This window comes from Gordionus sp. m RMFG-2023, chromosome 5, assembly GCF_954871325.1.
Source record: "Gordionus sp. m RMFG-2023 chromosome 5, tfGorSpeb1-WG-v2, whole genome shotgun sequence".
NCBI classification, from domain to species: Eukaryota; Metazoa; Nematomorpha; class Gordioida; order Chordodea; family Parachordodidae; genus Gordionus; species Gordionus sp. m RMFG-2023.
The window spans coordinates 22,480,812-22,544,570 of NC_088779.1; the positions used below are offsets into that span (position 1 = coordinate 22,480,812).

A 63,759-nucleotide genomic window follows, 5' to 3' on the forward strand; every position below is an offset into this window, starting at 1 on the left:
GTATATTATAAAACCAAATATTTGAAATAGCCATTATTAGCTATAAAAATCAAAAATAAATATAATTTATTTTTAAAAAATTCGGGCCAGGCCTAAAATTTTATTTTCAAAAAAGCTGGGCCGGGCCTGCTTTTTTGATTTAAAAACAACCCGGGCCGGAAAAAATTTTTAAAAAAAATTTGGGCCGTGTCCTGCAGATGGTACCTCTGCAAGGCTCTGTTATTCTTCTTAAAAAAGAGAATGTTCTATCATTAGTTTACTAAAGAGCTGCTAATATATATATAACCATTTTAAGACACTGGGAGTATAATCTAAAATGTGTTTAAAATATGCAAAGCATCCATAGCATTTTTTGGGACTGTATCAACCATAGTTAATCTTATAATCATAGTTATTCAGCTAATAAGGCATCATAAGATATTTTAACATCTTCATGATAAAAATCTAACAAATATTTATATTTTTTTTCTATCACCATATGAAAAAGGTTGGTAGAGGGGACATTTGTTTTATAATACTCTTCTTAGAGATGTGCAAAGTTAGGCCCTTCGGGCCGGGTCGAGTCGGACCTTGGAAATTTTATTAAATATATCAAAATTTATCAATTTTATATTGAATTTTTTATGTAAAATAAAATTTTTTTAATTTAATTTATTGAAACTAATAGCTATATAACATTATTTTAAGTAATTATAAAAATTAATTTCTATATTTAAATAAATTCGGGCCTCGGGCCGGTAAATTTTTTTTAAAAAATTTTCGGGCCGGGACAGGCTTGAAAAATTAGGCCCGATGCAGATCTTCTACTGATCCTATATTAATGTTTTGACGATTAGCTTTCTTGCTGCAAGTCGAGGGGGACAAATATTAAACAGGTATAGCTCTGCTTTTGACTCAACAATAACATATAAAATTTCATCAACATTAGCTCTCCATTCTCATCTTCTAAATCAAGTCAATGTCATGTTTGAAAAATATTACATAAAATAAATAATTTTCTTGCTTCTGAGGAAATATTTCTTTCAACATTATGATATTTCAGTAATAGCATTAATAATCGGCTCTTCTAACTCCATAAAAGCTGTAACTGCTTGATGGCGGAGACTCGATCCCGTTGGACAAGCTTGCAATTTCTTTCTCCCTGTTGGACAAGGAGTTACAGAGATAATTATTATTTGACTAGAAATTTAGATAAATATTACGCCACTAAAATTTGAAAATAATAGGTAAATTACGCCAAGGAAAACTTGAAATCGAAATGAATTGATAAAATAACTTATAGATGAATGTGATAAATAAATGTAATTAAATATATATATATATATGAGATAGGAATAAATATTAACAAATATAAATTAATATTAACAATAATATTTTTGAAAAATATAATCCGGCATCTGCATTTTTTGGCTTTGGGGGGGAGGGGGGATTTGTCCCCCTGCCCCCCACCCGCTGCGTACGCCAATGGTTGGTTGTATTTCTAATTGCAAGATTTAAATAAAAGATATTATAAAAGTGAATACCATTACCATCGTCATTTGAGGATTTTGTTATTTCTAAATCAAATTACATAAATTTTCTAAATCAATTTAAATATACCTTTATTTAGTAAAAATTTTCTTATATCCATGTGGGAATTAAATAAAAATTTTAAAAACTATCTAAATTTAGTTTAACAATTTAAATTTTATTATTAAATTTAAAATATCTAATTAAACAATAAAAATATATTTACAATATATATTTAATTGTTATTTAATATTTTATTAGTTCATAAAAATATATTTCATTTTAATATCGTATATATTATTTATTTTATTTCTAAATTGAAACAGTTTTTTAAAACTTTAACTATTGTTCTAGAAAATAATAAACGTTTATAATTTTTTTAAGGGTTGTTTAAAAAGAGTTATTGTATACCCCATCAAATATTTAATTAATATTAAATCCCATATGTCTTCTTCGCATACCTGTCCTTCATGTCAAAAACTGATACATCTTAGAAAGGACGGATGCTTACAAATGTCAATACTCCGGCCTTCCTCCACATTCCATTATCAACAATTCGAATTTTATTTCCGCAAATATCGTTCCACCTCCTCAAAATTCGAATTCAAGCTTTTCAGATTTTTTCCTTGATCATCCAAAACCTAACATTATTTCAAGGATCCCCAAAGGTGCAAGATTGACGGTGGCCAAATCCTTTACAGACTGTCTATCATCCCTATTGCTAAACTTTAGTAATGAAAACGAATGGCTTAAATTTCTTTTCTATGGCTATAATACTTTCAAGGTGCCAGACAAAACTTCACATAAATCCCTAACCCAGCAAATCAAGGATTCTGCTTCAATAGTTGTCCCTCATCTATACGAACACGGGAAGACATCTGTTGTCAAAAATAAAATGAAACCCTCTGCTATCGAGCTGAAGGCCAATTTAATCATTAAAAAAATTGACAATCTTAACATCAAAGGTGCACTTAGATTGGTTTCTACTCAAGACTCCCTCGCCGAACCTTCAAACGACACATACTTGAAGCTCTGCAAAAAACACCCTTCTACAACTATAACCCCTATATCTCTACAGCCTCACTCTACATGCGCATCACAATTTACCACTGATGAAGTGAGGAAAGCTATCCTTTCTTTTCATCGAGATTCAGCTCATGGCCTTGATGGAATCCGTCCTATATTTCTCCAGGATATTACTTCCCCCTCAATATGTTCTCAAACTTCCATTCTTTCCAAAATTACAAACTTTTAAAACAAAATCTTAAAAGGTGATGTGCCAACCTTTGTTTCCCCTATTCTTTTCGGTGCCAGGCTAATAGCCCTTCAAAAACCCAATAATGATTTAAGACCGATTGCAATTGGCTCGACCTTTCGTCGTTTAGTAGCTAAAATGATTTCCTCTCGAATAAAGCATGAAGCTTCAAATATACTAAGTCCTTTCCAACTTGGTGTTGGTATACCTGGCGGCTGTGAAGCTGTTGTTCATCTGACGAGAATACACTTAGAAACCCAGCCAACCAACGAATCTTTAGTCAAAATCGACTTCAACAATGCTTATAACACTCTTTCTCGGAATTCCTTTCTGAGCGCATCGAGTATTCTCTTTCCTGGTTACACTAAATTCTTTTATTCATGCTATCAATAGCCTTCCACTCTCCAATTTGATACCTATAAAATTCCTTCGATTGAGGGCATACAACAGGGAGATCCTCTAGGTTCTTTATTTTTCTGTTTTGGGATCAATGAAATTGTTAAATCTATTAACGAGGCATGTTTATTATCAATGCATGCAAGGTACATCGATGATGGAATCCTTTGTGGTCCAAACGACGAAATCAATAAAGCTGTAATGATAATCAAGGATGCAGGGCTATCCATTGGTCTATCAATCAACCATGAAAAATCAGAATTCATTCCAATTAATTCATCAGAAAACAATTTTCATAATTTCAAACAGATTACTCAGGAGGAATTATCTCACTTAGGTGCTCCCGTTGGTGAACACACAGCCATATCATCCTTCCTACAATCTACACTCGAAACCCTTAATGAGTTGGCTGACCTATTTTCCCTTCTCCCCTCTCATAAAGCCTTTTTTCTCCTGAAAAATTTCTTCAATATCCCAAAAATTCTTTATGCGCTCCGCTCTACCCCTATTTTTAAATTTTCCACTTCCTTAGTCATTTATGAAAATGGGATTAAAGTCCTAATTGAAAGTATCCTTAATCTTAAATTCCATGAATTAGCGTGGACACAAGCCACCCTTCCTACCAAGATGGGAGGACTAGGCATCAGATCCCCTTCCGATCTTGCCTTAACTGCCTTTATATCGAGCTGTCTTTTAACCAAAAATTTAGTCAATCCTAATTCCTTAAATTCTGACCCTTCCTTTGATAGTGCCATCATTGAATGGAAATCTCAATTCATTGCCGACCACCCAATTCCAGAAACGAACAAGCAGAAGGACTGGGATAAGCCCATTATTGCAAGCTGCGTCGAATCTCTCCTTTCCAGTATGCAATCATTGGACCGTCCCTTATTCTCCTCTCTGCTAAATGGTTCTGGACATGAGTTTCTCGAAGCCATTCCATCCGCGAACTTACAATTACAATTGACCCAAAATTAGCTAACTCATTCTATAGGCATCCGTTTAAATTGCGTAGTAATCCAACCCCACATCTGTGCCGGCTGCAGTTCTGCTGTTTTGAGTAATGGAAGGCATAGTTTACATTGTCGTTCATGTAAAGGCCGCATCATTAGACATAACATTTGCAATTCTATAATTCTTAGAGCTCTGAGATCCGCTCAAATTCCTTCTATTCTCGAACCCTCTGGTCTTTTCAGATCTGATGGGAAACGCCCTGATGGGATCTCTCAAATTCCCTGGAAGCGAGGTCAATTCTTGGTCTGGGATTACTCTTGTATTGATCCATTGGCTCCTTCCAATCAATCCCTTAACATTCTGGAGAACAAGGAGCTTCTAAAAATTGCAAAATATTCAGAGATATCCCAAGATCACTTATTCATTCCCATCATTTCCACTACCTTGACTACCTTTGGGAATCGTGCTCTTTCTTTCTTCAAGGAACTTGGATCGCTAATCCGCAAACTAACTGATGAACCTCGTGAAGGCTTCTTCTTAAGACAAAGACTCGCAATAGCAATTCACAGGGCCAATTACATCAGCTTCATTTATATTTTATATAATTTTAATCGCGTAATGAAAAATTTATTTATATAATAACTTTTCAATGTTCATTTTTATATTATTAAACATTAATATAATTTTTTATAAACTTTTATAAATGATTGATTATGAGTAAAAAAAAAATTAAAAAAAATTTTTTTTGAGGGGTGATGTGGGGGTTTCAACCCCCCCCCCCCCCCTTGTCTACGCCACTGCGAACTTCTTTATTATAATCTATCAAATAAAATTATATGAAAATTAATATATCAAATATAAAATAGAATAAAAAACCTTATTCTATAAAAACGGAGGTGGGATTACAGGTTCCCAAAAAACATGAATAATTAAATTTTAAAATAATAATTTGTAGATTTTGTCTTAAAAAATATTTTTGGGTTCTGATGTAAGAGCTACAACGAAAATTTAATATGTCAAAGAAACTTATCATTTTTTTTTAATTTTTAGTTTCTAAATATATCTACACTCAAATATAAAAAAGGCGCTAACCAATCATTCTGGTTTTCTAAAATGATATTTTTATTTTTAAGTATTTAACGCCTTAAAATTGAAAATGTTTTATAATGATGAGATATTTGGTTTAGTTTGGGAATGATGTATTTCACACATCCTTTATTAAATCATGTTTCAAAATATATATCACTTTTTTCATAAATAATATATGACTGTCTTTATATATCTCTTTTTGTCAGCAATTATTATTGTAATCTCTTTGTCAGCAATTTATTAATGTTTTAATAAAGCAATAAGTAAATAATTATCAATCATTTTAAGTTACTCAAGACGAAAATAAAATGTAATTTAAACGATTGAATTTTAGTTAAGAAAAACTAAATGTAAATCGTGTCAATGATATTTTTGTTATTACCATAATAAGACATTAATTTAAAAAAAATATATGACATTGAAATAAATCTAAAACTTAAAATAAATATATATAACATTACCTCTTTTGGGAGGCTTGCTAAGTTAATTGCTATCCTGTTTGTTCATCTTGTTGTTTATCATCATCAACAACTTATCACCATCATCTTTTTTAAATTATACCATTGCATTGTTAAATGAAACCCAAATATTTGCCGCTTTTAATTGCCGAAAGTAAGCATTACAAACTATCCTGTTTTTCCTTGTTGGTTAATTTTATAATTTTATCATTTTTTCAAGTATTACTATATCATTAGCAAATATCGTGCTCCATGGAGTTGATTCCGAGTAAGTTGGTGATATAGCATAACTATTAATAAATAGGAGTGGGCTGAAAGCCGGCCTTTGATCAACCTCCTCTATTATCGGAAAGCCTAAGGATGGACAATTTGTGCAATGGATTATTGTATGGTCTTATATATGTCCTATATGATTCTAGTATATTTTTAAGGTATCTTTTTACTGTGTAAAGCCCACCAGATTGGCTTAAAGAAAGTATATAATGAAAGACAATATGGAACTTTTTGTTTCTTTATCTGGGTTAAATGAAAGATTAACGAGTTGGATAGATCAGAGGTAAAAAAGGCTAGGCTCAGTTCGTTATAATTTTTGCTCGGTTCGACCCGACCAGCCCTTTTTATTTTAAAAAATTTTGTAGGTTTCTAGGATAAAATACTAAAAAATTATGAGATAATAGTCAACAAAGAAAAACAGAATATTAATTGGTGGCAGTACATATGCGGGAGTTGGGAAGAGGTACATTTTGCTTCCAAATTTTTTGAAGGGGGATGAGCACCTAAGGTAAACTAGGGAGGGATTATCAATTAATTTTTAGATGAAATAGGACAAAATATATTGATGAAAAAATTTATTTAATACTTTCATTATAGACTTATTATAATATATTTGCTCAAACATCTACCAATTCTAATATATTGCACATGCATTCATATAGTCATTATTTTTTCAAAAAAATTTTTTTTGAATAATTTTCTGCTATATTTTTAAAAATAAATTTAAAACGGTTAGACATTCTATCAGCAAACTCATATTAATGTTAAACAATAACTGCAATAAAATAATGCATTCATCGTAAATGAGGGGAATAAATTTGAATCATACTCTAAAAAATAATTCTTTCACAATTCTTGATAGTTTGTAGTAAAGTATTGATAATTTAATTTATTCACTCTAAAATATATAAGGGATTACCTTTATAATAAAATTTTTAGGAAGGTATATGTTTTTAAGGTTTGTTTTCCTAATGAATATTCTGTCATATGGACGCTGATAGGTGGAGCTAAAACAGATTCCGTTGTAACGAATAAATGGCAACTGCCAGGAATTACAAGCTGAAAATATTTAGGTTCCACTTTGTAAACCAATTCTATGATTAAAAAATAAATATTTAATAAAATGAATCATAAATAGTTCGAATGAATAAATTTATTAGGAGTATTATTTGATAAAATATTTACACAAAAATTAAAGGGAAGATAATTGCATAGTACAGCTAAGTCAGGCGCATAACATGGTAGTAAATTTGCCTGTTCTCAAATATCATTTTAAGCTAATAAAAATTTCCTCCCTATACCTCCCCCCTCTTCTTAAAAAATGTATAAAATATATCATTAAAAAGAAGAATGTGAAAGAAAAATTAGTAAAAGTTAATAACTTTTTAAAATAACGACTATAATTCAAATATTTAGAAAAATAAGGAGTTAGAAGTTATGGGTAAACGGAAGAGACAGACCAACACATTAATGAGCCCATAAAGTAAAAGCTAATATCACAAAATATAAATTGAATAAGATGGTTTGTATGAACAATATAAAATGGGGAAACATCTGAAAAAGCTAAGCAGAATAGTTGAAATCTAAAATAGAAGAAGTTATACAGCATAATAAAAAATGAAAAGAAAAAGATAAAAGATATAAATATTTTTTACAAAGTTACCCGACCCGAAAATCTTATTTCTTTCTATCCAAGCCGTGGTTTACAATCAACAGGCCGTTAAAAACATTCAACATAATGAATCAGTTAAACTTGATTTGTTTCTTATATTTTAAGTTTCCTTTATTTACAGAATATAGTCATAATTGTTTAGAATTTATCAAATTTCAAATAAGGGCCGTAAAATTATCAAAATTTAAAAGGGCCTGGCAGATAAGGAAGATAAAAATTTTAAAAAATAAATCAGTCCCTGTGGGACCTAAATATTAAGATATTTTTAATTTTTTTATCTCTCTAATAACTTTAAAGATGTCATTATAATAATATATCGATTTATCTAAAAGTTCTAAAAATAATATAATTGTTTATGATATTTTTATTTTCAGATATTTTCTAAATTTATACTAGTTAATAATTAGAGGTTCTGATTTCATAGTGAACTAGAAGTGATTGTCGTGGTCAAGGGTATGGACAAAATATTGCTAGGATAAAAAGAAAAAAACAATCTAGTTTCAAAAATTAATAAAGGATACAAATTTCCCAAGCCTTTTTTAAAATATATAAACATTCTCTCTCAATATCAAATTTTTGATGCTATCAGTTATTTCGGAATAGTTCCAATTTAAGATAGTATATACTTTTTAAAACCATTTATAACATTACATATATGACAACTATATTAAAAGATAACATTAAAAAGCCTAAATTTAAAAGAATGGCTCAATATCAATCAATGTTAACAAAAAATATCACAAGCTTGACCCTTAAACCCTTATAAGAAATACTCCAGTTTTCTCAATTAAGTAATAAAATAATAATGCACTTACAAAATTAATAAGCGACAAATCCTTGAATTATTCCTGCTGAATTAAAATAAGAGATGGCTTAAAAATCTATTACATTTTTCTGCTTATTACTGCCCACTAAGGTATTTAATTATATTAGCTTTGGAAAATTTCAAGCCATCTAGTAACCTCAATTGTTTTAGAGTACAATTAATTCAAACAAAATTAATAAGCGACAAATCCTTGAATTATTCCTGCTGAATTAAAATAAGAGATGGCTTAAAAATCTATTACATTTTTCTGCTTATTACTGCCCACTAAGGTATTTAATTATATTAGCTTTGGAAAATTTCAAGCCATCTAGTAACCTCAATTGTTTTAGAGTACAATTAATTCAAAATGTATGAATGATTTGATTCCAAACTTGTAAAGTAAACACTAAGGAATTGGCGGATAGTAAAAAATGTCACATGAAATATCTTTTTGATTATGAAGCTAAATATGCCAATGCCATAAAAAAAAGGGAGCTTGGTCTAGTTCAGACATTAAAAAAATGTCAACAAACTGAGAAAAAACCAAAAACATCTATACACAAATTAAATAAAATTTATATTATATTATATTCATTTAAGTTAAAATTTTGTTCAATCCGGAAATCAAGGGAACATGATAAGACTGGTCTAAAATACAAAAGCATCATTTAAAAAAATACATATTACCTTTCTAACAAAATTTTGTCTGGCGAATAGATTATTTTCTTCATTATCCAAGAAACAATTTATACAATAAAAATCTGATAAAGTAGTTTGTTGGAATTGTAAATTTTTTTAACAATATACCTTTTAAGATGACAAAAATGAGATTTTATGTTTTCGTATTTTTTTGATTCAAGATTGTATATCGATCTGAAAGCTAATAAGGGATCCCATAATCCTTTTTCCAAGAACTATATATATTTTAAATGAGGCTCTCGAAAAAGCTTCTATTATTGCTGGGAAACACTTTAATCGTATAAATTAAACTTGTAAAACTTAAAACCCTGATGATTTCTGTTTTGCCATATATCAAAATTAAATATTCCTTCTTCTTTAGAATTAATTATTTAATAACCTTTTTTTAAAATTATGTGTTATATTTTTCTAGCTTTGGTAGCTTTCGATTTAATTCTTCTTTCGTTAGACAGACATCCAAAGTTTTCTACTTTATTTTTTTATCCTATTTGGCGATATTTAATATTGGGTTGCCAACAAAACTTCAATGGGAAAAAACGAATAGATAAATATAATAATTATCATAAGAATTTATGTTGATCATTTACATCAGAGCTAAATCTAAATGTTAAGAAAACTGTCGTCATTTTCATCATTATAAAAGAAATGATGAAGATGTTTGTCAAGCTGTAAACATGGAATGGAAGATAGCAAATTAAAATGAATTTATCAAATGTTAAGGAATACAATAATGTGATGATATAATTATTTGTGCAAATTTTTTTATTAGCAATCAAAAGTAAATATTTATAATGAACCGATTTTTTTATCAAATTTTCAGGTTCAAAAGGAAATAATAATTAAAAAAACCAACTTGCATATTTCCATACAGGGAATAGATTTATTGTAGTTTGTGTGTGTGTGGTTTGTATTAAAAGAATATTTATCCATTTTTCTTCAATTTCTCGCATTGATTAAAAGTGTTAAAATTATTTTGATATTATTGTTAAGTTACAATATGTTCATGTTACCGAAATAACTCAAAAAATAAGAACATTTTTACTGAAGAATCCATAAACAACATATTCTTGTGATGTCAAAGGTAGTTATGTAAATAAAATGAGAATTGTAGAGTTAAAAGTGAGACGCACTATTGAGGTTTGAATAAAGTGATTTTTTAAAATATTTATTAAGGAAACTATTATTAAAACTAATTTCTAAATATATTAATAACGGACATTTTTCGTTTTCGTTGACGTATTAAAAAATATTTTTGTGGAATGTTCGAATCCTTAGAAAAATGGGACTAAAACTTCTACAGTTATTACTTTTCGGATTATGCAAACAATAAGAGTATTTTAGATATATATAATATACATTTAAAATAAATATCTCATCTTTAATTTATCAAATTAAGAATAGGTAAGGGATATTTTCAAAATCGAAATTCCAAAGAATATGAATATCTATTTAAGATATATAGAATGGGTACCAGGATTTTACTCTTCTGCCATATAATTATTTTTATTTCACTTACAATCGAATTTAATAATTGCACAAAAAGGGGTATTGATAAGACTCTATTTTATATCCAAAAATGACATGGGAGTGGGTGGGGGAGGGGGGGGTTTAAAAATTTTAAAGACTTAAAAGAATATGTGTGGGATGTTGGGAGGGGCTATTTTTATTTGAGGGGAGATTTTAAATTTTATTTGAACCAACATGAGCCAAAAATTTACAAGGTATTGTAGTGTAAAATTTTATATAGAAATAATTAAATTTGGAAAATTATCTCTTAATTGATATATAAATTATTAATAAAATTGAATGCTGGCGCATTTTTACTTTCTGGTTGTATATATTTTTATTACCAAGAACATTCATCCTGAGATTTTTAACCTGATAATGATTAAGGGCATATACTAGCGTTATATTTTCCTACCTTACCCCACGGTTAAATTACAAAAAAATTAATCTGAAATAATAGTGGCCATTATTTGTCCAATTCACATATGATCACTCCTAACTGGACATGTAATTATGCTCACATCAAAGAATTCATCAAAAATATTTGAAGCAAGTATTAATTCAGTTAAAGCAGATAATAATGGTGGAAATGGGTATACAAGACCTTCTGAGTATAACTGAGTTAGGACTTAACAGTCGGATCGTCAAGATTATGTTTATAGATTGAGTCTAGTTTGAGATATCTAAGCTTTAATCATATTGGGCATATACCCGATTGAGGTTGTGTATTAAACGCTGTAATTTAATAAACACTCCTCTATGGGGTTATTAGTTATCTTTGTCCCTTTCTTCTCATATTATGATTATTATTTGTTATCAGATTGTTGTTTTTATTAGGGAGAATGAACATGAATTAATATAAATTATATCATTATTATAAAATTTTAGCGTTCATTAGGATTTTCAAGAGGAATTTTTTTTTCACTATCAGTTATTGTTATTTTATTTAATAGTGAAAATATTAAACAGTGCATATGTTTTATCACTCAGACTTTTAACCAAAATATTTAATAGAAATGGATTTTCGAGCTTCACAATTTATATCAAGCATAAAATTTTAATTTAATATTAAGTTTATTCGTGATTTGATAGCATATATACTAGCATCATAATTATAAATAATAATAATTGGGATGAGTTTTCTTTTATTTTTATTTCTTTATTTTTATCTAAATAAATTTATTGAACAGAAAAAGACTATTGTAATATTATATTATATTTTTTATCGTATTCGTTTCAATAAAAATATCTAACAATTTTTTTTTAATGACTAAGTTATTTAGATACGATATTGGAATTTTAATAGTAATATTATGTTCCGCAAACTAAAATGACTAAAATTAAAGTCCCTTTTTTTAGATATACAATATTTAAATTTTAATATGCGGCATAATTACTAGTATTAACTCTATAACATTGAAATTTGGTTGCTAATTATAATTTACCTATTTACTATTTTAACAATAGGGAGATTTTAAAAATTCGAATTTACAGGAAATATTCCAATATATATAAAGTATCTAATTTTGTTAAACGGCTTGATTCCGATTTTAAAAACGGCTAACTGAATATTTTACCCAGAAAAATATTAAGAAATTTTCTCATAAATGGTACAAAGATTTAGCCATTTATTAGAGGAATCTCGAGGCTTAGGCAATATTTCTCTGGTTAAAATATTGAGTTAGCCGTCTTTAAAAATCGGCTCAAATCCAGCCGTTTAAAAAATTATATTACTGTAGTTTACAACTAATATTAGTTATTATAGATTGCTCATATAAATTAAAAAAAATATATATTAAAATTAGATAGCGGAATTATCTTTAAATTAATGTAGGTATACTCTGTAACATCCTGAAATTTATTTCAGGTAAAATCAGATTTTTTTAAATTTAGAGGTTACTGGAAGATTTTGGATAAGTTTTTTATTACAAACTTATCATATATTTATATAAGAATGGCTATCCCCAAATAAATGTTAAAAAAACACTTAAAAAACATTTTAACCCTTATACATTTAAATAAATGTTTTTTGGGGGGTTCTTAAAAGATTTTGAAAATTATCGGTTATTTTTGGAGATAGTCAACCTAATTTAAAAAATATATATGGTATTCTCCAACCGAGCCACCTGGGAAAATGTGGCCATATATGCAAACAAATAATCGGGCCTCAATGTTTTTATTCTATTTAATAAAAAAATCCGTTTAATATTTTTTAATTATATTAATTTATAGGGCACTAGCCCATTAACACAATATAATTTTTGTAACAATCACGAGAGACAAAGATTTTTAAAATATATGGAATAAAAAAAGATTAATATAACATTGGTTTTTTAGAAAATAAAGAATATCAAAACATTATCTATTAATCGTAATAATAAGGTTAAGTTCCATTCAAGTTATTAATTTAAACTTTTATAACGGTTTTATCCCGTTCCGATATTTTGAATAAATTTATATCGGTTTCATTTGTGGTTATTTAGATAAGGGTTTTTCTTTCTCGTTTTTATAAATCGAAAACATTTTTTTTTTAAACTAAACAATATACGTTGAATTTTCTTAATTTTATTAGAAAGGAAAGAAAAAATAATTTGGCATTTTAATAATTAAATTTATAGGGCGATATACAAGAAAAAAAATATTAAATTATAAAATAAATATATTAAACTACTGAAATATATATTAAATTAACAAAAAATATAACAAATTATCAAAAAATATATCAAATTATTAAAAAATATATTAAATTATTTAAAAAATATTTTAATATACTAATAATTTTTAAAAAAATACAATTGTTTTAAAAACCCCACCTTAACCAGGTTCGAATTTATAAAGGTTCAATTATATTCTTTAACAATTTGATTACTATTACTTTAAGAAAGATTGTAACTATTCATTCCGGGCTTGCTGTTCGGTACGACACTCTGTCTAGCTGACATAATTAATTCAGTGTGTATTTGATTTATTTGGGTTATAGCGTTGAATGTTATTGTTTTTTTTGCTTTATAAAAATAATTAGAGAGCGTCGTAATTTTATCCATATACACAAAATAATTTATATTTTTAATAGCGTCTGTGGCCTACTCGGTGAGACCATATACCACTAACCAATATTTTTAGGTTAAAATCCAGCAAGTCTGCAGCCAACTAGGCAATTCCGTGCTACAGGGGATGATATTATATAATATGTGTGCCAATCGGGTGTTTCGGTTAATATATATTAAAAAATAAGTGGGCCTTATTGAATTTTATTTAGCAAATCGCTATATGAAGACCAATGCTATATCATTGCTTTATTGATCTTCTATTTTTTATTTGTTGAATTTTTTTTTACTTTTTGGGTTGTTTAGCGGTTTATACTTCTTATCTATATGATTTTAATTTTTCAAGATTTGTGAAGAAAATTATTAAAGAAGATTAATCTCTACAAAATTAAATATTTATTAAATGACCCAACTCATTAAGGTTTAATATTTTACTGGGTTTTACTTATATAAATAATCGTTGTGGATATTTTATCGTTATTGAATTATTTTGCTTTTGGATCATATTATAATTAATCAAGATTATTATTTGTAAGTAATTTTATAAATTATATTTAATGTCTTTTTATATTTATTTAAGATTAATTCCAACCCCTCAAGGATTATAATTGATATTACATGTTGTAATGATAATAAAAATCGTCTGCCTTATACAAATAAAATTGGAGAATGAGCAAATAATTATTTTATTTCTATTGAAAATGAAAATGAAAGAAGAGAATGAAAAATTTTTTACGAATAATTTTTAAATAAAGTTTTAATATTTTTCAAATAAAATTATAATATTTTTTGATTAAGTTGTCATTATCAAAAGAAAGGCGAAATTATTTTAACTAAATATTATGATAGGAAAATGGATAAATTTTCAAATATACCTTATAAAATAAATAAATATATCATGAAAATACATTTACAGGTATATAATTTGTGTATATGTGTATTTTCCATATATATTTTTTTGAATTTTAATACTTTTCAAAAAAAAAATATTACTCATAAATTTTTTGATTAAGGAATTTTTTATATATTTTTTATTTCAATGCATTTTTCCAATTTAAAAAATAATATTTTTTTTGATGGTTTGAACAAATTTAAATGCATTTAAAAATTGAAAACGCGTGTTAAACTTTTCCGTTAAATATTTAGATTATAAAAAACGGAATTATTCTTTATTGTAATTTAAAATTGAATAAAATTAACATTGTTAAAATTAGCAATTGATTTTTATATTTTTTAAAGGATTTGACTTTTATTAAAATGCTGTCAATATTCTTTTACCAAAAGTTCTATGACATTATTCTCGCGGTGGCATTATTGTTTTGTATCAATTATTCGAAATCATGGGCACAAATCATTGAAAGAAGCGTAAACGATTTTATTCCTCTCAGCTATTCGGGAAATTATTGTCTCAAAAAATGTAGTTGCCAAAGAGAAGTGGTCAGATGTGCTTATAGGAATTTGACGTTTCTTCCGCTCTTTCTCGATTTGGGACCATTCACAACATCATTGTAAGATTTTTAATTCAATTCATAAATCTATTCGTATTATTTAGAGAATTTAATCATTTTAGTTTATCTTTTTTTCCTTATTGACCATCCATTAAACCGTTCGAAATCGAATAATTTAAATAATTTTTAAAATACTCACTTTTATAACAAGAATAAAATATATATATTATTTAATCGTAAATTAAATTTTTATGTCCTAGAAGCCGTCCTACACATCTTTTTAGCCCTTTAAACCATAAAAGGAGTTTTGATCATATTTCATTTCTTTTGAATCAGCCGATATCAAAAAATATAGCTTCTGCCTCAGAATTGAAAGCGAGCAATCACTCGATTTTTGATCATTTGGGAAGTTAAAAAATAAGCTTCCTTTTTTTTTGCCACTGCTAGAAAAATATTTAATATTCTTTCTTATTATCAAACAAATATAAATATTTTATTTTAAAGAAATGTCAAATTTTAATTCAGGTCATATTTTAAAATCGGTATATTCTTTTTGCCTTAATTACAAAAGTAGGATGATAATAATATCAATATGGATAATATCATTTAAAAAGAGGAGTTTTACTATAAAAGAAGACCTCATATATGATCAAAATCAAAAAAAAAATATATTTTAAAAAAAATATGAAATAAAATATACTTAGCTATTAATACTCTGCAAGTTTTTTTGTAAAATTAAAATTTCAAGTTAAATTTAAAAAAACCACTTAACATTCTGATATGAATATGAAATATACACCTGTTTTTGATATTGTGCAACGCTTAAAATTTTAATATAAACTTTCGCTTCTCATTGAAAAAAAAAGAAGAAAATTTTTATATGGCGAAATTTCTTTTTATAAAATTGGAAAGTTTTTATTTATTGATATTGATTATTTAAGGCACATACACAGAAGTGCGGAATTTAAATTTATCTATGTTTTGATTAATAATGTTTAATGATGTGCGAATAAGGAGTATGCAAATAATCTTATTTTAGATTTTATAGTGACCTAAGAGATTCATGAGCAATAAACCAAGGTAGTTATTAACAGTTTGGATCTGTAGTATATGTTAATCAATATTACCAAATAGTTCTATAGAACGCCATAATAGTTTTTAGGTCAAAGTTTTCGAATTGTTTTAGTTTTAACATTGACTCTGCCTCTCAAGTTATACTAGAAGCCATTTAATAACTCTTTATCATCTGATGGAGTTTTAAAATGATGCAATGACCAATAATATACTAGCATATTTCTAGACATGCGCATTCATTATTATACCATAAAAAATGGTATTGATTTGTTTTGCTTTTAAATCTTTTATAAAATGCGGAAAAGAGATAATTGGATTATTTTCTTAATACCCGAAATCTTTCCTCTGAATTATAATTTTTTATTAGGTGTCTTAATATTGAGATATTATCAAATTGGATTATTAAATATTTGGGATTTGTACTCTAAATATTTTAATATTGCTTTAGAGAAACATATAGTCTCCAAGTAGGAAAAAAAATTCATTTAAGCCCTGGATCGATTTTATCTAGCCCATAAAATAATTTTGTACAATTTGTCTAGACCGCTCCGTAATAACTTTTTTAATAAAGAAAAAGACATAAATTTTTCCAATTCTAAGCTTTTAAAAATATATATAAATATTTTATACAAGTTGGGGCTTTCGGGTCATGCAACACCGATCTCTAATCATTTTAGACATAGCTGACTATGGTAGACCCCATATTATTTGCTCTCTTCTTTCAAATTTAATTGAATGAATATAATTTATTCATGATTCGTTCCATGCCTTATTATTAAAGAATTTTCGTTGGATTACATATTCATTAAATTTTAATAAACCGATGACCAAGAAAAACAAGTCTAATTATTTTCGAGAAATATATTTTTAATTTGATTTTATTAATTCAATCGATGGGCATAGCGTGGGAAACTCTGGTAAGACCCGAACACCATAAATAGCCATAAAAAACATATTTTTCATTTTTCTTATCTGATCTCTGGAGGGAATAGAGATTATAGATCATGACTATAGATAGATTTTTATCTTTAGTCAAGATATTTAGTATAATCTATGCCTAAGCTAGCATCTACTTTACTTAATCTGACTAAATTATTGTTATAGAGAAATGAACTGAGTGGGCAGAAAGACTTGAATTCGATCCTCGATCAGATTAGCTTTTTCCTGCAAGCAATCACTTGGATGAGATTTTGATAAAGTTTAAAGGTTAGCCATATGAGTTGGGATGAATTTATTCTCTAAAAGTTGATTTAGTAAAATTCAGTCTTAGTTTAGTAAATAGCTATGGAAAGTATTATCTTATCTCTACCCTCTAATTTTCATCTAGAAAATATAGCATGATCATATGTTACTAGATATTTTAAAAATGAAAAAAACTTTTTTCTTATTTCAATATCAAATTAATAACATTCTATCCTTGATATTTCCAACTAATTAAAATGTGTTCAATTTTATTTTTTTTTAAATTATGAGTTTGTTCTCTTTCTTAGTTGATAATAAAACAAAGAGAAGAAAAAAAAATACTACCACTTCCGAAACCTATAAAAAGAAAATTAAATTTTTGTAAAAGTTTTAAATAAAAAATCGTTTAAATTTTAATTTTATAATTTTTTCGCAAATAAAATACGATTAAAAATTAAATTTGGATTTGGAAATCATAAAAATAAAATTTTTTTCATTATCAGATTGTTGGTCGTCATTATTTAATAAATTAAACTCCTTAATTTTGAGTGAGATTCTATTATAGATAATTATATTGCAAACTTTTATTTTTTATAAAAATATTTCATATTTATTTCTAAATTAACAAAAAATTTTTTTAAAAATCTTTATCTCTTTCCTTGGACGTATGTCAAGCGAAACTTTAAATTTTTTTAAAAAAAATATAGGCAGCAAAATATGAGCCCTTACATCAGAATCCAAGGAATTTTATTTCTTAAAAAAAAAAAAAATTAGTATTTTAAAATATAGTAATTCGTGTTGTTTGGTAACTTGTAGTGACAGTCCCAATTCCGTTTTTATAAAAGGATTGTTTTTATTTTTTATTATTATAATAAACTGTCGAACCCATTATTTATAGTAATCTTCTTCTACTAATAAAAAAATTTTTTTTTTGTATTAATCAAACAGCGACGTTAGACATAATTCGATTCGGCAATTAGAACCAGATCACTTTCATTTGCTCACCAATTTAAGAATCATGTAAACCCATACATTCAGCACTTTTTCCTTTTTTATAAAAAAATATATAGCAATATTAACCATGATATAATGTATATCGTATATGTCATGCCATAAGTTTTTCAGGAATTTGCGAGGATTCGGAAATTCTCACTTTTAAAACATTTACAAAGAGCAATTTTTATAAAAAAAAATTGATATTAGTGAAAAAATATATCTCAGAATGTGCAGATGTTAGTTAATTATATCAAGAACTTTTGAACTAGTCAAATTACGTAATAGTTCAAGGCGAGATTGTCTGAAATTCATATGTTGTGAAATAAATTTTGGGTCAAAATCAGATTTTTCACATTTATAATCACCCATCCTTAAATCATTTGATAGTTTAGAGATATCGAAACCCCCATGAGAATTTTTGGTTAAGTAATTATTCCAGAAAAAAACTTATGACATATTTATATTATTTTTTTAAAAAAAATATAAGGCTTTTCATTAAAATAAGATTTTAAAAGAAAAAGTTTAAATAAAAGGGTGACAACCTCCCTCTCTCTAAAAGGTTATTTGAATTTGATTATTATGCTGGTAAATTCAATCTAATTTTATATATTTTTTTTAGGCAATTGAATCACAATTCTTTGACAAAAATCAACAGTTATACCTTCGCCAACATGGGTCGCTTAAAATATTTGTACAAATATTTATATTTATATATCAAATTCCCAATTTTTCTTATAAAGAATGTTTTCAAAAATATTTTCATCATAGGAGGTTTTTGTTTAACAATTTAAGTGAGATTTTTTCCCCTCAATACATTATCTCATTTTTAAGTATGTTTTCGTCAAACACCAGGAATCGATCAATCAATCATTGATCAATCACTTTAACAAAATATTAAAGAGGTTTTAAGATCATCATTATTATTACTAAATAACCTAAAAATATCAATTTCAAAAATATTTTTTTAAGGGTTTCTATTTATGCATAGTTAATTGTTGAAGGGTTTCTATTTAGGTGTAGTTATCTGTTGAAGGGTTTCTATTTTAATAAATGGATAATCCTTCAAATTTAAAAAAAAATGCATAAATAACATTTCTTTTAATTTTTGAAATGTAAACTGTAAAAGTGTCATTCTCCTATCTTATAAAACTCGAATTTATCTCGTTAGATCTATATGTTTATATTAAATGTATTTTAGGAAATATATATATAATATTGTTCCCATAAGCAAAGATCGTCATGGGCCGGACTGGCCCGCTGTCCCTAGGGCCCATACCCAGTCCATCTAATATCATATTTTCTAGTTAGCCTGGGCCGGACCTAGGTTGGGCCTAAAATTATTTAAGTTAAATTTAGTTTATTCAAAACAGTTGCTAACTTAAAGAAATATTGTTATTTTTTTCTTCTAATAATAATAAATTTCAGTTTTGTAAACAAAATGTTTGCCTAAGTATATTTAAATATTATTAATTTTTAAATATGGGCTTGGGCCAGTCTTGGGAAATTTTTTTGAAACTTATTATAGGCTTGGGAACTTTTTTTAATACTATATAGTGAAAAATTTTTTTAACTGCTGGCCTGGGGTGGGCTTCCAAAATTAAGGCTCATGAAGGTCTCTGAACCATAGGAGACTGCTAAATGTGCCATGTTAAAGTCTCATCAACACATATCCGTTTGAGTTCCAACGAATGGAACTAAGGCTAGCCAAGCTATGGGTATACTAGCGGGGCTTATAAGCCGTTTATATTACTGTTTTTTTTCAATTCATTTAACCATTTGCCCAAATGCCCATATCTATCAACTCTAAATTACAAAACAGATATCTGCACCAAAACCAAATATCGATTCTCCACCCTAACGCGTTTTATGGATTGGTAAACCTGACCCATTTGTAAGTTAATTATTATTATTTAATTTAAAATCAGCATCAAGTTCTTAGGGTCGAATCCTGGTTCGAACTTATTACTTAAACAGCCAAGATGAAGAAAATAAACGAGAGAAAAATGTCGCCAAACACTTAGAACAGACCAAAAATAGGGTCCTAGTTCAAAAAGTGTTTAGTCTAGGCTAAACAGTATTAAGTAAGTATCAAAAATGAGTTAAACCAGGAAAGAGCCTTACTCTTGCTTGCTATTTCAAATCTTAATTGACTTTTAATAAAATAAATATGTCTTTTTAATATTTATTATTTAAATTTAAAAAAAACAGATTTCTCAATCACAATAAAATCAAAACTATCGACATACACACCTTTAATCCTTTATTATCATTGAAAGAACTGTGAGTTTTATTAGAATGAAAATAATTTTAAAAAAATTAACTTAATTTTAACATTTTACGATTAAAATCTTTCATTGATGAATGTAATTCTTCAAAATGCAAAATATTACTCTTATACAATCGCAAAATAATGTCCATTGGGTAATGAACGATATTTTACAATTAAAACATAATATATTGATACGACAGATTTCTTTACAATAATGATATAAGTCGAATCTACGACGATACCTTCAAAACCAATAGCAATTTCTATTTATTGTAAGTCCAATAATTTAAATATATTTTAATAATTTAATTTCGGAATAATAAAATATAATATTATGTATATTTATAACCATAACTCATTGTTCTTCAATTTGGATTGCCCTTTGGGCACGATACAAAGAGATGATTTTGTAGTAATAGTTAAGTGATTAGAAAAAATATTATGATTATTTGATATTATAACACGTATTATATTACTGGTTTAGAAGATTAGTTTCTCTGAAAAGAATGAATTATTCTTAAAATTTTATGTCTTGGTATTTATTTTTAATTTGACGAATATATTATTTATTAAAAATTATAATATATAATAGAAAAGACCAATATTAAAAAAGAATAAACAAATTATATAAAGCAACGAGCTAGTTATGGTACTAAAAAAAGAAACTAATAATCATGCCTAAAAATTTAGATTTTGATTTTTTATTTGCTTCTGATAAATAGGAATTATATAGCTTCATTCGCAATAGCGTTGTTAGGAGGGGTAAAATATACTGAGTATTTTTAGATATGTTTTTTTGAAAATTTTAGGTAGAATTATTATTTTTTTAAAGCTAATTTTAAATAGGAATTTCCTTTTATTAAACCCTATTTTTGTTAATATTTTAAATTTTATATAAGATGTGCCCCCCTCGAGTTGAAAAAGCTAGTTACGCCATTTTAAATCCTTCATATCTTATTTTTATTTAAGCTCGTAAGGGATTTTTTATTTGTAACCATATCTAATTTTAGAGTCTCATACATTATGGTTGTATGGGAAAAACCTTGTCCTACTATCGCCTATATAACTTAATCTGCTTGAGTCAATTAGCTTATCTGATTTTATTGTGTCTCTTTCAATGATCAACAGATTATTCTTTTAACAAATGTTCCCAAGATATAATTCGATATTTCTAACTACCACATTTCGATTCCATAAAAATTTTAACTCTTCCTTAGTCATTCATTTTATTGTATCAGTATATTCCGATAGACTACGTTGTCTATCTTCATTTGTTGGCCCAAGGCCATTCAGAAAATTATGAAACTCTTTTATTGTTAAGAAATCTTTGCTCAGTCCGAAATCATTAACCTACATGAACGCTACAAATAATCAAATATTCTGTGCGACGATTTCTAAACAAAATTTTGATATATTATTCCAAGAAATACCCAATACCAAATATTATATTGTATAAATTCAAGATAGTGAAATAAATTTTCCAAGTAGGGTATGAGCCTAATATTATAATTTCTATAGAGCCTAGACCGGGCCTGGAGTTTTGAATATTTTTTTAATGGGGTTTGGTCAGACTTGCTAAAAAAAAATTTTTACTTAAATTTAATTTATTTAAAAAAATTGCTAACTTAAAAAAAACATTGCAAATTTTTTTTTTCCAATAAATTTCAGTATTGCAAACAAAATGATTGCCTAAATACGGGTTTGACTAAACTGCAAATGCCTAGGTAAACTTCTAATCCTTATATAAAAATGTTTTTTGAATATTCTATTAATTGATATGAGATTCATTTTCTTATGATAACAGAGTTGTTAAAGGATCGAATCAAAAAGTAGCCGATCCTGGATTCGATCCTAAATTTTAATTTTCCTGGATTCATGATCCTGACTTAAATTGAGGATCGTGATTAATCATTTTTTTTAATATTCGATCCTTTCAAAAATTAATTACTTAAAAAGCAATAAATAAAATAAAAATTTTGAAAATTAAATTAAAATAATATTTTTTTAAAAAATATCTATCTACATCATATTTTATCAACTTCCATTCCACTATATTTTATATTTCATCAATTTCCTAAATTTTATCTAGAACGAGATTTAGAGCCTTTAAGTTTTATTTATTTAATTATATTTTATATAATATAAATAAATTCTAGATTTCAATAATGTCCTCCATTATAGATTTAGAAGATAATACATGTACTATTGTTGTGACAGCAGATATAAGTAATAATGAGAATCTTTAATCTTTTCATACTTAATATCCTTAAATAAAATCAATGGGGACATCAGGTCTATTGCAATAGGGTCACTCAAAATAATTCGCTCCCGTATAAAATCTAACCTATCCAATCTACTACAACCAAATCAGCTTAGTTTTAATGTTACTGGAGGATGTGAGGCTGCATCCCACTCGACACTTGTCATCCTCCATAATACACATTATCAATGCATTCTCAAAATCGACCTACATAATGCCTTCAATTCACTTAGGAGGGAACCTTTTATACCTTCTTTTTGTGAAACTTTCCCAGATTATACAACATACATCGCTGCATGTTACAACCAGCCCACCTTTTTAAAATTTAATGATTCTATCATTCTCTCTAAACAGGGCATCCAACAAGGAGGCCCTTTATGTCCGACATTATTCTGCCAAGGCATTCAATTAATTATAAAAGAGATTTCTTCCAATTGTGATCTTAAATTAAATGTATGGTACCTGGACGATGGCACACTAGCAGGCCCTTATAACGACATAAAAATTCCATCATTTATAAATCACTTAGCCCCTATTACAGGACTGCCACTAAACCCTCATAAGTGTGAATTTTATTTTCCTTCTGAATCGGACTGCTCACTCGAAAATTTTATTATAGTGGACAAAGCCAACTTTACCTATCTAGGTTCACCCATTGGAGGGGAAAATGCTATATTTCATTTTAGAGATGAATTCCTTGCTAAATTCAATAGAATGAAAAATATTTTAAAATATTTACCTGCTCATCAGGCTTTCTATTTACTGAAAATTTTTCTATTCATTCCAAAAATTTTACATGCCTTTCGTTCATCTACAATTTTCACATCCCCTGAGGTATTATTGGACCTCGAAGTCCACTTAGAAAATACTCTCGAATCCATATTAAATATCAAATTTTCATCATTCTCCTGGATGCAAGCTGCCCTTCCACCAAAGCTAGGTTGTATAGGTATACAATTTCCCATATCCCTAAGTACTTCAGCTTTTTTATCCTCAGTTGTTAAATTTCGACACACACTTGGAGACTTGGATATCGACCCACATCGTACGGCAGCACTATACCTCTGGAGCAAAAATGCCCCAAATCGCTCATATCCAGATTCACTAAAACAAAGAGACTGGAATTTTCCATTGATACAGCATTGCGTCGATTACTTACACTTCAAAGCTGTTCAAAGAAAATCTCCATCACTCTTTTCTTTCTACACCTAAACCCTAACCCAATTATACATAATGACAATAATATGACCATTCTGCCAGATCCAATAATTCCAACTTCACCCATATACCACCTTGGATAAGAATGGTTAGAAACTGTATCTAGTTCTAATCTAGGCTTGTTATTAATCAACGAAGAACTCAGAATAGCCATAGGTCTTAGCTTAGGATGTGAAATCGTAACACCTACATCATGCGTCCTATGTGAAACCCACATCGATAGTCTTGGACACCACCCCCTACACTGTCGTTTCTCAAAAGGCCGATTACACAGACACCATGCTATCAATTCAATCATCAACAGACTACTCTGGTACCATCCGGCCTCAGCCCCGACAATCTAACCAGACCAGATGGTATGGCGCTAGTCACTTGGAACCAAGGTCTACCTCTCGCCTGGGATTATACTTGTGTGGATCGTTTTGCCAGATCTTTTTCCTCCAAAGCCAAACACAAAAATAAATATAGCAAACTTAATAATGTTTTGTTTGTTCCGGTAGTCTCGGACACCTGTAGATCATTTGGACCCCAAGCCCTAAAATTATTCAAAACAATAGGGCAAGGTTACATTTAATCACAGGTCATCCAAAAGAAGGCTTCTACCTTCGACAGAGATTATCAACTGAAATCTGTCGTTCTAACTGCATATCCATACATGGTCGATCATACCTATTTAAAAAAAATTTTTTTTTAATTATCTTGAAATATTTTTTTTTAATTTCCTTTCTTTTAAGGTTTATGATAATTTAATAATTTATATTTTCAGAATTCATATAAATATGATATAAATTTAAAAAAAGAAATTAAGTATATGCTCTTTAAAACAAAATATCTTCTTCAAAAATTAGCAGTTAAAACCTAAAAAGGCATTTAGAAGTAATTAGTTCTCTTAAAAAATAAAGTTTTTATTAATTATTTGTGAAGAGCATAACAATATGAATATAATAAGAATTATTTACAATAATTAAAATATATTTATTGATGTGTTAATCTTAATTGTAATAATCAGCAATATTAATATTATTCTTTTACTCATATATATATTAAATAATAAAGTAACATCAATTATATTTCATTTGATATAAAATATATAATTCAATAATATTCAATCCGCATGTTGGCGCTTATTGTTTTGAATACAAATCAATAAAATTATTATTATAAATTTTTTATCATTCTAAAATCTAAACGAGTAAATAAAGTAATATCTACATATAAAGGTTAAATATAAAATAATATTTAATAAAACAGATAAATTAATGTAAAAAAGGTATGATGGATAAATGTTTATTTATTGTTTCCGAACTATTTATAAAAATATGATTCTCACGAATGACATATTTTATAGAGAATTTATTATATACTTTTAAATATATAATCAAATAATAATGAAAATCGTAATTAAAGGATAACTTCAATATCATAAGACATTGTATTTTGTAATATTCAAAATTTACTTTACTAGTGAATGAACTTATTTTATATTTAGATTTTTAGATATTACTTATTTAATCGTTTAGATTTTAGAATAAATTTATAATTATAATTTTATATATTTAAATAAGGTATTTAAAATAGTGAACGCCAACTTGCGGATTGAATGTTATTGATGTATATTTTTTAAATTTAATTTTATAACAAGATTTTAAACATATATTTATAGATTAAATGAAATATAATTATATTTATATTACATTATGATATATGCAGTAATTTAATTTTTATACAAAGTTTTGCCTAACACATCCGCAGTCATCGGATTTAAACATGATTTTTAAAATCTCTTTATCAAATGTTAAATAATTATACAGTTGGGTATATTTTTTACCAGATGTTAAAACAAAATAAAATAATATTATAATTTTATTTTTCATACTTAAACATTAATCTATGTTAAAAAAATATTAAACAACTTTAAATGTCACACTTAAAAAAAATATGAAAAGTTTTGTTATCACATCTATTTTATATAGAATAATTTTAAAAATAATGATAAAATACTCATCTTAGTTATTATCTTAGTCAAAATCTTTTATTTCTGAAAATAGAATTAGTTTATTTTCTCCCACTCTATTTTATCATATTTGAGGTATATTAAATTCAATATTTTATTCAATTCATATATTACATATAAACAATATATAATAAGAAATATATTCCAAACTACACTAATATACATGAATATTGATTATATAACATATGAAATATTTAATAGTTCATAGTCATTTGAAATTTCTTGTTAAGTAGTACCTATATAATAAAATATTAAAAGTTAATCGTAATTTATTATATAATTAGATTACTTTCAGCTCCAAATAGTGATGATTATAAAAATTTGTGAAATCATAAGGAAAAAATTGATGCATAATTTGATTTATATTGGTTATTATGTGCTCCCTTGTGCTTGGTCTGGGATTAATAACCTATATTTGTTTTTGAAGACCCCGAAAAAAATTTTCAATTGGGTTCAATTATGATGAATATGGTGGAAGATATTCTATTCTCTCTTTATAGGCATCAATTAGATGACTTTTATGTATTGTTGCATTATCCATAACCATAATGGCATGCTAATAATCTCCATTAACGAATCACGAAATAATATATCATTATATGATCCTTTGATGATTTTATAATATGTAACTCCATGAATTCCTATAGTGCAAAGTACATTTACATTTTTCCCTTTTGAGGGTGGAACATTTATTGATGGTCTCACATTGAGTGGTGCCCAGGCATAGATAGGTACATCATGAAAATTGATGCCTGTTTCGTCAAGAAAATATAATCTTTCTCTGGAGATGTTCATTAATCTTAGGCAATACACCTGCAGAATATTGTTAGCTCCCGGTGTATTCCTGCGATCCGGTTCTCTACCAGCTATTTTTTTGGACCATCAAAGATTTTTGATATATTTCCTTATGGTTCCAATATTTTTTGGTGAACCAGAAATTCTCAATTATTTCCTTCACCGTGAAGGTATTGTTGTCCATTAGCAGGCCCATAATTTGTCTTTCAATGTTTGATGTGTCCTTTATTTTTCTCCCTCTTTGAAAGAGTGAATTCTTTCAAGGGCTCACCAATAATTTCTGGGAATGTATCGCGTTTTATTTTATGAATCGAGGCCTTCAACATATTAACAAATTTCGCGTTGTCCTTAATCTTCATCTTTTCCTCCCCTGGCATAGCTAAAATTTTCATCACCAAGTCATTCTTTTCGTTCCATTCCAACAATGGTATGTTCTTTTGGGTTTAGGAATAATGGAGGATACTTGAGGATGTGTATTTTCATTAAGGTAGCTAAGGAATTATTATTTGTTGAAATGTTAGATGATTGAATCTCATTCTTATATGAGATGGGCAAAGAATGATTTACAGAAGTATTTTGGAAAAAGGAGAGTTATTAAAGTTATGTGAAAGTAAATAATCTATATTAAACAATGAAAAATTAATTAATATTAAATTAAATATACAAAAATATTAAATTAAATATACAAAAATATTAAATTAAATATACAAAATATTAAATTAAATATACAAAAATATTAAATTAAATATACAAAAATATTAAATTAAATATACAAAAATATTAAATTAAATGATATGTGAAAAAATATGTTTTTGTAAAATTATTCATTTACATATAAATAAAAGTTTTTTTTACAGTGTTGTGCAGATTTAATTTAAAACATTTCCATATTTTTTAATTCGTTTGTAAATAAAAATTTTAGCTTGTAAAAATTGATAAGAATATATAAATATGTTATTTTAACAATTTTTTGCAAGTCAAATTATTTTATTTTTAAATAAATTAATAAATATGGAAATGTTTTGAATTAAATCTGCACAACACTGTAACTTCAAATGCGGCATTTTTTAAAAAAGTTGTTTAATATTTTTTAACATAGATTAATGTTTAAGTATGATTAAAATAAAAATATAATAATATCATTTTATTTTGTTTTAACATCTGGTAAAAAATATCCCCCCTTTCACTGTATAAGGAGCTGAGTAAAACTTTGCTAAACATACTATACCCATTATAATAATAAAAATTATAAACCATCACATGTTAGTTTTCTTTTAAAATTACTTTACATAAACTTTTTAATTTCACTACGTTATGGTTTATTTTTTTTATATGCATATTTAGAAAAAATTTACCTCACAATATCAAAAAAAATATAATCCATAATTTTTCTAATGATCCAATAATCAATAGCGAAAATAATCTATAAAATATATAATTTTCCTTATTATTCTTATTACTTATTTAAATATAATTATACATTAAATAAAATGAAGCGATGCTGCAACCGTTTATATTATAAGAAAATGAGTCTCATATCTATTATTAGAGTATTTAGAAAACATCTTTACCTAAGCATTTGCAGTTTACCTTGGTAATTGTAGTTAATTTCTCTATTTATACACACTTTTAAAAGAAAGATGAAATGGAATCCCATGATATGCGATTGCAAACTACGTTGGCTACTCCTTAAGATGTCTCGATATTCAGATACCGAACCTCTTATAGTTGACATCATTTGCCAGAAACCTTCAAATCTAAAGGATACACCGTTGAGTACTTTAATAGGAAAGGAGAAGCTCCAGACATGCTTCAACGCTGATACTAATAACAATAATAAGGAATTAATGAATGGTGGAGTCGGTAATAAGTTGAATGGAAAAAAAGAGCATAGAATAGAGAGATATAGACGTTAGTAATAATTCTTCCGTTTAAACGTTTATATTATAATTTTTCGAGATGATATTAATTAGGTGAGACCGGGGCAGCGAAAAGCTCTTTAATCGTCTTTTCAAATCGAATTTTATTTTATCTTATTTTAAACATAATATTAACACTATTTTACGATTTTTTTTAAAGTTCTTAGAAAAACAGGCCTTTATAATAGTAAATAATAAATATTAAATAATTCTTCAAGAATATCACCATCACAATAAGAGACCTAGATTTTTCTTGGAACCTATAGATCAAACATTTTTACCGGGTGTAGATATCGTTTTACAGTGTAGAGCTTCGGGTTATCCATTGCCAGATATCGTGTGGTTTAAGGATAAGTAAGTCAAGATTTTATATTGAAAATGTATACTCAGGATTATCCTTGGGTATACATATTTGCACATTCTAAGATAACATTAAATTAGTTTCTGTGAAAGTAGAAAATATTAGGAGAGCCCGTAGGAAATTTTTTATTTGGGGGGGGGGGGGGGGGGGGGTTATAAGCAATATAATTTAAAATATGAATGAATTGTTAGTAAAAAAACATATCGAAATTTTAGATACCACTTTATATTACCATATGTGTGAACATTTATATTGATTGCACGCCTAGAACCTATCGCGACGGAATACAGGCCAAATTTTATAAATCAGGACTGGGATTGAAAATTTAAATTTTAAAAAGCCGAGTGAGGCCAAACCGATATATATAAATTTAAAAAAAAAAATTATATTAATAATAAGTTGGTAAATGTTGGAGAATTATATAATGCAGCATTTCCAAATTTTTAGAATTTCAGGCCGGGCTAAAAAATTTTTTAAAAAAATCCGAGTCGGGCCTCGATTAAAAATTTAAAAAAATCAAATTAGGGTCAGGCCTGATTTTTTTACCTCTACAGGTTTCTAATTTCTTTTATCGTATTCGGAAGCATTGATGCATGGCATAAATAACCGAGGTATAAAAATAAAGTTAACTAAAATTCTTTCTAATAACATTACATATACTATATCCATATATTTTCTCTCTTTATCAATTTTATTAACACAGGGAAAAATTAATCGCGAAATTTATTGAAACGCATTTCAATAATAACGAGTTTTTATATAAAATAATAGCATGTTTATCAAAAAAAATTTCCACCTTTAAACCAACCCCAGTTTTTAAAAAAAATTTATTTCTAAGCCCGGGATGGCTGGGTTTTTTTAATCATTTTAAGGCCCACTCCGGGCGATTTACGATCCGAATTCTGGGCTGTCCCTCTAGGTCTATAATATTTATACGAATATTGAAACTTTATAAATTGATTTTGAAAATAATTAGCTTGCTATTTTTCTCTCCCAAACGACTCGATCTAGGTAAACTGATTCGGGAAACGAGTATATCAGAAAGTTATTCGGTCACAGGTTTGAAATGATAAATTTTATATTTTTTCGTAAAAAAAACAACTGTTCTTTATATTTTAAGTAACCATTTTTTTTTCGAACCCAGGATCAATGACATATCGTTTACTTACCTAAACTGAGGATTCATTCGTTAAAATGAATTTTGAAGCGTCCCTGAATACAAATAAGCTAGTGATACGCCATTTTTTCCCCTTTTTGAATAAACGGAAACTCTGAATTTTTTAAAAAAAATGTATTCATAAAATTTTTAATATAAATTTAGTTATACGGGAAATCAAATAGATGTGTAACCAGCTGATTTTTATCTAAACATATTTAAATAAATAACATAATATTAATATGGAATTGCCCATGTCACCTAAGTTGACTTTATAATGCACTTATTCCCTCAAATTCTCCTTTATTATTTGTTATGCTTTAGGCTGTTTTTTTAACTCTTACTTTTCATTAATTCTAATTTATTATTCATATAATTGTCTTATAAGGCCTCGTTTATAATAAACACGAAATACCGTGGTGCATAGTTTACAAAATATGTCTGTTAAATTATACAGCTATGATTTACGTACATTTAGCTATAAATTAAGCACTGCTTGAGTGATATAGCGATATTTCATACTTATTATAAACGAGACCTAAGTTATTATTTTTTTGGACAGTTGTATAAAAGAATAGATTCGAAATAACGAAAAGTACCGCCTCATTTGTTGTAAACGCGTTATGTTCAAGCGTTGCACCATTTATCGCAGCGTTATTATAAAATAAAGGCATCGATAAATTTGTAATTATGGAGCGTTATTAAGATAGCTCTATTATAAAATATGAAAAACATATGTTGCGATACGTTGGTAAAAAAAATATGCAATACGATTATAAAATAATAGCAAATTCTATATAAAAATATACGATTTTTCATATTATATAAAATTATTAACTCTATTATGCATTATCTTCTTAAATAGTTAAATCAGCTGTAATACCGCTAATTTAAATAACGCACCGCTTTAAGATAACGCGTTTACTATAAATGCAACTTAAGGTTTTTTTAAAAATATTTCGACATATGATTAAATAAAATATTATATTGATAAACCCATTAATAGATAAAATCCCTTCAAAATACGAGGTAAATTTTACAGCAGACATATTGACCACGAAACATCACCAAAATTTAACGATTCTCGACTCGGATTCGAATGATGTTGGAATTTACGAATGTTTAGCCTTTAATAAGATGGGACAAATTAGGAGCAAGAGCGCTATAGTTGAAATGGAAGAGGAGAATAAATACCTAAATGACCAAATGTTTCCTTCTTTTGAAAGTTTTGTTTTATTTGATAGATTACATTTATTGTAAATTAGGGGCTTGATTTTGATTTGTGTAAAAATTTTCCTCTAAAATGAGCCATAACAACATAATAGTTGGTAATCATTAGCCATCTCTAGCATCTACCATAGGCGTCTACTTCTTGGGAGTGACGGAATTCCCGCCCATATTGACAAATTTTTATGCAAATGGATGAATTAATCGAAGATATTAGATATTCCTTAGACATCAAAAAATGCATAGGTTAATGTTATGATAGGATCTCTAACGTGAATGTAAATATTTCTAGTTTACATAATGAAGAATCTAGAGCAATCTATGTACATTGTGCAGGTCATACAGTATAAGATTCCTTTAATACAATTGCTTTTAAAGTATTAACATTAAGGAAAGATTTATTATCATTTTTTTGATATTCCCTCAAACGCATGGAGATATTTCATTCCATTCAAGATGAAAAATGATAATTCAATTTCTAGGCCATTATGCTTGTGAACGCGAATAATATCGCTCAAATAAATGGAAAGGAATTATGAAATAATTATGAAACTTTTATTAGAAATTATAAATTCAATTCGCAGCGAGGTTGCTACAAGACAAAAAATTTATTATACCAATTAAAGCTTTTTGAAAACTTTTTATTTCTTAAAATAATGATAACAATATTTGAGAGAGCAGGAGTTTTAAATGCTGAAATCCAAATTTTTTTTTACATTTTCTATAGAATAGAAATAAACCCGATCAAAATTTTAGTTATAATACAAGATGATAGTTTAGATAAGTTTTGGACAGAAATTAATTTAAAGGTAAACAAATTAACTTTAGAGGATCACATTTTAAAGCAACAAAAAAGCCTTTAAGATTCGAAGAAGGCTCGAATTGTCATATCATTAGTTCAGGTCAGTTACTGAATTATCAATTTATTATGAATCTTTAGATCATATAATTGCAAGTAAAAAAAATCGTTTCAAAAACCCATAATATATCTTTAATTAATCTAAAAATATTTGCCATTTAAAAATTTGATGGATTTTAAGCATTCAATGAAGAGGATTTTAAAATGGTTCATCTAATTCTTCATAGATATATGTTTTTCGACTAAACTCAAAGTTGAAAAAATATAGACTAAACTCTTTATAGGACGTAATACTCATATTAAGAACAAAGTAAGAAATAAATTATTTCTATTTATCCGAGTATATAAAAATTTATTGAAATGCTATTAACAATTTCCTCAAGTGGTTGTTCGCAGAAGGATTCTCTCAGTACCGGTCTTGACTCTTATCTGCATCTTACGATGAAACAGCAATGATTAAATCATATCGCAATTTCAAATGTAAATAAAGAAAAAGCAAATGAACTTGATTTAAGTGATAATGAATATTTTTTAAATAAAAGATGAAATAAGACGAAACACATTTTACCACAAAAATATTAACTTTTATTATAATTATTTCATCTAAAATATAAAATATAATATATATTTTTTTGTCAAGTATTATAAAAAATTTTAAAGGAAATAAAAGATTAGATTTTCTCAGAATAGCTTTCTAAGGATTATTATAAATTTTGAATGAGAATATGTAAAATTTGTAGATTCAAATTGTCTAAAAATTTATAATAGCGGCGGTTTTATAGATAGTCTCTGTCTATTTTCAATTTATAAAAATAATGACTACGTTAAGATTATAGATGATTTGTGGGAAATCTCATTTTATATAAAAAAAATTTTTTTAATTTTATGAATCCCCTTATAAGATCAAAATGAAAATCAAGAAGGAATAGGGCATCATATTTTAAAAAAATTCAACGACAAATATGTGACGTGTGGAGAGCATATCCTTAAAAACACGAACGAATTTGAAACGACTATCAAATGGTTCAAAGAAAGTTTGTTAATTAAATATATGAAGATGTTTTGAATAATTAAATGAATGACCAAATGATAAAAGAATAAATGAATTAAATAAATGAATAATATTTTTCCCTTCAAATTTATTTAAAAATTAATTAATATAATAAATTTATTCGTGAATTCAAAAAATAATAATTAGATGACCTATTAACTTTTTACTCGCTTGTCAATCCATTCCTAATACTGAATAATACCAATACAAAATACAGGATATTATCAATAAAAAAATATCCTTCCAAATACATAAGGGAAATCTCAACACTTTTGATAACCAATTTTAGCATTGCAGACCAAGGAATTTATATTTGCCATATAGAAGAAAAGAATTTAAGAACTGAAAAAATTAAAATTTCGAAATATGAAACCTTTCTATTAGCTGATTCAGAAGGTATCTTTAAAAAAAAATTTGATCCAATATTTTTTTTCTTTCATTAGATTTTTTTTATTATATGATCTTGATCATGTCATTTGCCGATCATAATATTAGCATTTTAACTATAATTATCTTAAATTCATTTAAATTGGATTTAATAATAAAAAAAATAAATTAATCGATAACAAATACATATTCTATATATGATTTCTTAATTTTGCTAGAATTATTAATAATAAACAAACTTATAGCACTACTATTTATATGCAATTTTTTAAATATATATTTAGCTAAAGAATCATCTACAAGGGATATTAAGCTTAACAACGAAGCACATGATTATGAAATAAAAGAGGTTATTAATTACAATCATTCTAATATTTACAGTGAAAGAAATCTCAAAATGGAATTTGGGAGTGATGTAGTCCTAAACTGTGAAGGACTTAGAACATTTCTCAAAAATATCAATAATCGAACCTATGATGAATATAAAGGCGTTCATGCTTTGAATAATATTTTAAGCAGTTATAAGGACAGCATACGCGATATTCTATGGTTGAAAGATGATATTGATATACCCATTATTCGATGGAATTTGAAGTGGGGAGTAGAAATGCCTAATAATATAGAAAAATATTATTTGATGCCAAATGGATCATTGCTCGTAACTAATATTGAAGAGATGGATCAAGGCGTATACGTATGCGAAATCCATTTGAAGGAAACTAGAGGTATATACAAGTTTTTTAAAAAAATGGCTCAAAAATAAGCTCACCAATAGGCGAAATTAACCTTTTGTTTGTCAACACAAATATAAAACTGTTAAGTCTAAAAAAATATTAAATTTATAGCTATTGCGATATTGTGGTTATTCATTTCACTTAGTTTTTTGACCCTGCAAATTCAATATATTTTTTTCAAGTTCGATCTGAAATTTATAAATTTAAAAAGAAATGCACCGAATAAATGGTTTAAGATTGGAAACTGATTTTGCAGAATATGTATTCCAGTGTTTTACAGATAACTTAACCTATAAATTTATAATTTGATTATATACTAAAAATTCCATGGAGCGGTTGCACCTTAATTTAATAATAAATAAATATAAAATAAACGCATCGTAGATCACGACTCACTAATCAGTTCCAACCCTATTACCTTAACTCCGAAGAGTCATATGAACAATGTGAATTCGGCATCAAATCTACTTATCGATCCAAAAGATGAAACTAAATCGAGCCTAGAAGATCCTATACTTTCTCTGATAAATGAAAGCGTAACAAAAGCTAAATTCGATATAGATTTAGCTATAACGGAGACCATTAAAAATCTCCAAAAAAGAGGAATTCGAGGAAATTTTAAGTATTTTCGTTAATATCGCTAACTATTAAAATTATAAATCGGATTTTTAAAGTTTTATTTAAACATTGTAAAAATTAATTTCGAAATTCTAATTTCAAGCTAAATTAAATATAATTGGGAAATTGAATTATGAATGATTATTATTTAGTATTTTTAAAATTTACAAAGAGAACTAATGAGCTACTTGAGATATCCTACGCAAGACGCGTTTAAACTGGCCAGAGCTGGCGATATTTTTAATCGTGCTTTTCAAATTATAGAGGATCACATTGAGAAAAATGGAAAAGATAAAGGATTTCAGGTGTCCCAATTTGGTATATTTATCATATAAAATAAAAACTACTTAATAATTTTAAAATAAACAATATAGGTAATTCTCACTCCTTACAATATATTTAAAAAAAAAATTTTTTTTAAATACAATATTAACTTTCCTGAAAAAGGGGAAGGATATGTGTGAGGCTGTTATGAGAATTCTAAATTTGATCATTTTTTGCATATAAATGTTTTGTGATAATTTCTGATCTTATTATAAATTTAGAAGTTAGTTTAAACGGCTGGTTTCTGGTAAATCATAAAAGTCTCTTTCTTTTTAGGAGGTTTGAGTAAACTATATAAATGGCTAAACAGATGGTTATTTAGAAATAATCTGAGCGTTGACACGGCCTTCAATTTTATTCACCCACCCCCCCCTCTTTATTATCCATATATAAAAAATATATTATTTATTAGAACCCAACATCCTTCACAAATTTGGGCAAATACTTTCTCGGACGCACATCGACTTGATAGGAAATATGTCAGGGTGCAAACCCGTAATATTTCAAACCTATGATACCAATAAGATTTATAATTATTCTTCACACACAAATAATGCGATGGATTTCAAAAACATATGTTTGATGAGAATGTCTTATCACGTTAAGTATAGAACTATAGATGGAACATGTAATAATTTATACGAACCTTCCAAAGGCGCGGCTCTGATGCCCTTTAGAAGATTATTGCCTCATAAATACGAGAACGGACTCAATACGCCTTTAGGTATTAGTGTTTTAAGACTATAGTTGTCTTAACGATAACAGCTGATCGAGTTAAAACTTCTAAAAAGATCAATTTTTCTTTTATTAATTTTAACTTTAATCATGATGAATTTAAGGAATTCTAATTTTAATTATTTTTAATGATCGCATTAAAAAAATTTATAAACTCAAATAGCTGTTAAATATATCATCTCATTCACTGCATACATTTAATATTATATTAGCGTATATTGTTAACAGTGGCGTAGCTACGGGGGTGGTTTTCGGGTTTGGACCCCTCCCAGAGCAAATTTTTTTTTTAGGTTATACGTTCAAAAGACTTAAAAGTGATTTTATATGAATTATATTTTTCTGGTTTTGATGTTTGTGGAAGGATATTATATTACTATTGAAATTATTTTGGATAGTATTATTATAAAGTCATTGAGAATAATCTACTAAATTATAATAACATATTATTGATGCATTTAAAAAATATATTTATTATATATTATCGAAGATATGGTTATGATATGTAAAATAAACCCGGCCGAAGGCCGGGCAAAAGGGCCGAACGCCAGCTTTTATATGTATGGACCCCCTCTAAGGAAAATTCCTAGCTACGCCACTGATTGTTAACATCGTTAATTTTTTGGGGTCACATAATGGTTTGCTAACAATTCTACTTAAGAATCATTAGTTTATTTTTTTAATGACATTTTCCCAATATTTTTAAATAATTTAAGCCATCTGGAGACTTTCATAATATTTAAAGATGTTATAAAAACTGACATTTATTTTCTTAATTTGTTTAGATACGTGTTAATATAAAAGAAATTCATATATTTTTACAGATGCTCTATACTAAAGATTAAATATTATAACTGCTATATTATTTTTTTTTAATATTAAATTTTAAAATAGGATCATGAAACTCAACTAATGTAAAATATTTTGTTTAATAAGAAAAACTTTATAGAAAAATATTCCATTACAAAATCCCTGCCTATTGGCACATAAAAATATAATATTAATTATTGATAATTTTTTTTACCGAACTTAAAATACTAGTAATTAAAAAAAACAATATATATATACCCTTGATTTATATATACACATTATAATTGCTGTCGATTTAAAAGTGTATAAATTTTGGTGCATAAAATAGCTAATTTTGAACTTGTATTTACATCTCCATCTAACTAGAATAAATTAGTGAAAAGTTTAAAATAAAGAGGAGCCTTCTGCACGTTTATGGACAATCCGCACTTGTACACACAATCCGAAAACTATCCAGGGGTGTCACTAGCCCTAAGGGGATCAAAATATTTTTTAAATAATTAACAATTACCTTTTTTTAAGCTAACATTATCTTAAATTACCTTTCCTTTTATAGCTAACTTATCTTTTTTTTAGTGAAAAAAATTTTAAATTTTGAGAGGGCTCTTCAACTTTTTTAGGGAGCTCGAGCCCCTGCGCCTTGTGAAGCTACTGATTGTCATTTAAACGTCCATAAAAGCCTGTACCCGAGAATTGCACATATATAAAATTGCTTATAATATTGGGTGTGGGAAGGGCTAATTTTTATGTAAAATAAGTAAATGATGTTAGTCTGAAAATAAATTAAAGGTTTTGTTGTCGTGTTGACCATCTAAAACAATAATTACTAACTTTTTAATTTTGCTATTCCTTGAAATTCCTAATAATGATTTTGATCTGGGAAAAGAAAGACGCTGGACAAATTGTTAAAAATATTTTTACTAGCAGGGCCAAAGTTTATTTTTTTACTGGTTGGGCCTAAGTTTGAAAATAACTGATAAGTAGACAAATTTATGCCGTTTTCCTTCGTAAAAATTTATCCCGGCTGGGTAGGGCAACTTTCACAAAATTATTTTATGGCCCGGGTATAATAATTCAAGAACTTGGCGAATCTTTTCAAAAATTTTGACGGGTCGGTTCGGGTCAAGGCCACCATATCTTATGATATTTTTTTTATAATAACCATATAAAAATTATTAAGGATTCACCTCATTAATTTCTGATAATACCCCTTTTAACTAATATAATCAATATCATCAAAATTAGTGTTGAGTGAAAAGTAAAAATTATGAATGAACTCCTGCTTGATCGTAATAATTATATCAATATTTAACTAGTCCACTCCTACCGCATGTGATATGTCATTTATTTTTTTAAAAGTAAAGCGCTATATAAATTTTTAAAACAATGAATATACTCATTCATTTAGCAAGTTGGTCCATGACCCGTTTTAAGGTTAACGCCTTGCATAAACGTACCAGTTTTTTTGGCAAACCGACAAAATCTTGTTACCCAGATAAGAAAAAGGAGTTGTTTAATTATATATTAATTTAATATCATATAAAATGTAACAAATAAATGCTTATCTTTTAAAATGAAATATTTAGATGTATAAATAATCTTCGTGAAAAGCAGAAGATATCCTTTGGTCATTTAAAATATTTACAATGAATATATAATTTAAATTTTTATGATAGGTGCCCCATTTTCAGATTTTTTTTTGGCTTATTATTAAATAGTAAAATATTTTAAAAAAACGGACTTAATAATAATTTTGAAATGAATATCGTTTTTTTGTGTTTTCTAAAAAACATAGTTTAGTAATGTAGAAATTATATTTATAATTTCATGATAATAAATATTTAGTATATATATGTAATATTGATATAGTGATTATATATATAAATAATATAAAATATGGTAAAATCTAGCTATCTAACAATTAATTATGTATGTATAATCACCATCTATTATGTTCTAACTATACTTTCGTATCAGATGTAATTATGGTTGTGCGTATTATGTTGTATAAATGTATTATAGAAACAAATGAATTACTAGTATGATAATATATATCTCTATTCATTACTTATAGCAGTAGAAAATATAACAATAATTTATTTACAGCAATATTAAATTGTATATATTTAAAAAATAAATTTGAAAAAAAAAATTAAAATGAAGGTTGGAACTACCCTGCTCACAACTACAATCTCTCCATGCCATTCCCATCGGACGATGCTTTTTTGAATTATTATAGAGATTCCGTTAAAACTTATTCCAACTATAAAATTAAAAATAAACAAATTGACAATTCCATTAATAATAGATCTCTGAGTTCGATTAAATTTTCATTCATTCCTATATTACCTAACCCGAGAATGGTCTCTTACTCAATAGCTTCGACTGGTTCCATCAAAATTCAACATTCATACAGCATGATGCTTATGCAATGGGGCCAATTTTTAGATCACGATTTAGATTTCGCACTTCCAGCCCTGAGTTATAGGAGTTTTGTTGATGTAGCACCTTGTGGCGACCATTGTCTCAATAGCGCCCCCTGTTTTCCCATTAAACCCTTTCACGGTGATCCACGAATTGAAAAATTTAAGTTTGTCACATGAAGAAAAATAAAATCATTGTTAGTTTAACATTATATTGATTATTAATTAAAAAATTATTAGTAGATCGGAGTTTGAAATATCTGTGTAATATTTAAATTACTCTTAGACCGTGTCTTGACTCGTCTTATTTCTAAACAGAAATCTGTTAAGCAACCTATATAGCCTCTCCTAGACAGAATGAGAAATGGGCCATTTAGATTTACTACACACTTAAAACAAGTAGGGTACACTAGTTTAAAATCTGAATAGACTGGTCTAAACAGAAATAAATTTCTTAAATAAGACAAGTCAAAACGTGGCCTTAGAAGTAAAAACAAGATATCTGTTAAAAGATCGTTAAACAATATTACACAAAACCATCCTCAATTTTTAGTTCTTAACGTGTCTAAGCTTTTACTATTTTCAAAAATTTAATATAGATGCATCGAGTTTGTGAGGTCTAGCGCGATATGCGGGACTGGTTCAAGTTCTTATTTATTATCTTCAAATAATCGACTTGAGGATGAACAAATATTAAGGGCAAGAGAACAAATTAATACAATTACATCCTTCATCGATGCTTCCAATGTTTACGGTAGTTCGGAAGAATTCGAAAAACAAGTCAAAGAATCTGTACAAGGTTTGTAGTAATTCAAAAAAGCTTCATTTGAGCCGATTTTAGAAACACTAGCTCAATATTTTAGCTAGAAAAACATCGCCTAAGCCTCGAGATTTTACTAACAGATCTCCAAACCTTTGTGCCATTAAGAAAATCTTCAGGATTGCTTAATATTTTTCTAGATAGAATACCGAGTTAGCCGTTTTAATAATCGGATCAGCGATTTTGCATCACTAAAGGTTTCTGAAATGATACAAAAACAAATATTGAATATAATAATATCCTGAGAGATAGTTCGTAAAATTGATTGCTATTTTTGGTCAGATATTTTATAGAAAAATGAAGAGGATTTCTATGATATAAAACAATGAACGTTTAAATAAATAACGCATATAAAATTTTTTAATTTCATTCAGGACCTAATGGTAAAGAGCCAACAGGTAGATTAAAAGTTGGATTGGTATCGCAATATCAATTTAAAAATAACATAAATGGAAGTGACAGTAATGATGAAAAGTATTTTCTACCTTTTGACACTGAGGCAGGGATGGATTGTAAAATCGGAAGAGGAGATTTTGCTAATAAACGGTAAAATGATATAATATATTTTTATGTGGATGGGCTTTTATTGAACAAGGTTGTAGTGAATCTTCGATATTTACAAATTTTTTAAAATTTTGCCAGAAAATGCTAATATTTGTATGATTAAAGCATATTATTATTCAAAGTAATAAATATTGTCATTTTATTAAGATTTTTTTGCCTTTCTAATTTGATTTATTTAATATCCAGTCACAGTTTTATTATTTCGAAAAAATCATTAATAAATACCTTTAACATATTTTATAGATACGCTGGTATTTTGACTTTATTTAATAATTGAGTTGATAAGAAAACAAGGTAAATTAATTGATTCACAGGAAAAATTCAATTTTCAAAACGCAGAAGCCATCCATAAAATACCTTTTAAAAATAAGAATTAAAAATATGAAATTGTTTGAATAGATAAAAAAAACGAATATATATATTAGTGATCTGCATCGGGCCTAATTTTTCAAACCCGGCCCGGCCCTAACCCGAAATTATTTTTAAAAAAATTTACCCACCCGGCCCGGCCCCAATTTATTTAAATATAGAAATTAATTTTTATAATTACTCAAAATAAAAGACATATGTTATATGTTGTTTAGTTTCAATAAATAAAATCAAATATTTTTATTTTACATAAAAAATTCAATATAAAATTGATAAATTTAGATATATTTAAAAAAATTTCCAAGATCCGACCCATCCCGAATTTTTCAAAAAATATTAGGCCCGGCTCGAACCCGATTATTATAAATAGAATTAGGGCCGGGCCTAACTTTGCAGATCTTTAATATATATATCTTTAAAAATTTAAAAAAATCGTTTGTAGATAGCAAAATGATTTCGCTTTTTCTTTAACTTTTTGGATATTTTTAACCCCACAATTCCTAGGTGCTGCGATGTCTTAAGAAGAAGTTGTATAGAAATTTAAGGTGTCGTTTAATTTTAAAATTATATCACGCGTTTTAAATTGTTTTTCTAAATTTTATGGTTATTAATGGAATATTAGTTAAATTGCAAGCCCGGAAATAACATAGGCCAGAAGGTTTTATTTTTTGGAGAGGGGATGCGATATTTTAAAAACCCTGGCAATTGAAATTTTTTACCACAAAAAAATACATATGAAAGATATCCATGTTTTTTAGCCGGTGATCACAGAGCGAACGAACAGTTAGGCTTACTCAGTATGCACACGCTATGGATGAGACAGCATAATAGTATTGTTAGGGAATTAAAATCATTAAATCCTCAATGGAAAGGTTCCAAGCTTTATGCAGAGGCTAGGAAGATAGTGGGAGCTCAAATGCAAGTTATAACATATAAAGAATGGTTGCCCAAGATTGTTGGGAAGATTGGAATGAAACTAATTGGTAATTTGAGCCATATAATATAATGTTTAAAAAATTCTTAATGTTGTAAAATTTGCCAAATGAGATAGGTGATTTATTCAACAAATTTAATGTATTTATGGACTACAACACTCATTTTTTTTAAAAAAACGCGACTCTTTAGCGAAATTGATTCAATCAAAATATCAAATAAATTACACCCTATTGTAGTTTTTTTTATTAAAAAAGTTTTTTTTTGATAAAAGTATAATTTATTTAAAATATATTTTTTTAAACTGTACATAATATTTTTTTTATATAGGTTATCCCAATAAGTTTCAATATGATCACGATACAAATCCATCAATATCAAACGTATTCGCTACTGCTATTCTCAGATTTGGGCATGGTTTAGTTAATCCTATTCTCTTTCGTCTCAATTCCTCTTTCTTACCATATCAACCTCTTTCATCTTCTAATTCAAATGACAATAGTAGTCATAGTAATAGAGACACGAATTCTTCAGTAGAGAATAATATGAGTAAAATTAAAAAAATTTTTAATGCTGAAACGGAGTCGATTGAAATTGGGAAAAAATTTGTATCACATTTGCCACTACATGAAGCCTTTTTTGCGCCTGATAAACTCTTAGAAGGTGATTAAATTATAAAAATAATTTTTAACACTTATTACTTTAATTTGATAATATAAATACTAGGATTGCATATTTAGCACTTTCAACGAAAATATTTTTACAAGTTAGTCCACCTGTTTTTTATTATGTTTTTGTGTTTTATTTCATAACTAAATCATCTGTATTTAATAATATATAAAAATATTAAGTATATAGTTTGGTAATAAAATTTAGATAAATAAACAGGGTAGAAATTTTGTAAGTAACTTAGATCGCATCTATTTTTGAAATTTTAAATGAAACTTAACAAAGTAACTTTATCACTTTTTTGAAAATTTTAGAGCTATAACGAAATACTTTTGATTAAAATACATTATATTGCCCGTTCCTTAATTAGTTACGTTTTAGCAACAAATTATATTTCATTTTTTTACAAGTTATTCCAAAATATTTGTGATGATCATTTTCGTTAACCAACTTTTTGGAAAATAATAAAAAACTATTCTAAATTTTGAATTATCATGTACTGCACATCATAGGAATTGTATTTAGTAGATAGGTCATTTCTTCATTTTATTATGAATTCTTTCTTGTATTTATTGTTTCCTACTATCAATTGATTATTATTATGCCATATTCAATTTAATTTACATGCTTATATAAAATATGGGGTTTTTTTTTATTACTTCCTCCAGATCTGATAAACTCGTAAGCTGCAATGTATTAAGGCGCATCATCTAACTGATTTAAGTTTTTTGTTGGGCAGTGAAAGGAAAATGAAATGCATTATTGCTTACGAAAAGTAAATTAAATTCATGGAAAATTTTCAAAGTAATAAACAATTCTTCTCCCTCCCTTCCCTTCCCTTTAACTTTATCTATAAAAAATTTTTTCTTTAAAATGAAGGTGGGGGAATCGATCCTCTATTGAGAGGTTTGTTCGCATCCCCTGGCAAGGCCATAGACTCTCGCAAGCTTATTACTACAGAGTTAACTGAAAAATTATTCGAAACTCATCATACTCCAGCCTTTGACCTCATTGCCATAAATTTACAAAGAGGGAGAGATCACGCCCTGCCATCTTACATGTCCTGGAGAGACAAGTGTAGAGAAATCAGCTGGAAGTGGTAATATATTTTTTATATCTGTAATAGAAGTGCTATTAAGGCCCCGATTTAAATTATCAATATTAATATTAAATTAAGGCAACAATTTTTTAAATAATCAAAAAGTATTACGGTGGGTGAAAAAGAATTGTCATGATAGCTTAGGTATATCGTCAATTAATTTATTGTTGAGCCCTTCGACAAAGGATAAAAGATTTGTGGAATTAAATATTTTTTTTGAGGTTTTATTGTATATAAAACAATATTATTTTGTATTTTATTTAGATTTAGTTAATCACAAGGATCGATTAACTCATGGAATTCAAAATCAAATATTAAAAGAACTTTTAGGTTAATTTTTTATAACTAAATCAGTTATTCTTTATGACTTAGTTCATTCTTTATTTTCATTTATTTAATGTATCAAATCGTAGAACTTCACCAAGGAAACACAAATTCAAGCATAATCAGAGAAGGAAGGTCTAGAATATTCGAAAAATATTTGTCTGACAGTTACCATGATCTCGAAGAGCACAATAATGACAAAACAAAAACCCTGAAAAATCATAATGACAATATAAGTGGCATGTATAAAAACGTTTATAAAGATAAAAGCGATATCGTATCAAAATTATCGGATTTATATTTTTCGCCTTATGACATAGACATTTGGTTAGGTGGAATTTTAGAGAATCCTATTGGCGATGATGACGAGGGAGGAATATTAGGGCCAACGTTTACTTGTTTATTAGCCGAACAGTTCAAAAGACTAATGATTGGAGATAGGTATATTTGTTTCAGAATTTTAGAATCTTGGCTAAAAAGGATTCGGCTTTGGGATTTATTTTTTAAAAAGTACTTCTGATTCCTAAAATTTTGAAAAGTGAGTTCTGCTTTCGGTTCTTATTTGCTGTTAAGCTTTGAGTCATTTATAAATTATATAAAAAATCCATGGAAAAAAACTAATATAAATTATACTAAGTTCAAAAGCTCATAGCAAATGTCTTAAATTCATAGGCTAGGTATTCCAAACATGACGGAATACATTTCAGGTAAAATCAGATTTTTAAATTTAGAAAAAACACGCTTAAGAAAATGATTTAAATTTGAAAAATCAATACATTAAAAACACATTGCAGGACATATATATTCCTTTATTAAAACCGGATTATTGGAAAATTTAAAATGATATAAGAGGGTAAGGCGCTGGTTCTGAATTTAACCAGCTTCTGAGGGTTTTATTTTTAAAAAATTTTAATGATTTAATTAAACAATAGTCCCAAGGCCAATTAAAAAAATAATTAAATAATACAACTTATAATATAATTATATAAAAATTGTTTTGAGACATTTTTTTTAAATTTCAAAAATCCTTTAATCAGATTTTGGTACCAAAACCCTTGGGTATTCACGCCTTCTCAACTTTCCCAAATAGAAAAGACCACTCTATCAAACGTTTTATGCCGTGGAGGTGACGATATCGCTAGAATTCAAATCGATGCTTTTACGATTGTAAATAATGAGAAGGAATATATTTCGTGCCAAAATATTACGGAAGTTAAACTCAATCCCTGGAAAGAATGTCTTAGTAGAAATACCATTTATGATAAAAATTTGTTATATAGTGATGTGTCCAATGAGGAGAGCATATTTTGCCCTATTTTAAATAACACGGGAATCGATGAAAACATGGTACAGGTTAGTAAATATCTTTGATAATACAAAAAAAATAAAATTTATCTACACTATCTGTTAAATCTATTCGTTTTTTCGTCCCTTTTACATAATCATAGTTTTTTGATGTAAAGAACAAAGTAAATATTTGAGAGCTGTTAAGTCTCTTTAAAAGGAGCTAACTCCCGCTCCTGCCATTTGAGTTAATAGTAGAAAATTTTTCTTAATTTGAATCTGATAAAGAACTAAACCTCGCTCCTAAAACCTGTTTAGCATGCAATATGGTCAAATTAAGAATTTTCCCAAATTATCAAGAGCTCAAATTAGACAGGTTTGTCTATATTGATTATAATCTTGGCCAAGACTAAAAGTTTGCACTTTCAACACGTTTTAATGCTAAGACTGCAGACTTTCGTAGCAATAATTTCGATTCGATCAAATAAGCTGTTACCAAGAATTTTTTCATCAAGAATCTTTTTTAAGAGAATGTTTGCTGTAGGATGAAACTTTTATACTTCTACATCTGATAACAACACTCTATCGTCTCCCATGTTTTATGATTTGGAAAAAAAAAAGAATAAAATATAAATAACTCGGCTCAACATTTTAATATATATAGTTTCATAGATTTAAACAAATAAATATTAATTTTATTGTATTCATTCAACAAAATCATTTAAAATATTAAGATTATTTTCTAAACACATTATGAAATAAAATTAAAGGAGTGGAGGAGCAGCGCGCTCCTAATCCATCCCAAAAATGAGTTTGTTCCCGCCCCCGATTTTTATAGCGACTTTTACCCAGAATTCACAGTTAGCGCCAATTCTCGACGAAGTATATAAAATATACAAAAGCATACTTCGCTGAGAATTTGTGCTAACTGTGAATGCAGAATTAGGCCCTTTTTAAAAATATGTAGCCGCTCTTTAACAACTCTCATATATTTATTATCAACTTATAAACAAAAAAAATATCTTTGTATTAGGATATAATGGCCGATCAAAATAATATGTTATCTATGTATGCCTCCTCAACCTATAATAGCCAACGAAATGTTTCACCATCCGTCAATGATAATGAACAAAATTTCAAAAATATAGTCGTAAATCTAGAAACATTTAAAAACAAAAATAATAGCCAGTCAATGAAAGGTATTCACGAGAGAATGGACAAACTTAAATTAGAAATGTTCCATATGCATAAAGAAATGAGTGCCTTGTTTAGTGAAGTGAGCCTTTTATAAAAAAATATTATAATTAAAGATGTATCGAATCTAAATCCGGACAGTTCTAACAAAATAGACGATTTTTTAACGGGTTTTTAAAAAAATTAATTCTCATTATTACATAAACGTATAAGTTAGAAGTCAGCGCGGCACGATTTGAACCGGCCGTGAACATTTTCTATAGAGCTTTTCGGTCCGGCCCTATTCATTTTTTACCTCCTCCCTGAAATAAAATCCTTGAGGTCTCAATTTAATACGAATGAACAATACGAGTCGTTTATCTTATTAATTTTCGAATATGATAAGATATATTCCGCATATTATTTATCGTCATGTAAATTTAGAATGACTCATTTAAGTAACATATGTTACAAAACATTTACTTTTAATTGCGTAAAGCGCATTTTTAAATTTTTATGGAAAGTGGAAGTGGGGATAAATTTAAATTTATCGGGATTAAAAATTGGACTCAAAATGTGCCCTCATGAGTGAGAGAGGCCAGGAAGAAATTGGCAAATTATTTTTTCATAACATCAGAAAAAGTGGCATTTCAAACTATCTCTCACTTATACAATTGCTCAATAAGCAAAATAACCGTAAAATATTTTGCGTTTATGATTTTCGAAATGATGGGGGTAAATTATTATTGAATATGGTATTTACTATTTAAATGCATTTGCAATATACTCATTATTCCGCGAAAAAGTTACGCGATAAAAGTGCCGATATAATGTATTTGCTGAAATAAATTCTCGATATTGTCTTCTTTGTATAAGTTTTTGCGAAATTGGGTTCGCGATATTATATTCACTCTAAAATTCCTGTGCGTAAACGACATTCGCGGTAATAAAATAATTGCGAAAAAGTGTTTCGCAATAAAGTTTGGCTGAATTGACACGATATGTAAAAAAAAAAGCTCTATAAGAATAAAATATTAAATAACTGTCAATTAATTATATTTGATATATTGTTGAAAATATAATTTTAAAATATTTTTATTGAATTTAATTTACATTTCAATTATATATAAGATCGATGCCATACTCGGCTTGAGTAAATTAAAAATAAGAGATCTGCTCCCACTGAAAAAAATTGGATTCGGTACATCTGTAATTAAAATGTAATAAAAATTATCCAGACTATGGTTAAAAAAATTAAGAACTTATCAAGGTAATTTAATCAGTAAACATAATTTAAATAATCATAAGGGTATATATTTTAACTCAACGATCAATTTGAGTTTTTTCTAAACGTAGTGAAGCCCCAAGCCTAACACAATTTAGATTAAGAATGGAGTTAGAACCTCATAATGTTAGGATCTTAATAATTTAATCACAACATGAGTTAAATTATTATAAAGGTATATATTTTAATTCAACAATCAATTAGGATTTTTTCTAAACGTAAATACAAAACCCTAACCTTAATACAATTTAGATAAAGAGCTTGAAATGCTCCTCAAAAAAAATGTTCACAGATTTCTGCTCAAAATTTTTTTAAATCTTCATAATTTTTTTTGTAAAAAAATCTCGTGGAATTAAATCTTTTGGGATATTTTGCTAAAAAAAACTTTTGGGATTAAATCACTTATGATTTTTTGATCATTTTTTTAGGGAAGATCGCTCAAGGATTTTTTTTTAGATTTATTATTTTTTCTTTTATTTATTTTTCGATAAAATAATTTGATTTAAATATTTGTTTTAATATTAAATATTTTTTTGAATTTTTTATATTATTTTTAATGTTAATTTTTTTTATATAATTTTTTTTTAAGTTGTATTATATATAAATTTTTTGATGTATTTATAAAGGTGATTTTCTATATAATTATTTTTCATTTTTTTTTATATAATATTTTAATGGGTTATTTTAATGGTGATTTTTTTTATATAATTTTTTTTAACGTATATTTTCCTATTAAAATTTTTTATGCGTTTTTTTAATGGTAATTTTTTCTACATAATTTTTTTTATGACTTTTTTTATATAATTTTTTTCTAATATATATTATTTTATTAATTTTTTTTATATAATATAGTAGATACAGGCGCGTATGCAGCGGGGAATGGGGGGGGGGGCAAATCCCCCTCCCCCAACCAAAAAATGGAGATGCCGGATTATATTTTTCAAAAATATTATTGTTAATATTAAATTATATTTGTTAATATTTATTCCTATCTCATATATATATATATATTTAATTTATCACATTCATCTAATAAGTTATTTTATCAATTAATTTCGATTTTAAGTTTTCCTTGGCGTAATGTACCTACTATTTTCAAATTTTAGTGGCGTATTATTTATCTAAATTTCTAGTCAAATAATAATTATCTCTGAAACTCTTTGTCCAACAGGAAGAAAGAAATTGCAAGCTTCTCCAACGAGATCGAGTCTCCGCCATCAAGCATAACGGCTAAGAAAATTATTGGGTTCAATATTTATTTCAAATTTTTTTTCTCGTTAGAATGTATTATTTAATTATACAACTATTTTTCAAAAACATGACATTGACTTGATTAAGAAGATATGAATAGCGGAGAGCAAGTTAATGTTGATGAAGAACATAAGAGCTATACGTGTTTAAAATTTGTCCCCCTCGACTTGCAACAAGCAAACTCATCGTAAAAACATTAACATAGGATCAGTAGAAGATACAAATGTCCCCTCTCTTAGATACATTTATAACCCAAATAAATGAATGATTTTTAATTCATCAAGCAGCACTTACAAATCCGCAGATGTTACTTCCACAAAAGCCTTTCCAACCTTTTTCAGATGGTGATAGAAAAAAAAATATATTTGTTAGATTTTTATCATGAAGATGTTAAAGTATCTCATGATGCCTTATTAGCTGAATAACTATGATTAAAAGATTAACTATGGTTGATACAGTCCCAAAAATGCTATGGATGCTTTGCATTATTTCAAACACATTTTAGATTATATTCCCAATGTATTAAAATGGTTATGTATATTAATAACTCTTCCCATAAACACTCTCTTTTTTAAAAAGAATAACAGCATTTTCAGAGCACGACCCGGATTTTTTTTTAAAATTTTTTTCGACCCGGGTTGTTTTTAAAAAAATTTTCAGGCCCGGCCCGGTTTTTTTGAAAATAAAATTTTCAGGCCCGGCCCAAATTCTTTTAAAATAAATTATATTTATTGATTTTTATAGCTAATAATGGCGATTTCAAATATTTAGTTTTAAAATATACAGCTCGGCCCGGATATTTATTTTAAAAAAAATTTAAGCCCAGCTCGTGTGTTTTTTAAAAAAAATATCGGGCCCCAGGTATGTTTAAAAAATTATAATACGGTTTGGCCCGGGGACCGGGCCTGCAAGTCTCTGAAAAACATACCTATGAAATACAACTTCTGAAAGTAGATTGAATGATTTGATCTTTTAAATATTCATAGACATTTAAAGCCAAGCAAGGATAGATAATTGAAAAATTAGCTCAAAACATACAAAATACAATTATTCCTAAAAAATTTTTTGTGTATTTATTTATATTTCCAACATTTAAATTTTTTATACTTTATATATAAATTTTAAAGGCTCAAAAAATTCAAATTTCAATTTTGGGTCATTTAAGTGATTCCTATTGTGGTTATATTCATTTTATATTTTATAATTCATTCACATTTATTTTATAGTTTTTCAATGCCGGTTTTTATATATAATTTTTTTTGTAATTCACATTTATTTAAAAATGTGTATTAGAAAAGTTATTAGTCCTAATAAATTTATGTTTAATATTTTTAAATAAGAATAATATTTCTTAAAAAATTTTATTATCCCCCCCCCAGACCAAATTCCTGCGTATGCGCCTGAGTGGATATCATAGTCTTCTCCAAGAAAATTTATATTGGTCTCAAGATGAAGATGTATGTTCACATTTTATTTCCAAAAAGATGTCTAGAAATCGTTTCCAAGAAATAAAAAGATATTTTTAGGGAAGGTTAAACTATTTTTAAATATTATTGTCTGAAATTTACAACAATTTGGGATGTTCAAAGAAAATTTATTTGGATGAACAAATGATCCCCTATTATGGAAACCAAACTATAAAGATGTATGTGAGGAAAGCTAGTAAAATTTGGCGCAAAAGTTTGGGCTTTATCTTCATCTTGTTGATATCCTCTTGCTTTTGATATTTATACTGGGAAGGATGCCAATGAAAGTAGTCCTCTTGGTGAAAGAGTGGTGACTAAATTCAGCTATTATTTCTAAAGTTCAAGAACATGTACTATTCTTTGATATACTTCCACAAATTTATAAAAAATGCTAAGAGAAAAAGTTTCGCGTTGTACAGGAACAATCGCATAAATCAAACCGCAATGTCCATTAGATCAAAAACCAATGAAAAAAAAGTTCCGGGATTTTATGAAGCATTTAGTGATGAAAAGATTGTTCTGTATATTTGGAATGATAATCATCCTGTAGCAGTTGTGAGCAATTATCAAGGAATATATCTTCTAAATAAAGTCAAGCGATGTAATATATATTAATATTCATCAATCTACCTCATATAATCAATATATGGGAGGTGTTGATTTATTGGATAGATTTTTGAAAGATTATCGCCCATGGTGGTGGTGTTTATTCTCTAACTTTCTTAGTTTATGTGCTGTAGCCACTTGGAGAAATATTACTTCTGGTGGGAATATGTCTCACCTTCTATTCAGAAGATTTATTGTGTGATCTTTGATTGGAAATGCACCTAAAAAACGATATCGTCCTGGCCCATCAAGATGCCCAATTGATTCAATCTGAGAGGTAAAGATAAGTCATATGCCAATTAAAGCCGATCGTCAAGGTGGTTGCAAATGGTGCAAAATAAATATGACATATAAGTGTGATAAATGTGTCGTACTGATTCATATAAAATGCTCAAAATTATTTCACCAAAAAAGAACTAGTTTCCCAATGTTTGATTTATGGAACATTCAAAAAATCATATAATGAATTTTTTTTTTGAAATTTTGAAAAAATGTTTATATACTAATAATGTATTAATAAAAGAAAATAAAATTTTTTAAATAAAATTTTTATATCTTTGGTACCTTGATAATTTACGGGCTAATAAAAAAATATACATTAGAAAAAATCACCATTAAAATATTATATAAAAAAAATTTTAATTAAAAAATAATTATTTAGAAAAAATCACCTTTAAAAAATACCTCAAAAAATAAAATATATATAGAATATACCTTTAAAAAATCTTAAAGAAACAATTAACAAACTAAATAAAAATTCACAAAAAATATTCAATATTAGAACAAATATTTACATCTAATTATTTTATCGAAAAATAAATAATAAACATGTAATACAATAATAAATCTTAAGAGATTTAATCCCAAAAGTTTTTTTAGCAATCCCAAAAGATTTAATCCCATGTTTTTAATATAATAAAATCTTAAAATTTTGATCTTCAAAGATTTTGTGCTCAAAATTTTGGGCGAGGAAATTTTTTCAAACCTTGATTTAGATTAAGAATGGAGTTAAAACCTTATAATGTTCACGAGAATCATAATAATTTAATAAGCTACAAGAGTTTAATTTTTAAAAGTGTATATATATCTTAACTCTATCTAACGATCTGGGTTTTTCATAAGTAAATATAAAGCCCTAACCCTAACTCAATTTAAATTAAGAATGGAGTTAAAACCTTATAATGTTCGAATAATTTAATAAGCAACAAAAGTTAAATTATTATGGGGTATATCTTTCAACTATCTATCTAATGATCAATTCGGGTTTTTTCTACGTGAATATAACCCCCTAAGCCTAACACAATTTAGATGAAAAATGGTGTTAGAACCTTGGTTGTAATGTTCACGAGGATCATAATCTTAATCAGCAATATGAGTTAAATTATTATAATTATATATATTTCAACTATTGCTAATGACTAAAACAATTTAGATTAAGAATGGAGTTAGAACCTTTTAATATTCATGAGAATTTTAATAATTTAATATTATAATTATATTTTACCACCCTATATTAATCTTTATAATAAACAGTTAAAATACCTAAATCAGACGATGCACGAGATGGAACATTTCGATAATAGGATCAATCTGCTTTGATATTCAACAAAAAAAAACTAGTAGTGACGAAAAATAACAAAATAAATTATGATCGTTAAAAAAAATATTAAACAATTATTTTTGATCCTGAACACGTGTTGTTATTTACAGATTAAATAGATTGAAAAATAAAAAAATTTCAAAGATAAGTCTTCTGTAAATCTATGCTAGTTCCAATGACATATAATACTTATCTAGACTAGTGATTCATTCATTAAAATGCATTTTAAATAATCGTTAAATACAAATTTGCGGAACAGTACGGGAAGACAAAATGGGGTGCAACCAGCTGATTATATTTATAGACATTTAAATGAATGAATAGCCAATCTAGGTATTATTATCATGTAACTGGTTAATTCTTATTCTAAAGCTCTGCATAATAATAATATAACAAATAATAATCTAAAATTTTAATTCTTCATGGGGTGTAATAAAATATGTCTGTAAAAAAAATATATGCACATTAGAAGGGGAAAAATTTTATTCGTGTTCTATATAAAAATATGGCTTAAATTTGAGCAAAAAAAGGGGATGATAAAAAAAATATATATATTTTATAAATAATATATTAATTAATTTTCTCTAAATGATTATTTATAAATAATTTTATATAAATATGTTTAAAAAAAATAAGATCATATAAATTTGTAAAACGATATTTTATCAAGATGGGTTCACATTGGTTTTATCACGTGTCACACTTAATTTTAATAAGGTCTCTGCCATTTCTCGAAATTTACTGTTATCTTCGTTAGAACCATTTGGGGAAAAGTTTTTTTTCAATTTTCTTAAATTATCACTTTTTAGGTCCCCATTGCTATTATTATGATTGATAAGATCCAAAAATCCATTATTTTGACATGGTGGAGTGAGCAATTCTTCGTTATTATTTTTCGAATGCAAACCATTTTCGCAAGGCCCTCCAATATGATAGTCGCCGCCATTGTGAATCGTCTTTTGTTTATCGATTAATAATGGTCGGCTATTATTGTGATCGTGTCCCCTGTCTATGTTTAAATCCCCATTATTAATGGCGCTTTTTTTAAAATCATTGCTAATGATGCTGTTTTGAGAGTTGATCACTTTGGTGCAAGCCTCGTCAACTTTCTCCATCAAATCTTTTCTCCATTCCTCTTCTTCCGCCTCGTCTTCTTCCACTTGACAATCAAAATCTTTTTTAAGATTTCGAGATACTTTGTCCATTCTAGAGATTCTACGTTCCATGGCCATTTTAGGACTATCAACTCCATTAATATTATTTTCGATTAACGCAATATCACTCTGACCCATATTATCGCTTTTTTTGCCATCGTCATTCATTTTTTCTTTTATAAAACTTTCGAGATTTTTATTTTCGCTTTCATCATCTTCGCTGCTAATGCACGTGATCACTTTTGTACCGGATATTTTTTTATTTTTATATTTGTATTTCCCCTTTTTGTTGTTTGAGTTTCCTTTGTTAGAAGTTGAGACTAAGGAATTATTTTCAGACGTATCCGAATCTTTTGATTTTGGTAACCTTCTAAAAGATAATTTATTTGATTTTCGTCCTCCATTGGTAATTTCTAAATTCGTGAGTTCTCGAGATTTTTTCACTGGCTGTTGAAGATAACTTCGAAGATTGTTAACATATATGTCATTATATAGGTAAGTGATAAAATTTAAAATATATTATTAACCTTAGGAATTTTAAAAGCTATTAGATATTATATTAAGTTAACATGATATAAATGAAAATTTTATATTTATTTATAATACCTGTCTTTAATTTTTTTAACACTAGGGTGGTGTTTATGGCGCTTAAGTTTGTTTGATTCCCCAATTTTATCATTATTTTTGTTAGGCCTTCTGCCTCTTCTATTCTTGCTTTGATTAGGTTGTGATAGTCCATCTTTCTGTGAATTTGATCCATCATTATCTTTCACATCGAGTTTAGATAAATTTGGATTTAAATCTTTATTACTATCATCTTTCTTTGTAAGTTCTTCACTTTTCTCTTTATCATCTGCAAAAATGAAAGATAAAAAAACATGCTATAATAAGATACTTTATAAATAAAATGTATCATACTAGTTTCATCCATTTCTTTTGGTTCAATATATATGTCGTGAATGTAAAAGCACACTTCCAATGGGTCAGTCTTTAATAATAATAAAAATATATTAATTATTCAATATATATATAACATTTTTTAAAAAATAATTTTCTCCCTAATTATGATTCTCTTTTTAAATATTCAGATTATTTATTTTATTTTTTAATTTGCCTTATTTTTCTTACTTCCATTTATCTAGATTGATATATTTTTATCTTGTCTTCTATTTTTTTTTTTTAAAAAATAAACATTTTAACAAACTAAATCTCTAAATCCTATAATGTAGATTTCAATTTTTTAAAATAAAATATAATAACATACCCTTTTGAGTGAATGTAAGCATAAAATGTCCAATAAGGATAAACTATCACTCAGATATTGATTTATGAGATATATTTCAACCTTAAATTTTCAATAAGTAATATAATTTACATTTGTCTAAAAAAATAATTTCACTATTTGAACTACACCAAACAATATTATATATTAGATTGGGATCAATATCAATCCTTTTAAAAAAATCAATATAAATATTAGATATTTGAGCCAATATTGGAGAAAAATGTGGATCTGTGAGAAGAAAAGTATAGTGGGATGAGTGTGGTCCTAGCTTCTTTTAATATAGATAAAATATTTTAAATTTGAGTTAGTTTTCTAAGTTCTAAATATTTTACACTCATAATTTAAGAAGTCGTTTTTTTAGTTAAAAATAGGAAGTAATTTATATTTAAATACAGAGATTACCAATAAGGAACTTGCAGTATTGGTCAATATTAATATCAGATCAGCCAATACTTTCAATTTTAATTAATATGGCTACTAGAGCAGAGTTTGAAAGGCTCTTCAAAATAAAAAATCTTCTTAGAATGTGATCTCTGGAGATTTTTTTAGAGAAAATTTTTTGAAAATGCTCAAACAATTCTTTTGATAAAATTTTATACAAATTTGATATCTTTTAAGAGTAAATCTTTTGTTAGTGTTGATGTATCTCTATTTTAAATAATGAACTTAATTTGAACATTTTATAATATGTAATCCATTAAAATAATTAGAAATCAATTGTTTGCATACATATAACATTTCTATTTATATAATTTATATTATTTTGATATCAAGTCTAATATTGTAATATACATAATATAAAAGTTAGGCTCCTTTAGATTATATCTTTTAATATATCAAAATTATTATTAAAAAAATAAATATTTTGTTAACTTGTTGTATACAAGGTATAAAAAACTTCTTTTGAATAAACATTTTGAGGGTTAATATTGTCATTTTAACTGGACATTGCAAAAATCTCTTGTAATTACACTTAAATAATTAGTTAAGTTTGATAACTACTTAAAAATCTTACCAAAGCTTTTTCAATTGAGTTGAAATCTTCTGGATCTTCAGGATTTCTAAGAAAAATATATTATATTCCTTTTTTTTAAAATAATTATTATACTTTATGTAATATTTCAAAGCAATATTAATGTTATCTTCAGCTGCATACATGTCAATATTATAATAATCCTCTGTACCATTGTTAATGAACAATTTATTAAATAAGGAATTTTTATCTATAAAAATATGTCAAATTAATTTTGACTAAAATTTACTTTTGATCTTTTTCTTATTTTTTAAGAAAAACTCTTTCCTCTTATGAACTTCATCTATATTTTAAAATAGTTAAGGAATATATAACTTTATGCTTACCTTGATATAAACCTGGTATAAGTTTAAATACTAAATCCTGCAATGATGAATCACTTCTATGTATTTTTTATAATTAAAATTTAAAGTATATAAATAACCTTATATTTAATATTGGTTTTGTTTTATGTATTAAACAATCACATATAGGACAAGTTCTATGAGAATTTAAGTACAGAAGTAAGCAACTCCTGCAAACTATATATAATTTAAATAATATTTTTATATAAAAAAAAATATACATGAATGTAAACACTCAATTATTGTTGTGGCATCAATTAAATAACCTTTACACAAAGAGCAGGTAATATGTGTGTTAATGTCAGATATTTTGAAGATTTTAGCTTTTTGTAAATCTAATGAATTAAATATATAAGAAATAATAATTTCATAACATTACAGTTTGTCATATGAAATTATTGAGATCACATTGACCTAACACAAAATAGTTGTGCATATGGTAAACCCGGGGTAATGGTATATAGCGTGGGTCGTTCTCGTTATATTGCTATTTTCTAAATAAAGGCAAATTTTTATTAAATAGTAAGACCCACATTTGTTTTATTATAAAACAAACTAAATCACGGGCGTTTCCGTTATTCTATATATCATACCCCGTATTAGTGATGTTAAATGGCTTAATTTTTAAAAAGAGCTAACCAGATATTTTAACCAAATAATATTACGCCTCAAGACTTTGCTCATAGAAGGAGGGAAGTTTGGACATTTATTAATAAAATCTTGAGGTTTGAATATTTATTGGCTAAATATTGGGTGAGAAGATTTTAATAATCCAGTCAAGAATCATCTAGTCGGAGTCGATAAAACCTGATTTTAGGTTGATATAGACAGATAATATGTATTCAGCGAATAGGCCCCATATGTTAGTTGTAAACAATTTTATTATACATAAGACTATACTAATTAGTCTTAAATAAGCATACACAAATATGGATGGCTTTATTAACTAAAAATCACCTGATATTTGCAACTGATATATATGTATATATTGATTAGTATGTATGACATTTATAACATTGATAATATATAATATAAATCTCATTTATAACATATCCCCACACATATGATCTTACAATTCCTCAATCAGACGATTTGTAGGTTTCCTGGCTCTTTGTGATTTCCGCGTTTCTAGTTTTCCGTTATCTTCCACATTTTCTAAAATCTCAACTATATCCAACTCTTTATTTTTTATATTTTCCTCTTCTCTCTCTGACTCCATGTTTTCTCCATTTTCTTTCCCTGGCCCAGACTTCTCCATTTCTTTTAGCTACCTCCTTTTTTCGAAGTTGATCCGCATGCTTTCGTACCATTCTATCCTTGCTTTTTACCAAATAAGAATATCTACCAGTTCTGGATTTTATAACTCCTTCTCTCCAACCTGAATTTATTTCATTATGCACCCATACCGGTTGTGCAATCTCAAATTCTCTCATATGACTATGTTCATCATGCGCTACTTTTTGACGTATGTTCAATCGTTCCATTTCATAACTAACATTAGGACGTAACCAATATAATCCCGTTTTTAAATTTCGCCCCAATAATAACTTAGCCGGTGAACGTCCAGTTGATTGATGCTCACCCATTCTATTGCTAGCAAAACTTCTCCCATGGCTTCCTCAGGCTCCTTGATGTCTTTCCTAGTTGCAAAATATCGATTCTTAAGGGTTCATATCGTTCTTTCCGCTAAACCGTTCGTTTTTGGATGGTACGGTGTTGTATGTATCAATTTAATATTTTTCTCGAAACAAAATTTTCGAAAATCTCCAGAAATAAATTGAGGTCCATTTTCTGATACGATTTGTCTAGGTGTTCCAAACCTGTGCAAACCATTTCCTTAAAACCCTGATCATTGTCGTAGACGTGGTCTCTCTCATTAACTCAACCTCAACCCATTTAGTATGTGCATCAACTCCAACTAACCATGAATACGAATCAATAGGCCCCGCGAAATCCAAATGAATTCGTTCCCATGGTATATTAGATATGTTCCACGAATATAAAGGAACCTCCATAATATTCCACCGATTACTTTGACAAGGCATACATTGATGAACATATTGTTCAATATCTTTATCGCGATTCGGCCACCAGCAATACATTCTAACAATTGATTTCATAGCATTTATTCCTGGATGCCCTCTGTATAATCGTTAATATTGTTTCCTCAAAATGGTTGGAATTACCAACTTCCCATTCCATTCAATAACATCATGATCTACTGACAATTCCTCTCTACGATTATAAAAACAAACTAACTCTGCATTTTTTTTCGCATCAAAATCCACCCATCCATGCTCAATGTTTTTAACTACTTTTTAAAACAAGCTATCATTCCTTGTTTCCTTTTGGAGTTCAACTTGACTAATATTTATATCGTGCAAATTTATAGCTCTGATCATTATTTGATTCTATGCCATCTATTGGCAGTCTAGATAATGTATCAGCTACTTTATTTTCTTTTCCAGGAACATATTCAATATCAAAATCATATGCGGACATTTTCCAAGCCCAGCGCGTTAATCGACTATTGGATATTTTTGGTAGTTCCCGTTTATCACCAAATAATTTTTCCAAAGGTTTGTGATCTGTTCGTAATAAAAATTTTCGACCAAAAATGAATGTATGAAATTTTTCCATACCAAACAAAAGTGCTCGTGCCTCTTTTTCTATTGGTGCATAATTTTTCTCTGACTCTAGAAGTGTTCGCGAGGCAAATGCGATTGGTCTGCTAATATCTTTTTTCATTAAATGACATAACACAGCTCCAAAACCAGTGTTGAAAGCGTCACATTCCAATATTATTGGCAAGTTTGGCGAATATGGAATTAGCGTTTTATTTGTTGACAAAAGCTGTTTTATTTTATCAAATACCTCTTGTTCCTTGTCCGACCAACCCCAGCAAGATTTAATGCTTGTTAATTTATGCAGAGGAGCGGCAATTCCATGTAGATGTGGCAAAAATCTCTCGTGATAATTCACAAGTCCTAAAAAAGATCGTAATTGGTGTATATTATTAGGAGTTGGTATCCTTCGAATAGCATCTATTATTTCTTTCGCTGGATGTATTCCATATTTGTCTATTACGAAACCCAGAAAAGAAACTGATTCATTTAAAAAACGTATTTTCGCCTATTTTGCCTTCATACCCACCTGTTTTAGTTTCATTAGTACTTTTTTTACGTTATTCAAATGTTCTACATCATTTTTCCCCGTTATGATAATATCGTCAAGATATACTCCGGTCATTTGGCAGTCTTGTAATAAATTATCCATATATCTTTAAAATATGGTCGGCGGCATACATTGATATTGGAAATAACCAATGTGGGTCGATATGGTTTTGTATTCTTTTGAACTTTCTTTTATTGGTAATTGTAAATATGCATCTTTCAAATCTATTACCGTAAATTTCAATACATCTTTTAATTTGGTTAAAAGATCATCCACCGTTGGTATAATATGATAATCGTACAAAATATATGGGTTTAATGTCACCTTAAAATCCGCACAAATCCTGATTTCTCCATTTGTTTTTCTTACGTTTACCCTTGGAGTGGCCCATGTCAACCGTTTTTGTGTTGGATCAATCGCCTTCAATATTCCTGATTTAACCAATCTATCGAGTTCCATTTCAGTTGGTTTTCGTAATGGAAAAGGTACTCTACGAGCTGGCCATGATTTCGGACTTGCTGCCTCACTCAAATGTATGCTAACTTCTATATCATTCACCCGTCCAGGCCTGTCATCAAAAACACTGAAAAATTCTGTTGTCATGCCAGCAATTTGTTTATCGGTTGCCATAACCTCTTTATTTGTGATACTACGTATAATCACTTGTCGTGGAATAAACATATTAAATGCCAGTATCCATGGTAGTCCAAATAATGGAATGTCATTTGAACGGGTCACCACAATCGGTAGTGATCTGCTTATATTTTCAAGACGAACCCTCACCATAGTTTCACCAAGTACATCTAGCGGTTGGTTACCATATACTGATAAAGGTTTGGTTGGTCCAAGTTTGGGTCGGCCAATTTCATCCCAATATTGTTTTCCAATTACCGATACCTGTGCCCCCGTATCATAGTCAAATTCTATAGGTACTCCATTTATCCAAACAAATATCTTTGCACTATTTCTACCAATTTGGGAAATATTATTAATTGAATCTGATGAATCATTGTCATCTATATGCATAGCATGTAACTTCTGTCCCTTACAATATTTAGCATAATGCCCTACCTTTTGGCAATTATAACATTTCACCCTTGATGCAAAACATTGAAAAGGGGGATGAGTTCTTCCACATTTTGAGCATTTATTAAACTTATACATATCATTATTGTTAAATTTATTCTTATCTCTAAACTTAAAATTATTATTATTGTTATTGTAATAACTAAAATTACCTTTTTCTTTGTTATTATTATTATATGAGTACTTTTGATTAGAAAAATTTTCTTGATTATTCTCTATCTGCTCCTTAGGTTTATTGATTTTTTTTATCATCATATTTGTCACTTCATCCTCAGCCCTTTCCATTGCCAAAGCCATATTTAAAACCTGTTGAAAACTCACCTTTCTCCCAAGTCATTTATTCCATCTGGAAATCTAGTACGAATATCTTTCTCCAATGCACCCATTTTGATTCCAGCCACCATCTGATCCCTCAATCTCCCATCTAGGTCAGATTCAAATTTACATTCTTGAGCCAATTTTTGAGTCGAGCTGCAAACTCCGCAACTGATTCACCAACCCCTCTTTCCATCCGAATAAATTTAATTCTCGAGCTAAATAATGTTGAAATAGGCTTAAAAACTTTCTTACCCACTTCAATAATCTCTTCATAATTAAGATCTTTCAATATTTTTGGATAAACAAAGGACCTCATCTCTGATAAATTACTAATACCCATATACGCAAATAATATTTTTTTTTGGTTTCATTATTTACTAATATACCTCTTATCTCCAACATATCATCAATATATTCAATGTAATCAGAAAAATTGTTTTGCTTGTCAAAGTTATCAAATTTGATCATAATGTTATCATTTTTTTCTTCTTTATTCATAATTACTTTATTTTTGTCTTCTTTGTTCATAATAAGATCATCGACAACGTCGCCAATATACTAATTAGTCTTAAATAAGCATACACAAATATGGATGGCTTTATTAACTAAAAATCACCTGATATTTACAACTGATATATATATATTGATTTGTATGTATGACATTTATAACATTGATAATATATAATATAAATCTCATTTATAACAAAGACGAAAATTACAACACTATATTATAAATAAAACAGAGAAGAAATACTCATGAAACCGAAAGCAAAACCTCTTTTGTGGTAAAAGCAAAGGTGGTTGTTCAAGAAATGCGCAATAAATTATTAAATAATAGCTTATATGTATAGTTTAAAATTAAACTTTGTAATTCATGCATCGCTCGACAAGACATCATCACAGAGAAGCCCCTAACAGAATAAACCCTTTTCGGTAGGTATTCGCATCTGCAAACATACAATAGATACTTTATAAATTCTAGATAACTCATTCATTAAGCCAGAATTATTTTTGTTTTGTTAATTCCATTTAGACAGAGCAAGCACCTCAAGTCAAAGCTGATCTATAAGTTTTTTAAGGGAGGGGCCACGTTCATCTAATATTAAATTGTGAAGTATTTTATCAAAAATATTGCATATTTGGATTCTAACTCTAGAGAATACATATGCTGACCCGACAATTTTAATCGAGTTTGTTTTCAATGATACTGCTAATCATATATATGTGAAATCAGACATTTTATTTTCCCTTCATATTTAAAAAAAAATTTTAAGAGGAGAACAAAACTTCGGAAAAACTCCTCCCCACCTAATCCCAGAAAAAAGTCCCTTGGAATAAAAATTCAGCAAATAAAATCCACTATTTTTTATTAAAGTACTTTTCAAACATATTTTTAGCGATTTTTCACTTAATTGTAATAAATTTTTAAAAATAAATAACTGACAAATGTCTGACGATTAAAATAAAAATGTTAATTTATATAATTAGAAGAGATCTTGTTAAACGGCTCATTTTGAGCCGATTTTTAAAAATGGCTAACTCAATATTTTATTATACGCAAGCCGTAAGATTTTGATCATAGGTGGCACAAAGTTTTGAACATCTATTAACGACCGCGAGGCTTAGACAATATTTTTCTGGCATTATAGCCATTTTTAAAAATCGGCTTATATCGAGCCGTTTAATAACATTAATTAGAAGTTGAAAATTCGTTGTTGAATTTTCCTTTTGCATAATCTCACTCTTTTTATTTATTAACAAATTATTTATCTATTTTTTAATGTAAATCAGCTTCACCCCATTTTATTAAATTTAAAAACAAATTATCCAATATAAAATAATGATGATTACATTAATTTTTTTAATAAATATATATATTCCTATATATTAGAGACCTGTAAAGACTGGCCCGGTGGTAGGGCCGGATTTTTAAAAATAAATAAAACATTGGGTAGACTAGGAATTATATTTAATATTTTTTAGCCCAGACTGGGCTTTCATAACATATTTAAACACATTTTCTAATTATTTTCTTTATAATGAAAATTTTTTTTAGTAAAATAAAAATAATATTCAATATTATGCATATTATTTAAAAATTTAATTTCTATCCCCTCCTCCTCCCCCCTCCATTATTTTTTTTAAAATTATAATATATCCAAAAAGTTAAAAATATTTATAATTATTTTTTAGTAATATTTCTTTTCTTTTCTTTTCTTATAAAATAAAATAAAATGTTAAATAAAAACGATGGTTATAAATAGTCTGTTATTAAATAACTAGCTAATAACCCATCATGAATGACGGGGTTGAGGGGTAATTAGTTAGTTTTTCTCCCTAATTTTATGATAGTTTTTACCTGTTATTTGAAAATAATATCTTTTTATTCTTTATTACCCCCT

At 27.4% G+C, this 63,759-nt stretch overlaps 3 protein-coding genes across 3 annotated transcripts; 1 reads left to right on the top strand and 2 right to left on the bottom strand.

Annotated features, from left to right (window-relative positions):
* The first annotated feature begins 35,141 nt into the window (after positions 1 to 35,141).
* Positions 35,142 to 47,082, top strand: LOC135930248 (peroxidasin homolog pxn-1-like). The gene is made up of 15 exons (XM_065467029.1): positions 35,142 to 35,149; positions 35,404 to 35,549; positions 35,968 to 36,279; positions 39,261 to 39,687; positions 40,120 to 40,319; positions 40,715 to 40,886; positions 42,015 to 42,256; positions 42,537 to 42,692; positions 42,822 to 42,869; positions 43,755 to 43,952; positions 44,239 to 44,304; positions 44,388 to 44,739; positions 45,336 to 45,651; positions 46,616 to 46,858; positions 46,990 to 47,082. Exons 1-15 carry the CDS (start codon positions 35,142 to 35,144, stop codon positions 47,080 to 47,082), a joined length of 2,979 nt encoding a protein of 992 aa, XP_065323101.1.
* Positions 47,083 to 53,456: 6,374 nt separating this feature from the next.
* On the bottom strand, positions 53,457 to 57,206 carry LOC135930421 (protein suppressor 2 of zeste-like). The gene is made up of 12 exons (XM_065467213.1): positions 57,159 to 57,206; positions 57,001 to 57,114; positions 56,860 to 56,956; positions 56,762 to 56,817; positions 56,665 to 56,718; positions 56,511 to 56,625; positions 56,418 to 56,463; positions 56,276 to 56,374; positions 55,382 to 55,462; positions 55,036 to 55,105; positions 54,724 to 54,970; positions 53,457 to 54,577 (listed from the first exon to the last, which is right to left on the bottom strand). The coding sequence occupies exons 1-12, from the start codon at positions 57,166 to 57,168 to the stop codon at positions 53,629 to 53,631; spliced, it is 1,938 nt and encodes a 645-aa protein (XP_065323285.1). The 5' UTR covers positions 57,169 to 57,206; the 3' UTR covers positions 53,457 to 53,628.
* A 754-nt stretch (positions 57,207 to 57,960) lies between these two features.
* LOC135930249 (uncharacterized) lies at positions 57,961 to 58,365 on the bottom strand. The gene has a single exon (XM_065467030.1). The coding sequence runs from the start codon at positions 58,363 to 58,365 to the stop codon at positions 57,961 to 57,963; it is 405 nt and encodes a 134-aa protein (XP_065323102.1).
* Positions 58,366 to 63,759: the final 5,394 nt, after the last annotated feature.

Bases quoted from the DNA above. Each gene is read 5' to 3' on its own strand.
- LOC135930249 (XM_065467030.1), bottom strand. From the start codon at position 58,365: ATGGGTGAGCATCAATCAACTGGACGTTCACCGGCTAAGTTATTATTG.
- LOC135930421 (XM_065467213.1), bottom strand. The intron at 56,957-57,000 runs GTATATTTTTTT...AATTATATATAG, and splicing joins AATTGAGTGTTTACATTCAT to TTTGCAGGAGTTGCTTACTT. The intron at 56,375-56,417 runs GTAAGATTTTTA...TAATTATTTAAG, and splicing joins ACTCAATTGAAAAAGCTTTG to TGTAATTACAAGAGATTTTT.
- LOC135930248 (XM_065467029.1), top strand. The intron at 40,320-40,714 runs GTTTGTAGTAAT...AATTTCATTCAG, and splicing joins AGTCAAAGAATCTGTACAAG to GACCTAATGGTAAAGAGCCA. The intron at 42,257-42,536 runs GTAATTTGAGCC...TTTTTTATATAG, and splicing joins GATTGGAATGAAACTAATTG to GTTATCCCAATAAGTTTCAA.